Here is a 72089-nt window from a genome sequence, read left to right on the forward strand (position 1 = left end):
TGAGCAAGAGGACAAATACATTAGAGTGTCTAGTTTGAGAAACAGGCGCCTCACAGGTCCTCAACTGGCAGCTTCATTAAATAGCACCCGCAAAACACCAGTCTCAACGTCAAACGTGAAGAGGCTACTCCGGGATGCTGATCTTCTAGGCAGAGTTGCAAAGAAAAAGCAATTTCACAGACTGGCCAATAAAAATAACAGATTAAGATGGGCAGTCTGAGGTATGGCTTTTTCTTTGCAACTCTGCCTAGAAGGTCAGCATCCCGGAGTCGCCTCTTCACTGTTGACGTTGAGACTGGTGTTTTGCGGGTACTATTTAATGAAGCTGCCAGTTGAGGACCTGTGAGGCGCCTGTTTCTCAAACTAGACACTCTAATGTATTTGTCCTCTTGCTCAGTTGTGCACCGGGGTCTCCCACTCCTCTTTCTATTCTGGTTGGAGCCAGTTTGTGCTGTTCTGTGAAAGGAGTAGTACACAGTGTTGTACGAGATCTTCAGTTTATTGGCAATTACTCGCATGGAATAGCTTTCATTTCTCAGAACAAGAATAGACAGACGAGTTTCAGAAGAAAGTTATTTGTTTCTGGCCATTTTGAGCTTGTAATCGAACCCACAATTGCTGATGCTCCAGATACTCAACTGGTCTCAAGAAGGCCAGTTGTATTGCTTATTTAATCAGCACAACAGTTTTCAGCTCTGCTAACATAATTGCAAAGGTTTTTCTAATGATCAATTAGCCTTTTAAAATGATAAACTTGGATTAACAAACACAACGTGACATTGGAACACAGGACTGATGGTTGCTGATAATGGTCCTCTGTACGCCTATGTAGATATTCCATAAAAAATATGCCGTTTCCAGCTATAATCGGCATTTACAACATTAACAATGTCTACACTGTATTTCTGATCAATTTGATGTTATTTTAATGGACAAAAAAATTGCTTTTCTTTCGAAAACAACGAAATTTCTAAGTGACCCCAAACTTTTGAACAGTAGTGTATATGTACTATTATACTACGTGTTCCAGTACTGCAATATGTAGCACTGTATAGTGACTGGTATGCTCCCTTGGTGGATGCAGTTCCTCCCTTACTCCTTATCCTAGAATTAATCCACTGTGGACAGACTCTAGTTACACACACATCTATATTCCTGGGAGATAAGAACACAAGCATTTGTCATTTCAGGTCTGGCGTGTAATAAGGTTAACCACACGGAGAATGCAATACACACAAAAAGGTAGAGTGGTAAAGCAGCAGTGTGTGTGTGTGTGTGTGTGTAATGCGCGTGCGTGTGTATATTTATGTTTTTTGATGTCCGTGGGACAAATATCATTGCTAGTGCATTAGAAAGTCCAGGGTGTTGAGAAGGAAAGGATCAGTGAAAAGTGAAACTGTCCTCATATGTCATCACTGATAGTGATCATATCTGTATGGAGTGGAAGAGACAGACCTTCAGAGGGTTGAACGTGGAACTCTTCCTCCTTGATCAGAATAAAGAAGGCCAGACAGGGATGACTACAGAGGGCACGAACAAAAGGAAAAACATTGTGATTGATAATTCCTACAGGGCGTGCCATAGTATTATATGTTCCTCATGACACAAAAATCCACAAACATCAATCACTTCACCAATATGTAATAGGTTGGTGTTGAATGTAGATTATATTAGATTAAACACTGGAATAAGAGAGGTAATTCATCTGATTGGTTAACCTTTGAGCAAGACGAATAACATCAAGATAAGTGGGGGTCGCTTCACTCATTTTCCTTTTGGAGTTACCATGAATTTCAGGGCCCCTCTCTTCTTATTTTGCAATGCATATCAATTCCTGAATTGGACCAATGTTAAGCAATGGAATGTAAAGAAATCAAACCATTGGGGAAGCTAATTATTTCTTATTTCACAATTCAAACACAATAGGGCCTGTTGTTGCTCAGCTGTGATGCTTTCCACTTCCCCCACTTCTCTATTCTTTTCCTTTTTATTCCAAACACAACATGGAGGGAGAGACCTTGAGAGAGAACTCTGCTCTCCCTAAACGATGGAAACAGAAATGTAACAGAGCAGAAAAGAGCCTTGCTGCTCCCATGCTGCCTCCACGGACACCGCTTTTTAAACAATACATTCCTTTTGCCTCCGGCTATTGTCACACATATCTCCCCTCATAGCCAGAGGAATTAGCCAACTTTCTGTAACAGTAATTGATCATCCTTTTCATCCCTTTACCTGAGAATAGAAAAAGCTGTTTTCTGCTGGATTGTTACTTTGTAGAGACCGTTGAGTAGCTTTTTAAGAACCTCAATTATTTCCAGGACATGCTGAAGAAAAGGAGGAGAAAGGGAGAGTAGAGTAGAAACTCACTGAGAATGATGCATGTTAGATGTCAGGGTGAGTATTATTTCAAGTAGTACAATTGACAATTAAAGAAAGCTTGTCTGATAACATCAATAGCTTCCATATCAGTGGGATTACTGCTCCTTCTGATAGGCTGTACGGAATGTCTTTGAAGCAGCTCTCAAAGCTCATTGTTGATTTCTGAGATCTACACATTTTATGACACACAATATTAGGAACACCTTCCTTATATTGAGTAGCACCCCCTTTTTACCCTCAGAACAGCCTCAATTCGTCGGGGCATAGACTCTACAAGGTGTCAAAAGCGTTCCACAGGGATGCTGGTCCATGTTGACTCCAATGCTTCCCACAGTTGTGTCAAGTTGGCTGGATGTCCTTTGGGTGGTGAACCATTCTTGATACACACGGGAAATGGATGAGCGTGAAAAACCCAGCAGCGTTGCAGTTCTTTACACATGTTGCCCTCTATACGAAAAACTAAAGACAGCCTGTCCACACCTTTACTTTCTTACAATGTCCCCCGACCCCCCCCGTCTCAGCCTCCAGTATCTATGCTGCAATAGTCTATGTGCCGGGGGGCTAGGGTCAGTCTGTTATATTTAGTGTAATTATCCTGTCTTTTCTGGTGTCCTGTGTGAATTTAAGTATGCTCCCTCTAATTATCTCTCTCTCCCTCTCGCCCTCCCCTTCTGGAGGACCTGAGCCCTAGGACCATGCCTCAGGACTACCTGGCCTGATGACTCCTGGCTGTCCCCAGTCCACCTGGTCAAGCTGCTGCTCCAGTTTCAACTGTTCTGCCTGCGGCTATGGAACCCTGACCTGTTCACCGGAAGTGCTACCTTGTCCCAGACCTGCTGTTTTCGTCTCTCTCTCTCTCTCTACCGCACCTGCTGTCTCGACCTGTGAATGCTCGGCTATGAAAAGCCAACTGACATTTACTCCTGAGGTACTGACCTGTTACAGCCTCTACAACCCTGCTGGTCATCTATGAACGTTTGAACATCTTGAAGAACGATCTGGCCTTAATGGCCATGTACTCTTATTATGTCCACCCGGCACAGCCAGAAGAGGACTGGCCACCCCTCAGAGCCTGGTTCCTCTCTAGGTTTCTTCCTAGGTTCCTGCCTTAACTAGGGAGTTGTTCCTAGCCACCCTGCTTCTACATCTGCATTGCTTGCTGTTTGGAGTTTTAGGCTGGGTTTCTGTATAGCACTTTGTGACATCTGCTGATGTAAAAAGGGCTTTATAAATACATTTGATTGATTTATTGATTGATCGATTGACACACTCAAACCGGTGCGCCTCGCATCTACTACGATACCCCATTCAAAGGCACTTAAATATTTTGTCTTGCCCATTCACCCTCTGAATGGGACACATACACAATCCATGACTAAATTGTCTCAAGGCTTAAAAATCCTTCTTTAACCTGTCCCCTCCCCTTCATCTACACTGATTGAAGTGGATTTAACAGGTGACATCAATAAGGATCATAGCTTTCACCTGGATTCACCTGGTCAGTCTATGTCATGGAAAGAGCAGGTGTTCCTAATGTTTTGTACACTCAGTGTATACCTTAACCCTGCAGTTAGTGATATACCTACCTTGAATCTCCATTTGAAACCATGTGTTGTAGTTTTGTCACCTGTGAAACAGGTGTGGAAAATGTGGGTGTGTGTTCTTTGTTTTGTACACTCTTCCTCCACTCACTCACATTATCCCTGCTCTCTGTTTCCCATGCTCTCCTCTGGCGTTCCGAGTGTCAGTTTATCAGTATATCTCTAACGTTCCTTAATTCAAAGGGCAAAGCGCATTGTAACCCGGTGGGCCTGTGTGTCACTGAGACAGACACATGTTGGAGAGAGGGACGCAAGCCATTTGTCCTGGGGACCTGTCCATCTCTCAGGCCTGGAAGAAACGGATGGGAGAGAAAAAGAGGCGAAAAAAAGTGTGAAGGAGCCAGGCTTATCAGTGCAACCTTACTAGTGAATTAGCCGACCCTTGAGTGATAAGGCCCAGGAGCCATCCAGAGGAAGGAAAGACAGTGACAGCTGGCTGGCTGGGGCCTTGTCGGCTGTCAGTCATAGCTCTGCCTGCTCCTGGCAGTCTTTATTTATGCCTGAGCACCGCCACGACCCACCGTCCACAGAGCCCTCAACAGAGGGGAGCTGTCTCAAAGTGTTTTAGTTATTGACTAGGAGAATATGTGAGTGAGGGAAGAAAATAAAAGAGGTGGGGATAGGGGGAGGGAGGAAGACAATGAGAACGAGTGAGGTGTTAGTGGAGGAATGATACAAATGCATTCTTAAAGGCTTCCGTATGCATGTAACATTCCACTTACCCATACCCTGAATGTTAATTATCTAACCATGGTCAGCTCTTCTGATCACTACATCATGACTGTACTTCTCTTCATGGCAGAGCATATTAAGTTACAAGGGGAACAGGGTATGTCTTCTCTTTCTCCAACACATGTCCTGTTTTCATCCTAGGTATATTGAGCAGGGAGATGGTGTTCGTTGCTTTGCGATTCACATTGGGATGGATTTCCTATTTTGGATGGGAGCGGCATGGATTCACCTTCGATTCCCCTAGCTGTCCATGAAATCCCTCAGTGTGAATCGGACCTGTCAGGTTTGTGATGCCTCCCTGTCACCTCGCTGTGACATGATATAATGTGAGATGATATTGAACAACGCCAGTTTGGCACTTGGATGTTAGCAGGGTTTCAGGCCTGACAGCAGCCAGTTTATGGCTTTAATCCCAAGGTCTTTAAACCACGCTTGACACAAATTGAGGTTGAATTTTCTGTGCGGGAAAAATCCTGGATATTTTACGCTCTCCCTCCCTCTTTACCTAAAACTGCTTTTAACAATTCATGCTCGTGCGTCAGCCACTCATTTTGAGTGACAGCCCAGAGGAGGCAGAGAGGGAGAGGGAAAGGCAGAGAGGTCTATTAGGAAGGAAGGAAACAAGATGGCCAACATGAAAAAGGCAGACTTGTCTTTCCTTAATATGAGCTGCTGTTTCTTATGAAGTTAAGATTAAGAACATTGTCAAGTAGCAAATATGAACCAAGTGGCGATACAAAGAAAAGCACAGGATAAGACTGTAATTACAAAAACACTAGAGTGGAAATCAAATTACAAAGCATTATAACAGCTGTCGATTGTGATATAAATAGTCTCCATTCCCATTTCGAGAGGATGGACTGTGCGGTGTAGCTTTAATTAATTACATTGAACCTTCATTATTTTGAAGACAGCTTTTGTTAAAATTGTACGGGATTAAGATACATTGTGTTTACCAGCTAGAAGAGGACAAAAGGAGTGTTTATGAACTGTTAATCTGACATGGCGGTGCATTGGCAAAGATCCTTCTTCTCTTCAAAGTGGATAAACAGGGCTAACTGTCTAGAGGAAGGGTGGGAAACAGGGGCGCTGGAGAGGAGCTGATTTTCCATAGGAGAGCTTGCATGAGGATATGTAATCCTTGTTATGCTGATGATCTACAGATTACTAGATTATTTAATGAGTTTTACTGTAATTAACAAAACAAATCCCTGTTTTTTCCTAAACGTAACGGCTCTACAACAAAGTCTCTGTCGCTGACACAACAATTTACTGTATAAAAAGAGTGGCAGACAGATGCTATCCAGAACAACATCATCTAATGCGACGCCTAATTATGTTGAGACATTATCGTCAATGGGGACAGGAAAGAGTTAATTGATATCTATGCATGCATTTGCCATACGGTCTATGTCTGCATGGAGGTCTAGGGTCCAGTCTACTGTAAATCTACAGGAATCCCCCTCAGTCTAAATGGAGGATTTCTAGTGTTTCTAATGTTACCCCCTCTAGCATTCCTTTTAACTGGAACTAACCCCCTAAGGAGCTGTGGATCTCTCTCTGCCTTCCCCTTAGGCCTACCCCCTTCAGGCATCTCAGGCCTGCCCCCCAGGCACTATGGATGGACGGGGATACAGGCAAACAGAACAGACTGAGAGGTCAGACGTGGAGGATCTTGGCTACAAAGAGCTCCGGGTAGATGTAGGTCAGGTCTACTCTAAATAGGACAAACTTCAAACTGGAGGTTATTGATGGTCTGGACTTCTACCACACAAACTGAGAGAATACAAGTGAGTCAAGTGACTTTTATATATCAGTGATGAAATAGAGATACAACCGCCTTCAAATTTCTAGTACACCTGTTGCCACTGTAGAGGGTTGTAATTCGACAAACCACCACCTATTGGTGCCCCTTCTGAGGACAACCTTCTAATTTAATTAGTTCCAGTAATACCGTTGAACATACATGAACATTTACAGAAATATGTGTATAAACAAGTACAATAGCCTTCTGCTTCTGGAGCTTGAACATGTCCACTCAGAGATAGTGTACTGTAGGAACATAAAGACAACCAACTCCGACAAAGAATCCCTCAGACTGTTTTTCACCCTGTTTTGGTGGTGAAAAAAAGTGATACTTTTCCTTCTTGAAAAGATCTCGCAGATGGCCAATAGAAATGATTGATGTCCAAAGAGGTTTCAGATGAGAGTGGATGTTGGGGGCTCCCATAACTTTAAAGTTATTTTTTTGTGTGGTCTCACATGTGAATTAGATCAGCTCAACATGGAGCCTGGCCCGAGTCACTTCCATGGCACTCAATAGAATCTAATACTCACTGATCTGTTTCCTTTATACCTGAGCCCACAACTCACATCTCAGCTAAGACCCTCCACCATACAAATATGCTCTTTTTTATGCTTTTTTCCTCAAACTATTCACCATCGAATTTTAACTTTCGTGTGTGTGAACTGGGGATGTTTTATTAAGTAGATATTGATTGTGATTTGATTAAACTCGTGCTAATTTGCTGCAAACCAGCAGACATTTAATCAAATAAAAATCAATAGCTTCTTAAGAGCCCTTGGTACATCCATAGAATAGAAAAATACAGTGGATGTGTTATAAATTACAGGTTAGGGCAAGCCGGTATGGTAATGCATGCTGGGACGGTAGAGAGATGGGGACGGATCAGAAGGATCTGTCACTCCCACACAGAGTAGGATGGATTTGTGTTCAATGGGGAATAATTGGCCTTGGTGTTTCAATTGCCCCATGAGGAATTTACAACTTCAAGAAAAATAAAGTAAAAGCAAAAAAACAGCCATTCCACACAATGAATCACATTGGGTTTCCTGCTGTCTCTTTCCAGGACCCGAATATCATTATTTACTGCTTCGGTCTGAAATATTATACTTATAAAATAGGATGCGTACTGTATGCAATAATGATACATACAGAAAGTGTACATTTTCATGGATTTCTATTACATTTACCCTTTTCAATAGCTATAGTAATCAGTGTAAGTTGTGAAGACATTCAGATGTCCAAAAAGTATATTTCCTTTATGTTCCGTATTTGGCTTCGAATGTAATCCTATCAAATATAGTAACAGTAATCAGTGAAAACATAATACCATAAAATGTATGATGTAATACACTTGTGTTGTCCATGGTCTGCTTTCATTGTTGCCATATGTTCCACACCAACACAGATGGACAAGGACATCAACATTGTAATGCCCAACTGTCAGTAGTGGTAATCCAACACACGCTCCAAGATCTCAGTCCAAATTTATGCTGATTCCATCCCATTCCCGGAAATTGGACCTGAGTTGTACAGGTTCTGTTGCCTTCTGACAAGCTCCACCCTCTCCCCGCCTCTCTGAGTCTCATTCTCTACCTGGCTATTGAACAGATAATGATGTAAATAATAAAATAATAAAATAAAACACTTCAACAGTAAATGTAATGAAGGTTTGCCCTGTGTCAATGGCGGTCCCTGTATGTCGGCTTTGAACAGAAAAAACGATTAGAGGAGGGCTTGCGCAGGCAATTATGCAGCAATCTGTTTTTAATCAGTGTTCAGAGGCGGCAGCCCCATACACATTTAAATAGGGATGTACAGTAGGGGAGATTTTGCATGCAGAACATTGAAGGATTTAGCAGGAGTTGAGTAAACAGGAGTGGGTATATCCCACAGGCCCTTTGGTGTGAAGTGTATTCCTGTTCTCTCCTTCTCTCAAAGGTGAGACTGTGTTGTATGTACGACCACTACATTTTGCATGTAGCCTACATTAGCTGTCTTAACTAACACAGCATAATATGTTTAAATACCTCATCAAATTATTCACCAAATAATTAACATTATTTCCATAAAAATGGAAATGATAAGCCAATGGCTTGCTCCTTCTGCATAGCTTATGTTACAAAAGCGTTTCAAAACGATGCAAAGTAATTTGTTATAGATTTTAAGTAAAGATAATTGCAAAAAATCTCAGACGCTCCAACTGGCCAAACTAATGGTGTCCTTTAATAAGGTGCCCTTGTGTAACCTCAGAGTCACCAGGTCCCCATACACGTTAGATGTAAATTATAAGACCCCCATACATTCTTCCCACAATCCATTTGTCTTCATCCCTCTCAGTCACAACTTTGACCCACTCATGGGCCCATCAGGGAGACCTGCACTGTGGCCTGCTGCTGGTTCCCTTGTTCTACCTTTTTATGTTTTCTCCTGTCAAGATATCTCACTAAATGCAGCACTGCGTAAAGGTTGATTCTGATTCTATCAGGGTAGCTATCTATACTTTGGAATATTTCATACAAGTAAATCTATTTTTGCAGTTTGATGGCATATATGTTTTCATGCAAGCGTTGCAAAAGTAATCTATTGAACCAATAATGGAAGAAAAATAATGAAACAATTCAAAATAAAGAACACTAAACAAAAAGTAGCATATTGCAATATAGGCCCACCATTCCATCTGGCAAAATGGCTATTGTGCCTCATTGTCTAAAAATAGGATGAAGACAAATTGTTATCATTTGCGAAAGCCCATGACAATAATGATGAATGAACACTTTTCCCTTTCTGGTATGCCCTCTCTGAAGTCATTGCTTAAGGCGCACTATTTCCCTCTGTCTGTCTCCCTCTCTCACTCTATCCCTCCCTCTCTGTTCCCCTCGCTGTGTGATCAACAATGTTAAACTGCTGGACTGGCCTCATCTGCATGGGCCAGGCCCTCACAAATGGCCCAGTCTGTTAGCAGGAAGGCGCTCTGTAATCTCCCCGACCGAACCGCCTGATCCCATGATTGATTAGCAATTTGAAATGACAACGAGGACCCCCTCCAACAGATCTGAGCCAAACTTTCCCTTGACTAATGTCCCCACTGACAGGAAAAGATAAGGGACATCCTTCACCCTGCTCGCAGCCTGTTTTTGATAAATAACACTACTGATGGAGTGTGTTAAGGTCATTATTGTGTGAATAATACAATATCATTGTTTTTTTCCTCTGATATTTTCTGTTCTTTATGTGTAGACTGTTTTCAGTTACATTCTCAGTAAAGCTGGAACTCTACAATATGTATCCAGTGTTGTATTAAGGGTAGTATCATTGATACTTTAGGAAATAAGAAGAAAGACAGCATTTACTGATTAATGGAAAATACCTTTACGTATATTTAGATATGTATTTAATATTATGCTTTTCGAGTTTTAATTTGTCAGGTTTTAATGTTCTGTATTAATAGAATCGAATATGCAATCAGATTGGTTCCTACACAAACTCCTGGGGCTTCAATTAGTTTTAAGCTAGCTGGCTGGCTAGCTAGTTAGCTAGATTGTTACAAAGCTCTTGTACAATATAAATAAGAATGGCATTGAACATTTTGGATGGTTTATTTAAAGCAAATACCAATAGACTTCCAGTCATTATGCTACCGCTAGATAACAAAACGAACTGCAAATGCATCCAACAAGTTTGTTGAGTCACAACGTTGACATAGTCACTGCGTGCTAGGAATTTATAAGACACTTTAGGGGTGTCAATAATTTTGACCCCTACCTTTTTGAAAGAAAAAAGTATTACTTGTTAAACAAAACCTCTGAGCAATTGTATTAGTATAAAATAATATAATTTACAAAATGTGTATGCGTACAATATAGCTCAGTATTTGAATTATTTATTTTATACAGTCTTTATTGCTTATCTTTATCAAGGCTGTAAATCATTTTGGACCCCACTGTAGGTATCTTTAAGCTTTGAGGCTGAAATTTGTAATTTGTTTATACTGTAGCTAGTTAGATAGGGAAGTTAATCTAGAATAAGTGAAACGAAACCTCTAAAGAAAATTTTGACATTTGACATACAGTTGAAGTCGGAAGTTTACATACACTTAGGTTGGAGTCATTAAAACTTGTTTTTCAACCACTCCACAAATTTCTTGTTAACAAACTATAGTTTGGCAAGTTGGTTAAGACATCTAATTTGTTCATAACACAAGTAATTTTTCCAACAATTGTTTACAGACAGATTATTTCATTTATAATTCACTGTATCACAATTCCAGTGGGTCAGAAGTTTACATACACTAAGTTGACTGTGCCTTTAAACAGCTTGGAAAATTCCAGAAAATGATGTCATCGCTTTAGAGGTGTACCTGTGGGTGCATTTCAAGGCCTACCTTCAAACTCAGTGCCTCTTTGCTTGACATCATGGGAAAATCAAAATAAATCAGCCAAGATCTTAGAATAAAAATTGTAGACCTCTACAAGTCTGGTTCATCCTTGGGAGCAATTTCCAAACGCCTGATGGTACCACGTTCATCTGTACAAACAATACTACGCAAGTATAAACACCATGGGACCACGCAGCCGTCATACCACTCAGAAAGGAGACGTGTTTTATATCCTAGAGATGAACGTACTTTGGTGTGAAAAGTGCAAATCAATCCCAGAACAACAGCAAAGGACCTTGTGAAGATGCTGGAGGAAACAGGTACAAAAGTATCTATATCCACAGTAAAACGAGTCCTACATCGACATATCCTGAAAGGCCGCTCAGCAAGGAAGAAGCCACAGCTCCAAAACCACCATAAAAAAGCCAGACTACAGTTTGCAACTGCACATGGGGACAAAGATTGTAGTTTTTGGAGAAATGTCCTCTGGTCTGATTAAACAAAAATAGAACTGTTTGGACCATCGTTATTTTTGGATGAAAAAGGGTGACTGGTGCACTTCACAAAATAGATATCATCATGAGGAAGGAGAATTATGTGGATATATTGAAGCAACAGCTCAAGACATCAGTCAGGAAGTTAAAGCTTGGTCACAAAAGGGTCTTCCAAATGGACAATGACCCCAAGCATACTTCCAAAGTTGTGGAAAAATGGCTTAAGGACAACAAAGTCAAGGTATTGGAGTGGCCATCACAAAGCCCTGACCTCAATCCTATAAAAATGTGTGGGCAGAACAGAAAAAGCGTGTGCCTGCAAGGAGGCCTACAAACCTGACTCAGTTACACCAGCTCTGTCAGGAGGAATGGGCCAAAATTCACCCAACTTATTGTGGAAGGCTATCCGATATGTTTGACCCAAGTTAAACAATTTAAAGGCAATGCTACCAAATACTAATTGAGTGTATGTAAACCTCTGACCCACTGGGAATGTGATGAAAGAAATAAAAATTGAAATAAATTATGCTCTCTACTATTATTCTGACATTTCACATTCTTAAAATAAAGTGGTGATCCTAACTGACCTAAGACAGGGAATTGTTCAACTGTAACTGCAGGCAACAGAGATACGGTGTGTCTTGCCCTTTTAATTATGGCGTATTTTGCCATATGTTAGCCCTCAGTCAAACTGTGCAAAAGTGAATCCTAAACTTAAGTTTAGCCATTCATTTCCAGTGGTAAAGGTTAAGGTTGGGGATAGGGATAGGGTTCAAACTGAAAAACTAAAATTACAAAAACAAGTGCCTAGCACTGGGAATGAACCCGCGATGCTTGGAGCCATAGCTTGCGGTTTAAGGCCATCCTCAACCCCAACGCCCTAGCCCCTAGTGGACAGTTGGAAATTGCCATGCAAATAAAATGCCATGCCATAATTTCAACAATCTAAATATGTCTGGACAGCACATACAGTGAGGGAAAAATTATTTGATCCCCTGCTGATTTTGTACGTTTGCCCACTGACAAAGACATGATCAGTCTATAATTTTAATGGTAGGTTTATTTGAACAGTGAGAGACAGAATAACAACAACAACAAAATCCAGAAAAACGCATGTCAAAAATGTTATAAATTGATTTGCATTGTAATGGGGGAAACAAGTATTTGACCCTCTGCAAAACATGACTTAGTACTTGGTGGCAAAACCCTTGTTGGCAATCACAGAGGTCAGACGTTTCTTGTAGTTGGCCACCAGGTTTGCTCACATCTCAGGAGGGATTTTGTTCCACTCCTCTTTGCAGATCTTCTCCAAGTCATTAAGGTTTCGAGCCTGACGTTTGGCAACTCGAACCTTCAGCTTCCTCCACAGATTTTCTATGGGATTAAGGTCTGGAGACTGGCTAGGCCACTCCAGGACCTTAATGTGCTTCTTCTTGAGCCACTCCTTTGTTGCCTTGGCTGTGTGTTTTGGGTCATTGTCATGCTGGAATACCCATCCACGTCCCATTTTCAATGCCCTGGCTGAGAGAAGGAGATTCTCACCCAAGATTTGATGGCACATGGCCCCGTCCATCGTCCCTTTGATGCGGTGAAGTTGTCCTGTCCCCTTAGCAGAAAAACACCCCCAAAGCATAATGTTTCCACCTCGATGTTTGACGGTGGGGATGGTGTTCTTGGGGTCATAGGCAGCATTCCTCCTCCTCCAAACACGGCGAGTTGAGTTGATGCCAAAGAGCTCGATTTTGGTCTCATCTGACCACAACACTTTCACCCAGTTCTCCTCTGAATCATTCAGATGTTCATTGGCAAACTTCAGACGGGCCTGTATATGTGCTTTCTTGAGCAGGGGGACCTTGCGGGCGCTGCAGGATTTCAGTCCTTCACGGCGTAGTGTGTTACCAATTGTTTTCTTGGTGACTATGGTCCCAGCTGCCTTGAGATCATTGACAAGATCCTCCCGTGTAGTTCTGGGCTGATTCCTCACCGTTCTCATGATCATTGCAACTCCACGAGGTGAGATCTTGCATGGAGCCCCAGGCCGAGGGAGATTGACAGTTATTTTGTGTTTCTTCCATTTGCGAATAATCGCACCAAGCTGCTTGGCGATAGTCTTGTAGCCCATTCCAGCCTTGTGTAGGTCTACAATCTTGTCCCTGACATCCTTGGAGAGCTCTTTGGTCTTGGCCATGGTGGAGAGTTTGGAATCTGATTGATTGATTGCTTCTGTGGACAGGTGTATTTTATACAGGTAACAAGCTGATATTAGGAGCACTCCCTTTAAGGAGCACTCCCGTTACCTGTATAAAAGACACCTGGGAGCCCGAAGTCTTTCTGATTGAGATGGGGTCAAATACTTATTTCCCTCTTTAAAATGCCAATCAATTAATAACATTTTTGACATGCGTTTTTCTGGATTTTTTTGTTGTTATTCTGTCTCTCACTGTTCAAATAAACCTACCATTAAAATGATAGACTGATCAATTCTTTGTCAGTGGGCAAAAGTACAAAATCAGCAGGGGATCAAATACTTTTTTCCCTCACTGTAATCCACTGGTTTGGGCTGAATATGTAACACATCAACATATTCTGTTGGGATTATATTGCTCAGGGAAATTCAAAAATACAAGGAAGGTACATAAATTGGGCTTTTGGTTCTTTTAAATGCATACCTTTTTTCTATGAGATACAGAAATCCCAGTTTGTTTAGGTACACATTTCATGCTGCAAACACATAAAGGCAAGAGATTTCTTACTGCGCCTCAGAGAGAGAGCGGGAGGCAGGGAGAGAGGAAGCACTGGGCATGTGTGTGAGGAGTAGGGTTCAGAGCTAGTTCAGCTGCACCGCTTGACAAATTATTTGTGGAATTGTTGCATTCACAGTCACTTAAATAGGAATCTGTCAGAGGCTGCCTGCTCTGCTGTGTAGAACAGAGCAGCTTGCACATTGTCCCTGCGCTCTACCCTCGCCTATGATGGATTGAGCCTAATGCAAATTTACAACCATTTTATATGTCGATGCCTCCCCTGCCCGACCAGGAACATAGCTCAACATCACGCTTCAAGATGTCCGCCTCAGAACACCCTGCATCATCGGCCCCCTCTCAATCTCCACTTTCACAAATCTCAGCAGAATAAAGATTCATGCTCAGGCTTTGGCTGCTTTAACATTGTGCCATAAGAAAAATGCTTTTACTATGATCTTATCTATGTTTGTTTACCCAAAGGACTCTTTGTGGATTTTATACTTTCTATTTAGCTCTTTTCTCATTTGTTTAAATGGATTAGAGGAATTATCAAAGGAGGAACACAACCTAAAACGTTCCTTGACCTTACTCACCCTCTTGAATAATATTAAAATACATGTTTCCAGCTGGTATGATACAACTATAACCTATCTTTTAAAGTGCTTATTTCACCAGAAGTGGTATCCCAGCATCAGATTATGGTGTAGTGTTATATGGTATGTACAGTGCAATCCTTAGCTTTGTTTGGGTGAGGGGCTTGAATAGTATTGCAGTTTAGATTTGAGAGATGTCTTCATAATACTATATCACCCTTTTGGAGAGAAAAAATAAGCCAATTTTTGACCCTTTCAGCTTGGAAAGGCAATGTTGTGCCCTTGTAATTGAGCAGGTATCTCATCTATCAACTGTGCCACCCTGGATAATAACTATAGAGTACACAGGAGCTCCTTTGAGTTTCAAGGGGAGGAGGGGGGGAGAGGGGGAGAGGGGGAAAGGGAACATGTGGATTTCAACAAGCTGGTTATCTATAGCACATCATGGTTAAGCACATGGTTTAATCAAATAAAAACGTACAGGGAAAGTAGGGGTAGTGTAAAGGATTCAGCGATGTCAAATGTGTGTAGGCCTACAGGTCTATTCCCACATGCCTCAGCATGCAGGGCATACAGTACATTGCCACATACTTGACTATTATGAATGTGGTAAGCTTTATGGCACCTAGTTCTGCAGAAGTACAGGTGTGTTAAAGGATTGTGACAGAAAATACTCCACTTGCTTATATCCAGTGATTGTTGAATGTGTGAAATGTGTGTTTACATTGTCTACTTTGGCAGCTGTCTTGAAACTGGGTGTTACCACGTCAGCCCCTTCATTAGCACCATTAGGCTAATTAGCGCAGGCTACGCTTGCCATGTTGACATGCATGTGGGGAATGAAAACACACAACTACTCACATGTGTCGCTGTTACTGATGCCATGACAGGCCTCCTTATTCAAACATGGGGTCCAGGGTTGATGAGAAGCCTTGTGACAACCAAAGACACTTCTTGTCGCCAAGTTGCCTGTTAGTTGGACCCTCCAGATATTTCTACTCAGGAGAATGTTTGTAATACAGTATAGTATGATCCCATGAATAAGTATAAATTGTTGATAATTATTGTCAAAATGTGTAGAAATCCCTTAGGAAATGGACAGATTGTTCACTTTTGACGCTCCCGCTAAAAATATTTTAAGAAAAATCTAATTTAGACGCTCTACTGCATTCACTCAAAAATATTTGTCAGGACTTAACTTCCTCCTTTAGTTCCTCAAAAATATTAATTTATAAAATCTCCTCTCCATTTAACGACCCCATTTGGAGAATTTGCGTTTGATCCTCACCGGCTCGGCGAGGCGTGAAGATGGCAGCGAGGAGATGGATCCGTCAGCGTGTCACATAAATATCTTATTAGCCAGTGATCTTATCATCATAAAGCCGCCCATTTATACAGTTAGGCATGTCATGTTGGTCAATTGCACAAAAAACCAAACCACATGCAATATTGAATCCTCAAATTTCATGCCAACTCCATTAGCTGGGTTTCTGAAGTTTTTTCCCCCTTGACGTGCGTGTGTCATAAATCCCCCCTTAATTTTCTTTCTCTCTTTCCTCTTTTCCTTTCTCAGGGGAGAAGTACTGAATTTGAATTTACATGTGAAGGTGCTGATGGCAGTCAGTCACATGAAATACAAGTGGCCTCCTGCAGCTTAATCCAGAGAGAGAGAGCGAGAGAGAGAGAGAGAGAGAGAGAGAGAGAGAGAGAGAGAGAGAGAGAGAGAGAGAGAGAGAGAGAGAGAGAGAGAGAGAGAGAAAGAGATAGAGAGATATTTGTAATTGGAAAGATACTGTGTGTCCATAGTGTGGTGGAAATGACAGGCATTACAGAACATTAAGAGACAGAGAGAGCGAGAGAGGGCGAGAGAGAGTGATAGAGAGAGAGAGAGAGAGAGAGAGAGAGAGAGAGAGAGAGAGAGAGAGAGAGAGAGAGAGAGAGAGAGAGAGAGAGAGAGAGAGAGAGAGAGAGAGAGAGAGAGAGAGAGAGAGAGAGAGAGAGAGAGAGAGAGAGAGAGAGAGAGAGAGAGAGACATAGGCACAGCTTCACCTCACCAAACCTTATCAATGTAAGCTGTGAAAAGGTGTGGTGTTTAACATCTAAATATGTCACTCAGAAGTAAAATCAAAATTGTATTGACTAAAAAGGAGTCATTCTTTGAAGTCTGTTTCACTTTTACTAGCCCATAGAAATGCATTGAATAACAGATGCATACATGGAAAAACAGATAGTCCAACAATAAATCAAAGGAAGTATGTTGTGAAATGTCTGTCCTATAACTGAGAGATATAAGAAAGCTCAGAAAAAAGTTATACTTTTTTAAAAACATGAAATGAACCGTAGACATTTGACGTGGAAATGCCCTATTCACTTCCATTAATTTTTCAGTCCGGTACCAGGTTACCTTAAGACGCGTCCCGTGACACTTGTGGGGGTTGTAGAGCGAAACAGAGAAAACCATCATGTTTGTGAGAGTTTCATAGAACTTTCCATAGAAGTTTGTAGCCCAAACTGTTCAGACGTTTTTGTGAGAAGACTGATTTTCAGGATGTCTCCTGGTCTGACAAACACTGCTGTTGCTCTGCCACCTTTCACTGCAGATGCGGAAGGCTGACATCGCCGGATGCCTCTAGCTTAAACAGACACATTTTGGATGGGGATTGTTTTATTATCCTTTTTAGATTTCCACTGGGCACAGACGTCAGTTCAACGTCTAGTTTTGATTTACAGATTGAGTTGTCAACTAACATGAATTCAACGTGAAATCAACAAAAAATGTCCCCATGTCATTGGATTTAGGTTAAAAGTTAGGTGGAAAAAAATCTGAAACACAGGTTAAAAGTTGGGTGAAAAAATATGAAATACGTAGTTTACTTTTTTCAAATCCAATCAGTTTTCCACACTGAATTACCAAATTACTATGCTCAAATTAAAGAGGACTTGAGTGACACAGCTCTCAGTATTTATAGAGCTCAGGGATCAACGAACACTGCTATCCCACTGGTCATCACATTGAATTGTTTTGGTTGAAATGACGTGGAAACAACGTTGATTCAACCAGTTTTTGTCCAGTGGAATAGCAGTGTTGTTGATAGCAGTGTTCATTGATTCAAACAGTTTTTTCCCAGTGGGTTAGCAGTATACGTTGATCCCTGACCTCTATAAATACTGAGAGCTGTGTCACTCAAGTCCTCTTTAGTTTAAGGATAGTAATTTCGTAAGAAGGGCCAGAGTCTGTGCAAGTGATAAGGAGACAATCCTCAGAAATAGAGGGATAAAGGCTGTGAAAGAGAAGGAGAGAGATAGAGGGAGAGGGTACACTATCAGGATTATTATTCAGTTATCACTGCTCTCTGGAGCAGAACTGACATGGACAGGAGCAGATTTCCTGCTTCTCACACATCCATCTGCCACTTCACCGTGCAGAGAGGGAGGCAAAGAGACAAACATACCAAAGCAAACATACACATACATTCAGAATGTGCATGCACAGGCAAACGGCACATATGCACAATTCCACATATAGATGAACACAGATACATGAGCACATACCTTTATACTTTATGTTGGAAAAGGGTAAACAAACTCACATGAACGACAACACATCAGTGGAGGCTGCGGAGGACGGTTCATAATAAAGGCTGGAACGGAGTAAATGGATTGGCAACCCAAGTGTTTAATGTATTTGATACCATTCCACCGATTTCGCTCCAGCTATTATCACGAGCCCATCCTCCCTAATTAAGGTGCCACCAACCTCCTGTTCAACACATGCTGTGTAGAACACAAACTAGATGTACTTACTGTATGTGTGTTGCTGCATACAGATATATGTAGTATACACATTTTGTAATTGTCAATGATGTAACTGTATTGACAACATACTGTATTAGCCCTGTAAGATCACAAGTGTGATTCATTATCATTGTGGCAGTCCTGTTGTTGTACATAGATATAGGCCATTTCTCATCAGCACAATATTCTATACACTCTTAGAAAAAAAGGTGCTATGTAGAACCAAAAAGGGTTCTTCGGCTGTCCCCATAACCCCTTGCAGAACCCTTTTTGGTTCCAGGTATAACTCCTTTGGTACCAGGTAGAACCATTTAGGGTTCCATGTAGAATCCTTTCCACAGAGGGTTTTACATGGAACCCAAAAGGGTCCTATCTGGAACCAAAAAGGGTTCTACCTGGAACCAAAAAGGGTTCTCCTTTGGGGACATCTGAAGAACCCTTTTGGAACCCTTTTTTTCTAAAAGTGTATGTCTGTTATGTGTATCCTTGAAAATGTCTCATTATGTAGCTTTTATGTTGTTCTTTATGTTATTGATTGTCGACGGGTTTACCCGAGAAAGTACCATCAATGCAGAGTGGGCAAGAATACAGGGAAACAAGCATCTTACTGCAGACTGTGTTGACAACAACAATAAAGGCGATCACAGAAAACGCCTTTATATATGGACATCAATTATTTTTTAATTGTAGAAGAGTACTGTACACTAATTAAAACTAGTATATCTTGCATTGCCAAAGGCAAAATTAATAATTCATATTTTATTAATATTCGCAAGTAGCACAGGGAATATATTAAAATGATTTTGCGGTTGCAAGTTTGATCTCGCTGGCTTGTGTGTTTCTCCTGAGCTTGTGTTTCTGCTAAATTAATCTTCTCCACCCTCTGGGCCCCCTGGCCCAGCCCACTCCAACCCCAGAAAGTGGTGTTTAAGAGGTCCTGGTGGACTAAGTGGCTGGGGCTGGTTCTCTTGTGGACCAGGAGGAGGGGCAGTAGGAGCAGTAGGAGCATCAAAGCAGCACAAGCACCTCTCTGCTGTGAAACAGCCAGGCAAACCTTGACCTGTTAGCTGGCTTTCTTTGTTTAATGCTAGAGGGTCATCCCTCTTTGACCTGAAGTTATTGGGGCTTCTTATGCCCTGTGGTATATATATATACAGTGCTCGATGTAGTCCTTGCCAGGCTGAAAAGAACTGCAATATCAACATTCATAAACTCTATGTAAAGACACCATGCTCCATAACATACTCACTTCCTGGACATGATTGCAAAAAATGTACAGTGTTTTGGTCAGCCTATGCATGGTCCACTCACTCATGACATCAATACGTAGTAATGATATGGGATGGTGCTACCACCATACAGAGTCATTGCTCAGATAATGGGTTTTCAGTAATCTGATTTCAAAAGTTGAAAACTATCCATTTAAACAAAATATATATCCGTTCTATTCAATAAATTGTGTAATTGTTGGGTGGAATGGGAATTTTTATATATACACCTTTCATCGTATCCTCATTTGCCAATGCACTAGATGAAATAGATAATGAAAAATGCATTATTATTTTTTTAATTAAAATAATTTGCTCTGCTTTATCATGCACAGTATTATTGTTTCATATGTTTTATTGTCGCACATGATGATTCATCATTCTGCCATACAACAATCCCTCCCCCACTCATATCATTTCCCCTCCAAATGAAAAAACAAAAACAAAAAGATAGACACCTCTCCTACAATTTCAAAAAGGCTTTCCTTTAAATGGAGAGTGTGTGTTTAGTATTTTTAATAAACGTCCTCAGTACTATTGAGTTGGTTTCTTTGTTCATAAGGTAAGATTAATTATGCTGTCAGGCGCTCTCAAGGGCTGCTTAACAAAGATTCAATGATATAATGGGCTGCCTCTGCATCACAATCAGCATTAGACTATTTCAAATCCTCCTTTACACACTGGCAACCCTCAGCAGCCTTTACATCAAAAAGAAAGTCATTTTGCCCAACAGACGGCAAGCATCATTCTCTTTCTCACACACACACAGACAGACACACACACACACACACACACACACACACACACACACACACACACACACACACACACACACACACACACACACACACACACACACACACACACACACACACACACAGACACAAGTTTCCCGCCTCTCTGCTCTGTACTCCGAGTCTCGCGTTGCCATTCATTACAGAGCGGGATAATGTGGAGAGAGCTGGAAGAGCGAGAGCTTCCCTTCAAGGACAGCCGAAACAAGGAAATATAATTGAACGACACACAGGATTTGAACTCTCGCATTGTCACAGGCTCTTCATCGAGGCCCTCGTAGATTAAACAGAGGTTAATTTTGCATTGCAGATTGAAGACCGCATAGCAGCCTTTTGGTGAGGAGTAGATTTGAGAGATATATTCCTTCATACTCCTTCATGCAGGGTGAATGGAAAAGGAATTGATTGATACAGTGGTACATAATGTTCAATGATTTTCTGAGGCTTATTCTGTAAGACTGCCCTCTAGCCAGTAAAAGGTTGTATATAGCCAAGAGAAGGCCTAAATACACAAATATATATATATATATATATATATATATATATATATATATATATTGTATTGACAATATTTCGTTTTTTATTTGTAAAAAAAAAAGCATGTTGTTGTGTAAACTATTTTGTGCTCGAATCCTGAAAATGTTTAACAAAGACAATAATGAATTAGATAAGTAAGTCAAATTATTATTTTGGACTAATGAATGTGTTTGCGGTTAAATATGATCTACCGTATTTACAGGATACATTAAATATTATATGACATGTGAGCCACAGTATACAGTGCATATCATAAGTATTCACACCATTTGAATTTTTTCACATTTTGTTGCGTTACAAAGTGGGATAAAAATGTATATAATTTAGATTTGTTTTGTCACTCATCTACACAAAATACCTCATTATGCCAAAGTGAATAGAACATTATAGACATTTTTACAAATTATATGTTTTTAAAATAACTAAAATGTCTTCACCCCCTTCGTTATGGCAAGTCTAAATACGTTCAGGAGTCAAAATTTGCTTAACAAATCATATAATAAGTATCAGGTACTCACTCTGTGTGCAATAGGGGTTAACATGATTTTGGAATGATTACCCCATCTCTGTACCTCACACATACAATTATCTGTAAGGTCCCTCAGTCAAGTAGTGCATTTCAAGCACAGATTCAACCACAAAGACCAGGGGGGTTTTCCAATGCCTCGCAAATGTTTTGATTTTTCATCATCATCATATTCCTCAATCACTCTAGGGATTTCCCCATGAGGCCAATGGTGATTTTAAAACAGTAACACAGTGCAATGGCTGTGATGGGAGAAAAAAGTGAGGATGGATTAACAACATTGTAGTTACTCCACAATACTAACCCAAATGACAGAGTGAAAGAAGGAAGCTTGTACAGAATAAAAATAGCAAAATGTCCATCATGTTTGCAACAAGGCACTAAACAAGTGATACTGAATACTACTCTCCATATTTTCAAGCATGGTGGTGGCTGCATCATGTTATGGGTAGGCTTGTCATCGGCAAGGACTTGGGAGTTTTTCAGGATATAAATAAACAGAATGGAGCTAACCATAGGCAAAATCCTACAGGAAAATCTGGTTCAGTCTGCTTTCCACCAGACACTGGGAGACAAATTAACCTGTTAGGAGGACAATAACCTAAAACACAAGGCTAACTGTACACTGCAGTTGCTTACCAAGAATACAATGAATGTTCCTGAGTGGCCTAGTTACAGTTTTGACTTAAATCTGCTTGAAAATCTATGGCAAGACTTGAAAATGGCTGTCAATGATCAACAACCAACTTGACAGAGCTTGAATAATTTTTTTAAGAATAATTGGCAAATATGGCACAGGTGTGCAAAACTTTAAAAGACTTACCCCAAAAGCCTCACAGCTATAATCACTGGCAAATATGTTTCAAACATGTATTGACGTACTTCTCTAATCAAGATATATTAGTGTTTTATTTTTCACTAATTTAATTTATTTTCCAGAATTTTTCATGCACTTTTACATTAGAGAGTGTTTTGTTTAGATTTTTGGAGAAAGAAAATGACAATGAAATCCATTTTAATACCACTTTGTAAAACAATAAAATGTGAAGAAATTCAAAGAGAGTGAATACTTATGATATGCACTGTATGTGGTGAGCTGTGACTAGGCCCAGTATTCTTTGTCCTCAGGTGACCATCTCTGTGGACAGAACCTGCTGAGCTGAGCCAAGCCAAACTGGACCAGAAGATGTCAGCACCACTCACACGAGTCAGTGGCAATGCTCACGTTGTTGCCTCAAGCAAGTAGACAGTCAAAGAGACAAAGGCACCAATCTGTAAAGAGCTGATAATTAGAGAGAGATAAAGAGAGAGCGAGAGAGAGAGAGAGCGAGAGAGAGCGAGAGAGACAGAGAGAGCGAGAGAGAGCGATAGAAAGAGAGAGAGAGAGCGAGAGAGAGCGAGAGAAGGCGAGAGAGAGAGAGAGAGAGAGAGAGAGAGAGAGAGAGAGAGAGAGAGAGAGAGAGAGAGAGAGAGAGAGAGAGAGAGAAAGAGCTAGAGAGATATTTGTAATAGGAAAGGTACTGTGTGTCCATAGTGTGGTGGAAATGACAGGCATTACAGAACATTGTGAGATGGAGATTGGGCCAGATTAATCCAGACACCAGGCTGTACTCATATCCCTCTAATTAGCAACAGCCCAATCTGTCTTAAGTGAGATGCGAGGTGGGGGCTGGTGTGTGTGTGTGTGTGCGTGCAAGTGCATGCGTACATGTGTACGTGTGTGTGTGTGTGCCTATATTGAGTTTTGGGAGGAGGTTAGGCATAAGCTGCCCAAAGCCAGAATGTCTTATTTAAAATGATGCAATGTAAACTAGATCTGAGGACAGAGGGGCTGAGCCCAGGACAGTAGATGAGTATCAGAGCTGATGTGGATAATAAACACTTTGGCATGGGGACTGACAACACAGTGCTGCTTATGTTTTTCTCTTAGTCTTGTGATGGGGCAGGGGAGGGGGTACACAGGGGAGGGGGAAGACAGGGGAGGGGGTAGACAGGGGAGGGGGACAGCATGACACACGGGGGGCATTCAATAACATCACTTTGGACAATAGACAGATAAGCACCAACAAAATATAGACCTTGTATAGAAACGATGGCAGGTCTTCTTTTATGAATGGAAAATAATTAAACAAAAACAGCAAATAAAATCACTCCCCTAATTTATTCCAGAGATCCTCCTGCAGCCTCTCACATCTGGCCCTGAGTATCCTCTAAACTCAGATAACAACAATTCCCTCCTCATCATGCCATGTGACTTCACTGGGGTCCGTGATGTTGACACTCTCAGCCTTCCAACCACCCCTTGCAAGAGATGCACTGAGGATTGTATGTTTTGATTAAATGAAAGGACAAGAGCATATTGTGGAAAATGAAAGCACACATGTTGTGTGTCAGTCAGGGCTGATGTGGATGGGAACAGAACAGATCCACTGAAGACTGTGGTAAACAGTCAGATGAGGTAGTGGCGGTGGCCTGACCTAAGACACAAACTGGGAATGATCACACCATAATCATGATGAATGAAACTGGGAAGGCAAGTCACCAGCTCCTCCACGGTTGATGAATGGTGTAATATACTCTTATTTAGCAAAAAGACTGTAATCATAGATTTTTGAAATTCAGTAATAGTCCACATAATATGAACTTAAAGATGAATTTTGTTCTCTTCAATGTATTGCTTTTTGTGAAACACTGAATATATTGCTTGCCTCATTCAGTACAATACAATATAATTGTAGGCCTATATCTTCTAATTTAATTAACTGTTAATTCAAAATTGATTTTAAAAAATGTAAACATATGAACACAAAACAGTTCAGGCAACACAAAAAAAAGACAAATAAAGAAATATATATTTTAGTGCTTGTTTTAGCAACACCTACTATCTCTTTATATCCTCAGATATTAATATGACTACACTGTATGCAATGTTTTGTCTTTCAGGGGAAGGTATTTCTGAAGAATTGCATAATTCAGCCCAAAATGTCTATTAAAATATTCATCTAATACAGTAAGTACATAATACATTAATGAGCATCTTTATATAGTCATGCCATAAGAGACAGACATAAAATAACCCATATTGTCATTCTGTGCAAATACCCACCATACACAATCCATATTACAGCTCCATTCTTTATGAGTCTAGCCACTGGCGACATTCACACCTATGAGATATATTTGTAGCATAGGCCATAACATCAGTAAATTCACATACAATGGGACTTTTATGAAATTGCTCTGATTCATAAAATCTTTGCAAGTGAAGATGAAGTAACACCTTGCAGCTCATCCACAGGCACTGGGATAAGTGAGGCTATGGAGGATGGGAGCTTTTTATGCCAGGAATGTATAATTGTAAAAAAAAAAAAAAAAATGCTAGTGCAGTAACCTTTTAATCTTAGAAATTCTATAGAAAGTCTGTAGAAAATATAGGTATATAAAATAAAGTTATTTCACAAAACCATTGTTTTGGTCTTTCAGACTTTCATTTACTGTAGTTCACTCTTTAGTCCCTATATGTGACAATTAATTAATGTCTGATAACATTAAATATAATTAATGAGGCAAAGTATAGTATTGCATATACATATTGCATTGATGTACATTCTTGACCTTCAATATCATGAAGTTTTCATGTTGTTTTGTTAAAACAACATGGAATATTTGTTTTATACATGGGAAATATCTTGACATACCTTTTAATAACCTTTAAACCTTAAATTATATCCTAACCCTTGAGAGAGAGAGAAAGTTGAGAACATTGTATCACTTTCCTTGTTTTAAAAGCTGTATCAACTCCTGTTAATTACAAAGACAAATATTAGGGTCTCTCACTTTTGTCCCTCTCCCATAATGAGCTTTTTTTTTTATATGATACTGTATTTGTGTCATATGCTTCTTCTTCCTCCATATAAATTACAGTATGACTTTAAAACTTTAAATGGTCTGCCACAATCCATGGTTTGGAGAAAATTAATTGCATGTGTGACAGATGAAGTCAGACTGCACTGACGTTAAGGTCATTAAGTTCTGCATATAGCGTAATGAGGTAGACATCGCAGCGAACGATTGGAGGAGTGTTGTTTACCGAGCCACAGAGGTTGCCTGGTGCTATGTGGCCAGTACTGAAAGAGACAAACCTTCCTTTCTGGAGGAAGGGAGAACAAAACAGCCACTGTTCTCTCCACGACACAGCCAAGCTGTTCCCAACAATGGCAGTGGATGTGACAGTTTTAAAAAGTCTGAACATGTAAATCAAAAATAGTTTGCCCTTAATGGATCTGTTTTAGCAGATATATCCAAGGCAGCCCCATCCAATGCCACAGCCACCGGCAGGCTTGTCGGTGGGATGATGTTTACAATAATGGGGAGAGGCAGTCCAATTTCGCAAAACACGGAGGCGCAAGAGCCACCTCTCCTCAGCCTTCCGCCACATTTGAAAAGAGATGAGGTAGAAAACAACACTAACTTCATGTACGAGGCAACGGGAGAGGCGCGCCTCAGATGCGCATCAGACACAATTTCACCTTGGCAGGGCGCTTGTCAAAATCAAGAAATATCACATAGTGTTTCTCCCCTCTTTTTTGTATAACTGTATTTGTACCCTCGGGGTGTCAGTCACACACACAAACATCAGCATGCACACATGCACGTCTACACATGCCTACACACGTATGCAAGGTCCAAATAGACTCTTTCTATTCACTGACAGTGTTCAGATGGAGTCAGTGTACTATACACACACTGAAAGACACAGCCAGGACCTAAGGGAACATTTTATAGAGGTGGATATATTTTCTGAATGACAGCTTTTTCTTTTCTTTTTTATTTGTTTGTCCTTGCATCCACACATGGTTTAAACGCTCAACTACTTGATTAATGTGAGTTGACATTGGCTACTCTGGACACTAGTCTATCTTTACTTTTCTTTTGTGACTTTATTGACATGTTACATTTAATTGGCTTAGCTCCTGTTTGTTATCACTCAGTAAGGACAGTATAAATACAATGTTCTGTTCTGAAGGCCTCAAATTAGAATGTAAAGACCAAACATAATATTGTTCATAACTCAATAAATCCATTTCTACTTCTGCCCTGTTTTTAGACTGTTGTTGTAGGTGTGAATTCAGAAATCAAAACAACTGAACTATAGTTACTTTTATGGGAGAAAATAGCTTTAATTACAGTGTTTGTAAATTCTTGGTTTGAATATAACGTACAGTATTTAAAATATAATATTTAGGTTCACACCTTTATGTAGAAGTGAGGATGCAGCAGTGAATGGTAGGAAGTAGAGAGGTGGACTATGAGTCATTGAATAAGAGACACGCATCGACATAATGAGACCCCAGCACCTTTCACACGGACAAACCAGGTGATGGACTCTCCGTGTCGGAGCCGCGATGGGGCCAAATCTTCCAGTGCCAGAGGGAGCCTGGGTGCTGCATGACCCCTGGGTGCTGAATCATCCCCAACCCTCAGGATACCTCCAAAAGTACCCATGTGCAGACATCCCTGACCTTCTGGCCTTCTACTGGGATCCTAACCCACTGAACCTAATGCTGCCTAGTGTCCAGTGGCGGCTGGTGAAAAATATTCTCGGTGGGGCTGTGCCATACTTTTTTTTTCCTGTAACCATCGCGATATATTTTAACACAAACTGCAGGACAGCAGTGCTCAGTGAAACATTCAGTAATTATTTAATGCCAATATTAAAAAGTTGAGGCATTCTTACACAAAAACATATTACACAAACCCAAGCCTTTCATTTGCATTTAAAGTGAACTTTTCACCATTGGTAGTAAACAGGCAACGCAACAGGCATGCTGTCAGAACAGAGTGGAAAGTGGACAATAACATGAAATTATTATAAAGTTTATAGGAAATCTTACACTGTATAAAAGGATGTATAATATAGAAATGGATATCAAGTGGATGAACTCAAACCTTTGACTGGAAGAATAGCATACAGTATTTTATGATCATACTAAATGTGACTAATTGTTAATGTGCTCCAGAACTGCAACAATTAATTGATACAAAACAACATATATACAGTAATATTAGCAAAGACACTATTAAGACTTTCTAGAGTACCATATATAACTGGATTTTTTATGCTAAGGTCAACTATATACAAAGAAACATGCGGCCAGAGCTGCTCTGTGTGTGTGTGTCTGTCATCTTATTTGTACAGGAATTTTGCCCGTCTGTCCTTCTGAGTGGCAAACCTCTCAATGACCCTTTGATTAAAGTCAGGAATGTCCCTGACAAGTTTCTTCTCCATGGAGAGCATGGCCAGAGCGTTCAGGCGATCCTGTGTCATGCTGTTTCTCAGGAAGGTCTTGATCCTTTTCAGTGTAGAGAAGCACCTTTCTGACTCAGCAGTTGTCATGGGTGTGGTGATGAGGATCTTGAGGAGGCTGGCAGTCTCTGTGAAAGTGCTCTGAAGGTTGTTCTCCATGAAGAACTGGTACAGGGGCACTGCACCACTACAAGCCTTGAACTCACTGTTCTCATAGATGAGGGACAGTTCGGGTTTTGAGCTTGGCCTTGTTCAACATGGGGTACGCCTCCACGGTTGTTTCAAGCGCTGTATCGGGGAACTTCACACTGTGTTGTGGGAACAACTCTCCGTGCAATAGTGTTGCGCTGATGAGGTGCTGGGTGAAGGAGAACCTCTCTTTGGCATGACTCGGATGGTATCACATACCTGTAAAAGATACATCATCAGCTTTAATTTGCAATTAAGCTATTTTGATGCAAGTGATCCTGACTGACACATGCCTATGTCCAACTCAAGTATATGATTACCAAGGTGCTGATTGTTCAGGGTTTTGGCTACATACTACCAGGCCTGGAAAAAAGTTCTAGGGGGAAACACTGACAATTACATCACAACTTACCTCTATAGCCAACCTCTGTTGTTCTCCTGGTCCCAGCATCCTCCGTCGCTTGATGGGCTGTTGCTGCTCGTCAGATGCGCTGTCCCCACACAAAGAGGGAATTGAGGTCCTGGGTCCAAAAATAAAGTTTAATTTGATAACTTGCAATCAGACTTCTTAACTCACTGTAATTCCCCCTCAACACACAACCAGTGACTTTTATATATATATATATATATATATATATATATATATATATATATATATATATATATATATATATATATAGACAGACAGACAGACAGATAGTGTGTATATACACACAAACTATGTCTAGTAACTGCTTTTAACCTGTGATGTACATAATTAACTGATGTTATTACGTTTTAAAGCCTTTTTCTATTACATTTGTGAGAGGGATGCAACATCATTTTGTTCTGCTGTGCACTTAGCAATAAAGTTAATCTTCAATAACAACTAGGCCTCTTCTAGAAATTGACCTGGTGGACACCTGAATAATTATTACAAACTGTGTAGTACTTTCCTGCATTATTATCAACGTCTGATTGTGTCTTCTCTTTCCTTTTAAAATACTAAAACAAATATAATTGTGACGGCTCTATGATAATCACTCACTTTGATGACCAGACACATTTAGGCTTTTAAACTGTTGTAAGTGAACTATTCATCTTTCTAACAACATCTTTATCAGCCAATAGTAAATATAGTTATTTACCTGATTGTTAGCATGCTGTCTGTGAACCTCTGGACAAGTGCTTTAATGAAGACAGGGTCGATGTTCCTCTTCTGCAGCTGGCTGAAAAGCATGTCCACATTTGGCATGATCTTGTGGAACAGTGCCAGGGAAAAAACAGAAAGCCTCGTCTTCGAGCATCCTCACAAAGCCCCCCGCCTCTCTGACAGTCGGGGCATCAAAGTTCCCAGAGTCTCTGATGGTCTGGAAACACGTTAGGAGGTCATCCCTGTACTCGTACACAGTGTTTACAGCGCGACTGTGGAAGTTCCACCGTGTTGTAGAGGCTCTGGGAGTCTATGCGCAACCACTTCGTCAAGCACGGTGGTTCGCTTGGGAGACCTGGAGAAGAAAGCAGAAAATCCTGCAAGGTCGGAAAAGAAAGTGCCGATCCTGGGGATGCGTGAAGTAGCCTGCTGCATGATGAGGTTCAGCTGATGTGCATAGCAGTGGACGTAGTGCGCATTTTCGTACACATCCACTATTTTACGCTGCACTCCGCCGGTGGCTCCCCTCATCACACTTGCTCCGTCGTAAGCCTGGGCAATAAGTTTGGCCTTTTGTCCATGTGAGAGTATGGTGCTGAGCCTCTCCAGCAGCGCTGTAGCGATGGTGTCGGGCGGTTGCGTTCTCGATCAAAATGAACTCGGAAAAACGCTCTTGGACGTTACTTTTAGCATCGATGTAGCGTATCACAAGCACCAACTGGCAGTGGGTGGAAACGTCAGTCGTCTCGTCAGCTTGAATGGCGATAAAATCAGCACTCTTTACTTCCTCCAGGATGTAATCCTTAAGCACTGACAGCATACAGTCCAACAGCTCGTTCTGTATCGTCTTTGACGTGCCCTTAAAAACGGTAGCTGTCTTCAGGTGCTCCTCCAGCACACTGTCGAGGGAGGCAACAAAATCCACTAAGCCCCGGAAAATGCCGGGGTTGTCCGAGGAGTCAGTCTCCTCGTGCCCACGCAAGGCCAACTCAAAAGCCCCACAGAACTTCACACAATCGATAATTTTGGATAGAATGTGCCTGTTTTTATCTACCTCCTCATTGTGTTTCCTCACCGCAATCCTGTGGCCGTCATCCAGCTGCGTAGCAATGTTCACCCTTCCTAATACAGCTAGCTTTACAGAGTTGTCCATGTGTGCCCTGGTGTTCTCATGTTTCTTTACCTTCTCTGACAGGTGCTTCATATCCCTCACTCCGGTACCTGTCCATGCTGAATCTGACCCCATCGTTTTAAAAAGCAAGCACGGAAAGCAAAATAAAGCATTAGCATCAGTGCACCCAGCTAGCCAAGCCTTCCTGGTGTACCAGCTACGGGAGAAGCCGCGCATATACTGCTTCCCTTTCTCGCTAGCCTGCTGTCTGATTGAGAGGTCAGGTTGATCTGGGCCCAGCTCTTTCACCCGAACTTTCTCTGACAAAGTTCTCCTCTCAAACGGATCTTGGAGGAGAGATTTCACCGAGTTAGGGTTGGGTCTTGGAGGAGTAACGTTTGCGCTCGCCATTGTCGTCTAGTAAAAATGGCGCCACTGGAGCCCGGTCCTTATTTTATCAGGGGCGAGCTTGGGGCGATAAAATAATCGCCCTCCTTGGATTCGAATTAAAATCGCTGATTAGCTACATTTTATGTCATACATTCATATCTTAAATTAGCAATTGGCTTAACTGCTACGTAGACCCGCCTCCTCGGGGCACTTTCTGTATCGCCCAGAGCTGACGAGGCGTTTGACAGGCAGAGGAAAGGTTGCGAATATGATTTTCTATCATATCTTACACATATTACTGTGTGCATTCCATATTTCAAACACACAAATATTGACATACTGATGTTTTTATTATTATTATTATTATTTTTATTTATTTTTTATTTTATTTTTTAAAATAATTTTATTTAAGGGGCGGCGCCCTAGCGCCCTCTATCGGCCAGCCGCCACTGCTAGTGTCCTTCACTCCCCCCATTATAAATAAGGCCAAAACCAAGACAAAAGTGGATGAATAGAGGAGAGAAAGAGTAGAAAATCACATCAGCGGAATAAAATCTGTTTTTATATGTTTGTAAGAATCAAAGTTGTGTGAAGGGTCAGTGCCTTCAGAAAGTATTAACACCCCTTGACTTTTGTTGTGTTACAGCCTGAATTCAAAATGGATTACATATATTTTTTCTCTCTCCAATCTGCACACAATACCCCATAATGAAAACATGTTTTTAGAAATGTTAGATTTCTTTTGAAAATGAAATACAGAAATATCTCATTTACATGTCAATACATGTTAGAATCACTTTTGGCAGCAATTACAACTGTGAGTCTCTAAGAGCTTTGCATACTTGGATTGTACAATATTTGGCCATTGTTCTTAAAAAAGCTAAGCTCTGTCAAATTGGTTGTTGATCATTGCTAAACAACAATTTTCAAGTCTTGCCATAGATTTTAAAGCAGATTTAAGTCAAAGCTGTAACTTGGCCACTCAGTAACATTCAATGTGTTTTAGGTTATTGTCCTGCTGAAAGGTGAATTCATCTCCCAGTGGAAAGCAGACAGGTTTTCCTCTAGGATTTTGCCTGTGTTTAGCTCCATGCTGTTTCTTTTTTATCCTGAAAAACTCCCCAGTCATTAATGATTACAAGCATACCTATAACGTGATGCAGCCACCACTATGCTTGAAAATATGGAGAGTGGTACTCAGTAATGTGTTGTATTGGATTTGCCCAAAACATTACACTTTGTATTCAGGACAAAAAAATAATTGCTTTGTCATGTTTTTTGTAGTACTACTTTAGAGCCTTGTTGCAAACAGGATGCATGTTTTGGAATATTTGTATTCTGTACAGGCTTCCTTCTTTTCACTCCATCAATTAGGATAGTCATAATAATAATAATAATAATATGCCATTTAGCAGACGCTTTTATCCAAAGCGACTTACAGTCATGCGTGCATACATTTTTTTTTTTGTGTATGAGTGGTCCCAGGGATCGAACCCACTACCTTGGCGTTACAAGCGCCGTGCTCTACCAGCTGAGCTACAGAGGATCATGTTATTGATCATCCTCAGTTTTCTCCTATCACAGCAATTCAACTCTGTAACTGTTTTAAAGTCACCATTGGCCTCATGGTGAAATCTTTGAGCGGTTTCCTTCCTCTCCGGCAACTGAGTTAGGAAAGACTGCTGTATCTTTGTAGTGACTGGGTGTATTGATAGACCATCCATGCTCAAAGGAAACTTCATCGTCTGCTTTTTTTTTTTTACCCATCTACCAATAGGTGCCATTCTTTGCAAGGCATTGGAAAACCTCCCTGGTCTTTGTGGTTGAATCTGTGTTTGAAATTCACTGCTTGACAGGGACCTTACAGATAATTGTATGTGTGGGTAGTAGTCATTCAAAAATCATGTGAAACACTATTATTGCACACAGAGTGAGTCCATGCAACTTATTATGTGTCTTGTTAAGCACAATTTTACTCCTGAACTTATTTAGGCTTTCCATAACAAAGGTGTTGAATACTTCTTGACTCAAGACATTTCTGATTTTCATTTGCAATTAATTTGTTTAAATAAATTATCAAAAAACATAATTCCACTTTGACATTATCGGGTATTGTGTGGAGGCCAGTGACAAAAAAATCTCAATTTAATCCATTTTACATATAAATTCAGGCTGTAACACAACAAAATGTGGAAAAAGTCAAGTGGAATGAATACTTTCTGAAGGCACTGTATGTAGCACATTGAGTTGAGAGAAGAGAGAAGTGAAGTTCATTTTATAAAAGCTCAGGAAATTCCGCTGACGGGGGAGTGTGGAAAGGTTAATTGGGCCTTAATCTGGCTGTAGTTTTTGAGGGATTTATAGTTGTCTTAGACACACCTTTCTATCTCGCTCTACAACTTCTGCACGGCGAGAAACAGAAAAAAAAAACATATTTGTAGGATCTCTTGACACATGCTTATCAACTTGGCGTAGTTGGTAATAGCTAATTTGCTGAACTAATCAATGCACTTGAAATCCAACCTGCAAGATGGTTGCTAACTAGACTAGTAGTATGCTTAAGTCACTTTTCAGGGAACATGGTCTGTCACCTTGAGCTGACCCCAAGCCTCATCTGATTGTTATCATATGTTTTAATGACCATGTTATCAGTGACTTAGTGGTCAGGCTCATCCTCCAATCAATACTGCTCTAATCTATCAACAGGATTGACTCAGACTGAGCTGAATTAAGAGATACAAAGATAAATGTATGTACTTGTGATGTAAGCCTAGTCTTTGATGGTTTGTGAACATGAACTAAACTAGAACTAAAGCTAGTATGTGCACATTGTTTCAGTACAAATACACACACACACACACACACACACACACACACACACACACACACACACACACACACACACACACACACACACACACACACACACACACACACACACACACACACACACACACACACACACACACACACACACACACACACACACACTTAATTTAAGGGAGAGGAAGACAGTCACACACCAGAGAGTGGCCCATGATTACAGACCACTCATTTGTTATGCTCTCTGGCAAATCAGTGGCGATTCACATGACAAATAAAAAGGAAAAAATGAACAGCTGTCATGGTGTGATGTGTTAATTTCCTGACAGTCTCAGCACTGAAACCAATTACTGATTTAAGGGCAAGGAGAGAGAGGCCCTCTGCAGTGGCTAATTAGGCTCCTTCAAGACTTAAAGGAGAAAAGCAAAACAAGAGAAGGGAGATTCAGGCAGGTAGTCAGAGGAGATTCATAAAACAGACAATCCCCCAGTCTACACTAGTCTCTCTCTTCTCTCTGCATCTCTCTCTCTCTCTTTTCCTCTCTATTTCTCTCTCTCTCTCTCTCTCTCTCTCTCTCTCTCTCTCTCTCTCTCTCTCTCTCTCTCTCTCTCTCTCTCTCTCTCTCTCTCTCTCTCTCTCTCTCTCTCTCTCTCTCTCTCTCTCTCTCTCTCTCCCTGTCTCTCCTTTCTCTTTCCCTGTCTTACTCTTTCTCAAAATCGTATGGTCTCTGTGTTTTCCCACCCTCTATTTTGCTTCCCCCCTGCTTTTTTTTCAGTCTTTTCAGGGTCTTTCTGTGGTTTTCTCTTTCTCTTCAACCCTCCCCTCGCTCCCAGTCCCCAGAGCCCCAGCCTAGAGCGCAGGGGGCAGCCATGGCCCCAGTGGGCCAGTGTATTTTACAGTATAATGCAGATAATTTCAAAATATTTATTCGCTTTCATCCGTGACCTGCCGGGTGTGCAGGGCTGAGCGTGCTGTAATTGGAAGGTTCATGGTGGCTCTGGTTTATTTCAATGCTGGAGCTCTTTAGGAGATCGGCCCTGTCTCTGCTCAGCCTAATCTGCTAATAATACCTTTGTCTAATGGTGTCAATGGCTATACATCATGAGAGCATAGGTTGCACAGTGTGGCTGGAGCTCAGAAGAGACAATTGTACCGATCATGGACACTGTATAAACATTAAACAAGGTATTGGTACATTTAAAGAGGTTAAGGTCTTTAATGTGCCTTGCTGTTGCCAGATTAAATTTAGACACTCATCAACATTCCTTTAGATCATATTATGGCCAGATATCAAAATTAATGATTTTCTCTTCATTTCAAACAAAGGACAACATCTTAGATTTTTTTCTCAATTGTATTGTATGGAGAACTGTAAAACAAACTGGGATGAAACATTTGTATTTCATTGTTTATAAATAGATAATTATTTTTAATTTCTTTAGATCAAATGCAGAGACTGTCCCCTGGGATGTCCTTGGCTAGTTATTGTGCACAGCTTGTTTTTATACAATTGGGCTGAAGTAAACAATATATTTTTTACACATTTACATTAAGGAAATGGAAAAGCAGTTGTTTGAAATGCAAAAATGTGTACTGCCTTTTAGTTCTAAACAATAGTATGAAATCCAACTTCACTTGACCTGTTATATAGGGGCTTTATCATTTTGTTTGATACTACCTATTGGTTTGGGGTGACATGTGGGAGGTCAGTACTGTATGTAATACTGTAAATAATAGTATGGTATAATATGCAAGTAAATGTACACTTGCTATATGACCAAGGGAAAAATGCACATGACTATAATTCATTGCACATTTCGACGGATTCTGCAAGTTTTTAATGAGTCTGTTTGGACTGCATTATGCCCCAGGGTGAATTTCCTGCTCTTGCAATAACTGTGGTACTGTTTAAGGATGGGTTTCTGTAGTGATGCAGTGAGAGAGCTAGGGTTGCCAGGTCATGGGTTGCCAGGTGACAACGTCTGCTCTTTCAACTCGAGCCTGCTCAGATCTTCAGCTGACCCTGTTGTCCCAATAATTTTGAATACTTACCTTAAAGGGCAACTGCATTTCAAAATTTGGCCTTGTTTTAGATTTGGTTCATTAAGTAACGCTAGTGGTCATGACTGAATTCAAACGTGAGTTGGTTTCGGGGTGTGGTTTGAAGGTGGGTGTCTCTTGTGTGTGTTCGCAGGTGGGAAGAGTTAGCCAAATTATTTTGTCAATTAGCTTCAGCCGGCTGGTGTGTGACCGTGGCAAAGTTGGTTAGACTTTGGATAGCCTATCTCCAGGGCTAGTTAGGGACCATCAATAAATTACACAATGCAAATTAGACAATATTTTCATGTTATTTTAGTTTTCTCATTAAATGCTTTCAATATTTGTATATGCATTTCTACAATTTATAGTTGGTTGGAAGTTTTTGAGTGCAGCACACAAGTAAATGATGATTACTTGTGTGCTGCCAGCTGTGGGCATGTGGGCAGGATTGAAAAAAAAACAATCTTCATTTAAGTTGTGATGCAGTCATGACCACAAGTCTCACAAAACTTTGTTTTGGACGAGACTGACATTATGACCAAAAAACATTTCCACGTTGTAGTCAATTTTCAAAGTATAATCAATGCTTCTGACTCATATTGATGCCACATAGGCTGTTTTCTAAACGAGGAGTTGTTTTTTAGGCACAGTTGCTCATTAAACAACTTTTCTAGCCAATTACGAAAATGTCCACAAAATACTTTGATTGTATAAATCTGTTGACAAACTAAGTTGGGCCATTTGAAATGAAATTGTTTTGTTATTCTAGTTCTCTGTAAAATAACTGTCTGGTTGTAGTTCAAAGCAAACCCTTGTTGAAATCATAATATGCAGGGTGTTTGTCAAAATTGTAGACAAATGAAGCTCGCTGAAATGTTTATTTTTATCTCCCTCAATCATTTCATTTATAAATGTAATATTTCATTTTTGTTTGTTATGCTTTTATATCAACTATGATCCACCCATTATATTTACTATATTTTTATACATAGGCACACACACTTCAGAATTGACCCTCACAGGCCAAATATTTCTCAATTTCCTGTATCCTATATCATTGGATGCATGTAAATTATGATATCATTTTAGGGTAATTGGATAAGGTTTTCTCAGGGTCTATGTTGTTGACATTCTATCCACAACCTTTTTCTCCACCATTTTACATATATTAGACCGCTATTACCTCATATATTCTCTAGTGAATGTTGGAAATTATTTCCCTCATTGTGGTGTAGGAGGAGGAGAGGTGGACATTCAGGACTCCCATATTGACTCTTGTCTCTTAGGGTTTCTAGATGGCTGGCTTTCTTATGATGGCATTGGCATTGGGCTTCTGGTTTGGCTAGGTGGCCTGGTGCATGGTTGATTCATATACTGTATGGGGCAGCCAACTCACTGTCTGACCCTGGTTCTGCCTAAAAGGTTGTAGCAGGTAAGTATCTCCTTTTACACATATTAACCATTCTCCACTCTTTCTCCTCTTTTCACTGCTCTTCTGTAATGCATGCAGTTGCGCAGCTGCACACAGGATCGCAGACAGGCCGATCATCGCTTGATTTATAGCACTGACCGCTGCCTGCATCTCTCAGGCTAATGACACATACACTAAAGTCATTGATTTGTATGAATGGCCTCCGTTGTTCATCTATCACAATTTAATGTAAGAGTTTGCAATGCAGAGGTAGAGAGGAAGGGGAATAGCACCCTTTCATAGGGGGAGGAGTGAGCGTGGAGGGGGAGGAAGAGGCAGGAGGAGGAGGGGGGGACCCAGGGGCCACATATCCCACCAGTCATGAGTCATTTGCTGCTTCTTTAATATGTACTCTTCTCTGTTTATGTAAATGGACCTGGAAACAGGATGCTGTGTTCAATAAAGCAGATAATAGCAACAACAAGGAGCGTTCACCGGAATTACCTCTGGTCTGCTGAAGAAAGATTTCGGAAAAAGGAGGAGGGAAAGGGATTCAACATGGAGGGTTTTGCAGGTTCTCTGTATTAAAGAATTATATTATTTTATTGAATTAGAATCAGAATGAAATGAAACACCAGACGCCATATTTATGTACGCGAGATGCAAGGTCATGGAAGCTTTGGCTATCCACATGGAACATCATATGGTATTGGGTCAGTGTTGTGGAGAGAAATGTGGGATTTAATAATATAATATGGCTCAATCATAAACATGAATGTACAGATGTAAGGTCCTAGACCTTACACCACATGGTTATAACAATAAAAGTAGCCATGTTTCTTCCTGTATGGTAAAAGTCAGAATGTTATGTCAACAAATGAGACAAAAAATGTTCTCTTTTTTCACAATAGATAATTACAGAATCCAACTGCATCTGCAATCCACCATCCCTAATTGTTTTGCCTTAGACACTTACTGCAAGACACAGTCCTTCACACACACATGCACATAGATCATCCCTCTCTGGAAACACACAAACACACACCACCCTGTTGCATACCTACTCTGTTCCTGTGTGCCCTTTCCACTTCCACCTCTCACAGGAAACAGTGAGTTTTGACCCGGCTGGTGTTAAATCAGTCTGTGCACAGGAAGAACCTTCCAGGAGGGAAACAAGATAGATGGCCTGTGGGAAGACATCTCATCACTTGAAAACATGAGTGTGCAGTTCTAAAAGTACAACTCAAATGCAAAGTGGACCACATCACAGTGCAAGACCACAAAGCAATAAACAGCAGCAAAACCAAATCATGTCACTTATAGGGCTCTATTTTTGGCTGGGGGTAAGTGTCAAACGCACATTAGTTTGTAATTTCGTCATGTAAACGCATTTTCCAGCCCTTACGCCAGGTTTGGATTTTTACCTGTCTAACATCAGTTGGCTTGCGCTGGTGGGAGGGTGGAAATGTGAGATGTGTCCTTAAAAATGTGCGCCAATATGCCAATTTCAGTGAGCACGATAGGGATATTTAAGACTGACCAAAAGCTGGTTTTAGCGGTAACACAATTGGTTATGGCATTGATTTTCCCAGCGGGGGCACACACAGTAGCCGTATGTTCATCCCAAATGTTTTATTAAAATATCATGAGCAACAAAACAGTCAATAGTTTTTATTTATATTGGACATTATTTTTGTCCAGCTCTGGTTGTGAAAATAGCACAAATATTTCGGACACACTCCCAAACCTATAGCGCTACCACCAGAACTTAGACGTACCATTGCATTAGGTTTGTTAAACTAGAGCCCATGTTGTTCGGAATTGTTGTGGAATTTTTAGGTGATTTTACACATGTTCATCCAAAAATAGCAATTTGCAGTTTGCAAACTCACATATGATAGTCACTTTTTACTAATTACATAGTCACATTTTCCCATTGAGGGAAAAACAACAAGTTATTTTGACTGTGAGCTGGCTGACTCCTCATGGTCACTCAAGCTGCAAGGTTCTACTCTGCCATCAGCCACCTAATCAGCTAATGATGGCAGGAAATGAGCAGGTTCACTCCCAATAAATCCACCCCATGGAAATGTCTGGGTTTTAGTGCCTGCTCACTCATCTCACTCCACACATCAGTGAATTAAAGTCACCCCTTTGGTAACTGTGTTCTGTCCAGCACTGCCCTGGTACATATATAACTCTCCTACTGCAGATCTTATGTTGTGTTTGACCTCCTGTCACTTTAGTTATTGACCTCACACCAACATGAACAAACACGCACCCATGCATGCACACACGCACACACGCACACATGCACAAACTTTGTCTGTATAGGAAACTAGTTCCAAATGAAATGCAGATGTCATGACTCATGTGTTACAAGACCATATTCAATTACGGAAGATCTAAACAAATCTGTCAGTTATGTTAATCAAAACCACGACTCGTTTCAGAAAACAATAACAACATGAGGAACAGGAAAGCAGTCACCTGTGTTTGGAATGTTGGCGTTGAACTGATGAGTCTTTTAGCAGATGTTTTCATAACTGAAAAGGAAATTACAAGGATTTCTTAAATAATGCTGGAATAGCTGTTAATTCAATTTGACAAAGTAACATTAAAAATTATTATTTTTTTGAATGATGTAAGCCTGCTATCATTGATTGAAAATGAATTACAGAGGACATTCTATAAGTGTGCCTGTAAAATGTTCAAAGTTTTGTTTTGCGTGTTAACATGGGTGAAGATGTTCTCAATTAAAATCACCAACATCCCCTAATAGAATGAATTCTCACTCATTGCTCGAGGAAGGTAGATAGAATTTAAACAGTGCGATCACCAAAGCCTTCAAACCCGTCTCCGGGATAATAACGAGATGTCATGCCTTTAAACGGTCAGCTTTAAAATGAGGGGAACATTTGTCATTTAAGCGGCTCTCAGTCGAAGGCGTCTGTCAGTACCGGCTCCACTCACACAGACGGATCCAATTACGGGGACTGGACATCTCTAACAAGGTGCGAGGAAAAGGCTTCCTGGACAAACAACGTCCCCCTATAATGAGAGACCCTCATTTGAGTGATTTGAGTGTCTCTGAGCCCAGGGATTGATTCTGCAGCAAACTATCAGAAATACAGGATCCAAACAGGGAATTAAAAAACGGAGATGTTTGCAAGGCACGTATCAAGCTCAGGGGCTGAGGCAGAAAACTTTGTTTGTCTCTTTTCTCTCTAACAGACACACAGCCAGGAGCCCAAACTTTAGAGCGGGAGATTATTAATCATGCCTGAGCCAGGGCTGTCAATACAAATGATACAGGACAAGGAAAAAAACAAGATGGCATAAAAAGTTTCACAAGTGGCTAATTTTGCCTCATTCACTCGCATAGCTAACCACGACATGGATTGTCAATGTGCACTGTGATCAATGCTCCAGGGCCCCGTGGAACCCATTGATTTCTCAACTCCCAGATTTCAGCGTGGCTCTTCATCAACAAAAGCACTTTGTCCTTCCCAAATAATCAGATCGAAGGGCCTCATCCCCTGAGAGAGCCGAGGCTTGTACAGTGGCGACTCTGCAGTGTCTCTGGCTGGTGCTAAGCCTAGTGTTGCTGCTGATGAACGCTGAGACTGTGTCAGATCTGACCCCCTGGGGCAGTGCATTCTGCTGCCCTCACTGCTTTCTGAGAGGGAGATGCATGCTCAACAAATGACTCCTCACTCAATGCACATGTATGAATACATAATTCTAACAAAACCTATACAAATCAATACATCATAACTGAAGAAAAAAATAGTGTTACAATGGTTTATTCACAAATTGTACTATGGTTTATTCGCATCCTAGCAGATGTTATGTAAGAAAAATATTATTTGGTCACAATTATTTTTATTATTTTTATTTATTTATCTAGCTATGACCTTTAACTCATGACCTACACTACATTACATCATCACCTAGACTAGGTTAATTTAATTAAGATGGAGTAATTGACGAGAAAAGCGTCTGAACTTTACTCCTGTTCTGATTGGCAGTCATCTACAGTACGTCATCTGCACTCCATCAAACCTGTAGTTGCACTCCAGGAAACCCAAATGTAATTCCTCTTCCTGACTGCCCATGAATGTATTTCCTGTCAATATAAGAGGTATAAATAGATGGGAGACGGTGACCATTCATAAATCTAGTTAAATATTTAAAGAGGGTATTTGGGCAGGGAAGAGGAAAGAGGGAGGGAGAGAACGAGGGGTGCTCAAGTTGCGGCTCAATTTGATCAATTGTCCTACCTCTGTACTCAGAAAATTACAAATTGGAATCATGGAATCAGCAGCCGTTTATCATCATAGGGGGAACATGGAGGCTCACACACCACAATCCTGGGGACAGAAGCAGGGAAAAGGGTGTATGAACTCTGCCAAATAGTGCTGCTCTGAATAAACAAAGGGAAATAGGAGACAGAATTGAAAGACACATTGTTATAATTGGTTCTCTTTTCTCAATAGGCTGAGTGACTTTAAGCCACAGCTCAGTAAAATTATATTATTTATGAAATAACATTACATCTATTTGTATTGGCACTTGTTACAAAGCCCTTAACAAAGAATCCCAGTTTACAGTAGAAATGTTAATGAGTGCTCCTACAGATGTGCAACTGATCTGTGATGTATGTTTTCTTTTGACTTTCACACATAAATGACCTATGTGCTGTTATGTGGATCTCTGAGACATGTTGACAACCTAGAGAGGCTGTGCCAACCGTGCCACTGACCGAGTGACATTGAGTTCTTTATGAAAGATTGCCTCCACAGAGCTGTCGAAGGTTCTGAGGTTAGTGGATGGTGCCGGAGGAGAGAAGGGCAGAGACACACTGGAGATGCTCATTAGAGAACCATTTTAATAAGCTGACTCCAGGCTTGACATGAGAAATTTAGATACCCTCTATCTCCTAATAGTTTTGATTAGTTGATATAATTGGTATACCTTATTGTGTCGCTGAAGTAATAGTAATGCTTAAAGTCACCAAAACGATGAGGGGAGAAAGAGCTCGTTGTAAATGAGATAACGTTATTTGATTGCACAACTTGTGAGGTTATTTAAAACCGTCTGTGACATGCGGCATGCTCTTCGTTTTAGAAGGCGGAATAATGGTGCTGTGGCTTTGTAATTAGGCGATGTTGAAATGTGTGGTGTAATGGTCAGAGTTCATTTTAATGAAGGTGTCACACAATTCAAAACAACCATGCAGTTCTGTCTGCAGACAGCTGACTGTTTGTTCAAATATAAAGCCCTAACTACCTGTCGTTAGTTTGCCCAAATCTCTAGTGTTAAAAAATAATTACCAAGATTAACCCATGGCTGTTTACACATTCTCAGTACAATAACCACTTTTATATGAACATGAAGTTATCTGGGTAGGGGTTTCTGTTTTGTTCATACTTTCTTGTCTTGTTAGTCTGGTGCATTTATGCAACTGATTACACTCACAGGCCCACCTGTAATGTTGGTCAATAGAGTGAAAGACACAAATATCCTCACCCATTTTTCTGTTAGTTATTTTTATTTTAGATTTCAGATGGAGACCCATTTGTGTGAGCTGAGCTGTCTACCACTCTCAGTCTCCCCCCGGCATTCATTTTGGCAATTATGAACCGACATGAGAGCCTTCTGACATTTGTCTATCAACGCTGCTGTGAGTCACAACCCTAATTAGTGTCTGAGGAAAAACAAAAGACCGGAGAGAAATTCTCCCTCTGGTGACGTTTAATGATCAAGCCCTAAGGGTCTCAGCCAGCCATGGAAACAGAATCTCAGCATACAAAATCCTCTTTAAGCAGACCTCCTGTGGGCCCCCTTCAGTCATCCTGAGCAGGTCCGGCCTGCCTCCTTCCTTCCCTTCCTGTGCTGTTTTGGGGTGCAGGGTGTTGGTATTATTCTAATTTGTTTGTGACCTGATCAGTGTGGCAGCAGTAGTCCGTGTGAAGATGGATTCTGTGCTCCCTCACTGGGCCCAGGCAAACAATGTGCACCCAGGAGATAGCCCGGGATAAAATATGTATTAGTTTTCACAAAAGCTCCCATTTTTATGCCGCTTTGGAAGACAAAAATAGAGAGGGGGAAGAGAGATCTGAATCTACTTACTGCAGCACAATCCCCCACACTGCAACAAACAGAGCAATATTGTGAAATCTGGACGTGCTACTTTTTTTATCATTATTTTCAATCTCAAGGTCCCTTCTTGTAACCAGCCATTTAGTCTTGAGTTTCTCTTTTCTCTTTTCTCCCACTCTTCCTCATTTCCCTCTCCCTCCTTTTTTTATTTTTTATCTGACAAGCCCTGGGTTTTCAGAAAAGAAAGCCAGCATTAATTAAGACAGTGCCAGCTGTAATTTTCTTGGGAAGTAAATTTCTGCACAACTAAAGGTTACGGGGACCTTTTCACTGTCAGAATTTACTACAGCCTGTGAATGTTAATGCAGCTAATGAAGACATGCTCTCAGTCTCTGAACTTAAAAGTACCATAGGAAAGAGGGAGGAAGGAATGGGCCAGAGAAAAACGAGAGAAAGAGCGAGGACATGAACATTCGATTTGAGGAATACATTTGGAGTCAATGCATTAATTAATTAATTGAGTCCAGTGCGTAGCATAATTTCCATCTATTTAAGTTTTGAGAAGTACAGTATGTGATGGTTCTGATAAACAATCTTCAACATTAGGAGTTTGTTCCTGTTTCAATCTTGCATTGGTGTATTATAGATGTCTTTCAGAAATAGGTCTAAAGATGACCTACAGGTAGTTCTAGGACAACTCCACCCTATATAATTTAAAGTATGTAAATAAACAGCTAGACTGGGTCAGCATGGAGACATGAATGGAGGCTAACACCTTTTTGACGAGAGAGAAATATTTCAAATAAACACGGTTACACCCAATTAGGATTTTAAATTTTAGAAACGTTCAAAGATGGACATGGTCATGAATGAAGACCACCAGGCAATAATCTGGCCACCACATCCATGCCGCTAGGAAGAGAAAAGGTCTGTTGTGTTGTTGGGATTAATTATTTAAACAGGAGCAGAGCGCTCAGGCTACAGACCGACATGGAGGCCATTAGGTAGTGTTATGTGTGTTCACATAATGGGCAGCTTTGGACACAAATAATAATCAGAACAAGCACAAACACACACACTCAGGACACACACGCATGCACGCACACACACATGCACACATTCTGCAATTACACTGCTAGCAACAACAGACTGTACACATATGCACTTCTAGGCTGTGCCAGCCAGACAGGGAGGATGATAGGGCTAGGCTACAAAGCAGAGCTGTTTAAACGGCCTTGAGTATTCACATCTGCTCTGCTTGCCTTTCTGATAGCACCAGAAAAGTGAAGGAATTAAACAAACAGAAAATAACGCTTTCCCCCTGCAGCAGCAGACGTGGGGGCAGATCGCTACGATCAATGACAAGGTCAGAAAGCAGGCGTAGAGACCAGCAGCATTCCTGAAGAAAGTAATATTTAACCTGAGGCGAGAGAATCATTTCACTTTCTCCTGATCAGTTTAAAAAATCTCCTCTGTCAGTGGCGGCAGATTTATACAAATTAATGGCCTTTAGTGAAAATCTCCAGCGCTTGGGTTATTAATTGTTAAAGTGCATACATTAAACAAAATGAGTAAAAAGTCATTTTAATAAATTATCTTCTCCAAAAACCTGCTCGAAAGGACTATTGGGCTCAGCACATGAGCTGTAGTGAATATGATCCTTCAAAATAATACGGAATAAATAAGAGAAAGAGAGAGAAAAAACATCAGGAGGAGTAATGAACAGACTGTCTGACACTATCTCATTATTTTCAACCCCTACTCAATTATCTGGCCCTCTACACCTTCTAACATATCTTTAATTCCTGGCGTACTCTCTCTTTTTTGAAGATAGCTTTGGCTCCTGAGTGAGCCATAGGCTGGGTTTCATAGGTGGGGAGGCTACGTGCCGAGCTGCGGAGGGTGTTGGGTTGCCAGATCTTGATGTGGGATCCATGCCCCTCCACTATATTTGGGGTTAACTTCAGTTCAGTCGACAGGGCTAATAGGGCTTTTAATTACACAGCGCTCTGGTCAACTGAGCACGCTCCAGCAGATGGACAGCTCCTAGCCGACCCATTTCCCTTCCCCTGTCATGGCGGAAACATCACCCCTACGCCCTACCCTCTGCTTCACTGCCGTATGTGTGGTGTGAAGCTCACTCATCATTTTGTTGAGCCAAAAAGCGGTGAAGATGGGCTAATGAATTATCAAAGAATATTTGCTTGCTTGTGTTCATGCCTGTCTGTCTCTTTTGCCTTGCACTTACTTTCTCCCCTCTTTCACTCTCTCTCAGTCTCTCTTCCTCTCTTGCTGCCTCTCTTACACACTCACACATGCACACACACACACGCACACACACGCACGGGCACACACACTAGACTGACTGATAGCTACTTGAGGTGTCATCGTTTTTACTTGAGGGAAGAGAGCAAGAGAGAGGAAGGGATGTTATTTCCCAAATTTGGCCCCTAGGACAAAAAGAGGCCTGCTTGAAATTCATCGAGCTGCAAGTCTTGTTGGAGAGCCTGTGAAAATCTATTCACTATGATAATGAACAAATTGTCATACATTGGGCTCTGTCTCCATCTGACAGTGATAGTTATCAGAGAGAGAGATGGAGGTGTGGGGACAGGGAGGGGGGAGTGCCTGCCATCAAACCTGTCTGCACAGTCGTCCCCCACATCTGTAGAGATTGGCCCCGTTACGGGGCTCTGCTTGTTGTTATGAAGGAAAGCCCCCTGGCATGTATCTCCTATCATGTCAGAGCTTCACATTTAAAAACTGTCTTCCCTGATTGATACATAGAATCAAAGGAGGAAAGGAGGGGAGGGAGGGTGTGTGTCTGTGTGGATGTGTGTGTGTATTGTCACAGCCGGCTGCAGTCACAACACCTGTACTATGTGTCCTCTTTTGGAATATCTCCAAACAACCAGTAGCATATTTTTGTTCCATATTGAAACAGTACATGTGTCATGATGGGGTTGTGTGGTGGATTCTAGAGCAACCTTCATTGTGGCTTGTACATTCTCCCTAAAATAGCACGGGAGATTGACAGTATGGTAGGACTGGAACAGAGTGGCTCCTAGTGACACAGTACCATGCCATCACTCCTTTTAATGTGTCACATTGTCATCATGGTACTGCCACCCAAGGCCATGAGAGGGACAACAGAGAAGAGTGAGAGGACAGAGGAGCAGGGTGTGGCAAAATGTGTGACGGTGGCACCGGGTGTTTCAAGACAACCCATCCCTTTTGAGCATACCTGCCTGAGGATAGAAAAAATATACAATTCAAACATGGAGAACACCAAACCGTATATTTAAAATCCACCATTAACGAGTGTGGGGAAAAGTCAAATCTGATTAATTCTGTTCCGTCCTCATACTTTGGGGTTAAACGTCTGTCGTCTATTCCAATATTTGCATATAATTACCATAGAAATACTGGTAGGCCTAGAGGAAAGCAGTCGCAAAAGGGGGAACCTGTAATTTCATTAGGTCAGGGATCGGAGTGTTTAACTTGGCACCCCTGGCAATGTATTCACTGTTGTCATACTTTAAGGGGACATGGCAGTATGATAACTAGACTATATTTGGTTTTAGTGGAGGGGTACGTTTACTCTTTATAGATAGGAAGAGACATAGATTAGACATAGAAGCTGTCTTCCACATTGGAGCTGACAGTGTTTCCACCTAGATGTCTTTCTAACTTTATTATGTGCACTTTTATGACTAACATGCCACCAGCATAGTTTAATGGCATTATAGGTGTCCTAGTAACACCAGATGTTGGTCATCAGCGCTAGCCTAATTAACTAAATATCATATATCTTACCAGCCCTGGTCTCCTGTGTTATATCAATGACGGTCAGAGACATCGGTACTGTAACTCAGTGATTTCTGTACGCGATGGTAGATATTAAATTGGCGCAGCGGAGGTATACCCACACAAATGCCCTTGAAAGAAGCAGTCATAAGAAAGTATGCTCTGGAGAGCGTGTAGTAAATTACCAAGAGGAAATAGTAAAAAACAACAGCAATGAAGGGGAGGCTGTAGGTGGCTCTTAGAACGCTCCGGCTGATATGTTACATAAATCATTCTAATGTGAGACTAAAAAGTGTGCATATTTTAATAAGGCAAAGAAAGAGGGCACACCATGAAACACACACATACATAAATTCATGCACACACACGCACACACACACACACACACACACACACACACACACACACACACACACACACACACACACACACACACACACACACAGTTAATATGAGTGAAATCTTCATACATATCTACATTTGTAACACAGCTTGATGTCCTGGACCCATTACAGAGCCATACTTCTTCTTAAGTCGCAGGAAGGGCAGATTCCCCACCTGGGAATGCTTGTGTTCTTATTGGCATTCATCAAAAGTCAGACAGCGCGTCTGGGAAAGTGAGCTGCTTTTTATTCTGCATGCGGTGATGGATATGCAGGATCAAGTGTCTGTTATGGTCAGACGCAGAAGAGTCACCCAGCTCATAAAGACTCTTTCTGCCAGAGGCTGTTGCTGTTAATCACTCTTACATACAAAACCAGCAGAGACCGCAAAGGTTATTGGAAAGGTTTCATGCTTTGGAGAACAACGCACAAGCACTCATTGCTGAAGTGTTGGATGTGAATATATTCGGTGTAAATATATTATGTGAATTTCCCATGACAGATGACGCTGTCACAACACTCTTGGACAGTGTCATTTGGACACATTGGTCCAAAAGGTTCCCTCAGCCCACCTCTTCATCTCAGTGAGCAGAGGCTGTTATCTTCAAATGACGAATCCATACAGACATGATGATACGTGTTGAATAGGGAAGAGCGGCAAGGCAGGAAGAGGTACATCCATCCGTTACCTATCTGAGTACAGGGGGGACGGGGGATGGGGATTGGGGGGTGGACGGGGGGCACTGTGAGCAGGTAAAACACTCCTCAAGCTCTCTGCCTTCGTGTGGCGTCTGCATCACAAACAGAAAACATACACGGTCCACACACAGACACAAGTTGAAGGACCGCCGTGGTGTCTGAGAGGATTTGTCACTGATATACATGCTGTGCCCTTAAGAAAATGACGGCACTGTCAGAAGTCATAGGAGGCCAGTGACACGTTGGATATAAATCTGGAGAGGAGATAAAGAAAGTACATGATAAATTAAGCAGTGCATATAAATTCTTAAGAGCCTCCATTTTAATGCCGGTCATTATTCAACAAATTTTTCTAAGAAATGCCACATGGGCAGGAACAAGTAATTAGGGGGAGAAAAGTGAAACTGTCACCCTTAATGGTTTACTCCGACGCCTCACCTTCTCTGCTGAAGTGGGGAGAGGGTCCAGAAGAGGCTACACAGCCAGGCGCTGGCTACAAACTGCCATTAGGCCCACTCTCCAAACTACTGTTGGGGGTGCCTCATATTCAATCCTTAATTTGAAGCGTTAGGGGATGTTTTTACTTCTTCCAAAGCCTATTCTCAAACGGTAGGTGTATTGGGATGAATATATGTGCTTCTGCATACTCCCCCAGAAACATACCACCCTTCTCTCTCCAATCGCCAAGGCCTCAATAAATCTGAAGTCACAGGGGATATTGTTAGTGTTGGGCAAAGTACTATTAAAATGAAGGGAAATTTATGGATGATGCTTTGTAACAATTAATCAGGGAGTGTTGATTAATAAAGTTGGTCGGCTACTTTCCTGAAACCTGGGAGGCTATGAGCATTGTCAGACGGATCATTTTATTCATTATTTTTGATTAATGCACAGGGATACTCTGAATCCGAGAGAAGAGGAGAAAGAGAGAGAGAGAGGGTGGGGAGAAAAAAATAGTATCCTCTATGCAAAATCATAAACAGTGAATGAGCATGTGTACGGTTAACCTTGGCCGTGGCAAAGAGATTTCAGGGGGAGAAATGTGCATATTCAGCAAATAAATTGCTGCAGGGATTAAAAAACAAATTGGGGGAGTTTGATGAACATCACCTCTCCAGACCTGTCCGTCTTCCACGAACGCCAGTGATTAATTAGTTTGTTTAGACACTCAATTAGTCCAGTGATGCAGAGAGACGTTGAGAGAGAAGGAGAGAGAGGGAGAGAGAGTGGGCAGACTGCTCCCTGATAAGGACAAAGGACGGAAAATAAATGTGAGTGTTTTTACTTTTTCCTCTCAATCTGCTGCCTCTCTCTCACCACCACCCTTCCTATCTTTCTCTCTCTCCCTCTTTAGTTCCATAGTGACACTTCAGTCATTTTGTCTCCTTCAGTACACCTTGATCACATGATCATTTCCTCTATGGATGTTCTCTTCTCTCCTCATCTCCCTTTAGTTGATGTTCCTTTTACACGGCATCTGTGATGGATAAAAATGACCTGTTTGAAAGGAACATTGAAAGATATTGAATTTGGTTCTGATTGCTTGTTTACATATCTTCATGAGTTGTGTGTTGTATCAGAGTGGATGTGAACAATGTAACTGACACATGCTTTCGATTATATGATACAAGGTGTGTGCCTATTGTCTGTCTGGTGGAGATATACCCTGAGGCATGTCACTCTGTGTAGTGATGTAAGGTCACAGAGAGGTTGATCAACAGCTGCTACTCTACACTTAGTTGGTCCTATCTGTTTAGTGTAACAGATATGTATATATATATATACAGTGGGGAGAACAAGTATTTGATACACTGCCGATTTTGCAGGTTTTCCTACTTACAAAGCATGTAGAGGTCTGTAATTTTTATCATAGGTACACTTCAACTGTGAGAGACGGAATCTAAAACAAAAATCCAGAAAATCACATCGTATGATTTTTAAGTAATTAATTTGCATTTTATTGCATGACATACAGTGGGGGGAAAAAGTATTTAGTCAGCCACCAATTGTGCAAGTTCTCCCACTAAAAAAGATGAGAGAGGCCTGTAATTTTCATCATAGGTACACGTCAACTATGACAGACAAAATGAGAAAAAAATATCCAGAAAATCACATTGTAGGATTTTTTATGAATTTATTTGCAAATTATGGTGGAAAATAAGTATTTGGTCGATAACAAAAGTTTCTCAATACTTTGTTATATACCCTTTGTTGGCAATGACACAGGTCAAACGTTCTCTGTAAGTCTTCACAAGGTTTTCACACACTGTTGCTGGTATTTTGGCCCATTCCTCCATGCAGATCTCCTCTAGAGCAGTGATGTTTTGGGGCTGTCGCTGGGCAACACAGACTTTCAACTCCCTCCAAAGATTTTCTATGGGGTTGAGATCTGGAGACTGGCTAGGCCACTCCAGGACCTTGAAATGCTTCTTACGAAGCCACTCCTTCGTTGCCCGGGCGGTGTGTTTGGGATCATTGTCATGCTGAAAGACCCAGCCACGTTTCATCTTCAATGCCCTTGCTGATGGAAGGAGGTTTTCACTCAAAATCTCACGATACATGGCCCCATTCATTCTTTCCTTTACACGGATCAGTCGTCCTGGTCCCTTTGCAGAAAAACAGCCACAAATCATGATGTTTCCACCCCCATGTTGCACAGTAGGTATGGTGTTCTTTGGATGCAACTCAGCATTCTTTGTCCTCCAAACACGACGAGTTGAGTTTTTACCAAAAAGTTCTATTTTGGTTTCATCTGACCATATGACATTCTCCCAATCCTCTTCTGGATCATCCAAATGCACTCTAGCAAACTTCAGACGGTACTGGCTTAAGCAGGGGGACACTTCTGGCACTGCACAATTTGAGTCCCTGGCGGCGTAGTGTGTTACTCATGGTAGGCTTTGTTACTTTGGTCCCAGCTCTCTGCAGGTCATTCACTAGGTCCCCCCGTGTGGTTCTGGGATTTTTGCTCACCGTTCTTGTGATCATTTTGACCCCACGGAGTGAGATCTTGCGTGGAGCCCCAGATCGAGGGAGATTATCAGTGGTCTTGTATGTCTTCCATTTCCTAATAATTGCTCCCACAGTTGATTTCTTCAAACCAAGCTGCTTACCTATTGCAGATTCAGTCTTCCCAGCCTGGTGCAGGTCTACAATTTTGTTTCTGGTGTCCTTTGACAGCTCTTTGGTCTTGGCCATAGTGGAGTTTGGAGTGTGACTGTTTGAGGTTGTGGACAGGTGTATTTTATACTGATAACAAGTTCAAACAGGTGCCATTAATACAGGTAACGAGTGGAGGACAGAGGAGCCTCTTAAAGAAGAAGTTACAGGTGTCAGAACGGCGACAGTGAAATGCGGTAGGCGAAGTCACACGCAGGACACAGAGCTACTGGAAACCGTACTTTAATAAAAGTCGCCAGTGAAATAAACAGTCTCCAAACAACGGAGAAAACTAACAACCCGCACACTGCCGATGACACAAACAATAACACACAACACACAATGCACGACAGAGGGTTAAATAGGGAATACAATACAACATAATGGGGAACAGGTGTACACAATCAGACACAACAAGTGAAACACCAAAACATAGATCGGTGGCAGCTAGTACTCCGGGGACGACGAACGCCGAAGCCTGCCCGATCAGGGAGGAGGAGCAGCCTCGGCTGAATCCGTGACAGTACCCCCCTCCCTTGACGCGCGGCCCCAGCCGTGCGCCGACCCCGGCCTCGGGGACGGCCAGGAGGACGCGGAGCAGGGCGAGTCGGATGACTCCGGTGGAAGTCCCTCAACAAGGAGGGACCTAGAATGTCCCTCCTGGGGACCCAGCACTGATCCTCCGGACCGTGCCCCTCCCACTCCACGAGATACTGCAGGCCCCCCGTCCGACGCCTCGAATCCAAGATGGACCGGACTGAGTACGCCGGAGCCCCCTCGATGTCCAGCGGGGGCGGAGGAGCCTCTCGTACCTCATTCTCCTGGAGTGGACCAGCCACCACCGGCCTGAGGAGAGACACATGGAACGAGGGGTTAATGTGATAATACCTGGGCAGTTGTAACCTATAACATACCTCGTTCAATCTCCTCAGGACTTTAAAGGGCCCCACAAACCACCGACCCAGCTTCCGGCAGGGCAGGCGAAGGGGCAGGTTTCGGGTCGAGAGCCAGACCCGGTCTCCTGGTGCATACACCGGAGCTTCACTGCTGTGGCGATCGGCGCTCGCCTTTTGCCGCCTGATGGCACGCTGCAAATGGACGTGCGCAGCATTCCAAGTTTCCTCCGAGCGCCGAAACCAATCGTCCACCGCAGGGGCCTCGATCTGGCTTTGATGCCAAGGTGCCAGTACCGGCTGGTAACCTAACACACACTGGAAAGGTGTCAGGTTAGTAGACGAATGACGGAGGGAGTTTTGGGCTATCTCTGCCCAGGGAATATATCCCGACCACTCCCCCTGCCGGTCCTGGCAATATGACCTCAGAAACCTACCCACATCCTGTTTAACTCTCTCCACCTGCCCATTACTTTCGGGGTGAAAACCTGAGGTAAGGCTAATCGAGACCCCCAGACGTTCCATAAATGCCCTCCAGACCCTAGAGGTGAACTGGGGACCCCGATCAGACACTATATCCTCAGGCACCCCATAGTGCCGGAAGACGTGTGTAAACAGGGCCTCAGCAGTTTGTAGGGCAGTAGGGAGACCTGGCAGGGGAATGAGGTGGCAGGCTTTGGAAAACCGATCCACAACGACCAATATCGTAGTGTTTCCCTGAGAGGGGGGAAGGTCCGTCACAAAATCCACCGATAGGTGAGACCACGGCCGTTGTGGAACGGGTAGGGGTTGTAACTTCCCCCTGGGCAGGTGTCTAGGCGCCTTACACTGGGCGCACACCGAGCAGGAGGAAACATAAACCCTCACGTCCTTGGCTAAGGTTGGCCACCAGTATTTCCCACTAAGGCAGTGCACTGTCCGACCAATACCTGGATGAAAAGAGGAGGGTGACATGTGAGCCCAGTATATCAACCAGTCGCGAACCTCGAGCGGCACGTACCTCCGACCCTCTGGACACTGTGGAGGAGTAGGGTCGGAACGTAATGCCCGCTCGATTTCCGCATCCACCTCCCACACCACCGGTGCCACTAAACAAGACTCCGGGAGTATGGGAGTGGGCTCAATGGACCTCTCCTCGGTGTCATATAGTCGGGACAGGGCGTCTGCCTTAGCGTTCTGGGACCCTGGTATATATGTGAGCTTAAATACAAAGCGGGAAAGGAACATTGACCACCTTGCCCGGCAAGGATTCAACCTCCTCGCTGCCCGGATGTACTCCAGGTTACGATGGTCAGTCAGAATGAGAAAAGGGTGTTTAGCCCCCTCAAGCCAATGTCTCCACACCTTCAGGGCTTGAACCACAGCCAGCAGCTCCCTATCCCCCACGTCATAATTGCGCTCCGCCGGACTGAGCTTCTTAGAATAGAAAGCACAGGGGCGGAGTTTAGGTGGCGTACCCGAGCGCTGAGACAGCACAGCGCCGATCCCAGCCTCGGAAGCGTCCACCTCCACCTGGAATGCCAAAGAGGGATCCGGATGCGCCAGCACCGGAGCCGAGGTAAACAGGTCCTTCAAGCGTTTAAACGCCATATCATCCTCAGCTGACCACTGCAGGCGCACCGGACCATCCTTTAGCAGAGAGGTAATGGGAGCCGCTACCTGTCCAAAGCCCCGGATAAACCTCCGGTAGTAATTGGCAAAACCCAAGAAGCGCTGCACCTCCTTTACCGTGGTCGGGGTCTGCCAATTACGCACGGCAGAAACGCGGTCAACCTCCATATCTACCCCTGACGCGGACAACCGATGTCCCAGGAAGGAGATGGACTCCTGGAAGAACAGACATTTCTCCGCCTTCGCATACAGGTCATGTTCCAACAGTCTACCAAGCACTCGACGCACCAGGGACACATGCTCGGCTCGTGTAGCGGAATATATTAGGATGTCATCAATATATACCACAACACCCTGTCCATGCAAGTCCCGAAAAATCTCATCCACGAATGATTGGAAGACTGAAGGAGCATTCATTAACCCGTATGGCATGACGAGGTACTCATAGTGACCCGAGGTGGTACTAAATGCTGTCTTCCACTCATCTCCCTCCCTAATGCGCACCAGATTGTACGCGCTCCTGAGATCTAATTTTGTGAAGAATCGCGCCCCGTGTAATGACTCCGTCATGCTAGCAATCAGAGGCAGAGGATAGCTGTATTTGATGGTGATCTGATTTAGACCACGGTAATCAATACACGGGCGTAAACCCCCATCCTTCTTCTTCACAAAAAAGAAACTTGAGGAAGCAGGGGAAGTAGACAGCCGTATGTAACCCTGTCTCAAAGATTCGATGACGTAGGTTTCTATAGCGGCCATCTCCTCCTGAGATAGAGGATACACGTGACTACGTGGAAGCGCAGCGCCTACCTGGAGGTCTATCGCACAATCCCCCTGTCGATGAGGTGGTAATTGAGTTGCCTTCCTGTTACTGAAGGCGAGAGCCAAATCGGCGTACTCAGGTGGAATATGCAAGGCGGGAACTTGGTTCGGGCTTTCCACCGTCGTTGCCCCTACGGAAACGCCTAAACACCGCCCAGTACACTGATCAGACCATCCCTGGAGAGCTCTCTGCTGCCATGAAATGTTGGGGTCATGAGTTGTTAACCAGGGAAGCCCCAACACCACGGGAAACGCAGGAGAATCAATCAAATACAACCGTACTATCTCCTCATGACCCTCCTGCGTTTTCATCCGGAGAGGCGCCGTGACCTCCCTAAACAACCCAGACCCCAACGGGCGGCTATCTAGGGCATGAATGGGGAAGGACACATCAACAGGCACGATAGGAATCCCTAACTTATAGGTGAACTGACGATCAATGAAATTCCCAGCTGCGCCTGAATCTACTAGCGCCTTATGCTGGGAGTGAGGAGAAACCTCGGGAAACACCACTTTAATACACATATGGTCAGCAGAGAGCTCTGGGTGAGTTGGGTGCCTACTCACTGGGAAAGACTCATCAATGCGTCGCCCACTGCCCCGATTCCTAGGAGACCTTCCCCAGCACCGACCAGCAGTGTGTCCTCTGCGGCCACAGTTGGTGCAGGGGACAGCCTCCCTCCTGGTCTCCCTACTAGTCTCCCTAGCACCAGCACCCCGAGCTCCATAGGGGTCGGCTCGGGGATGGAATGGACGGCCCCGAATCCGGACGTCCGCGGGTAGCCAACAGGTTATCCAGGCGAATCGACATGTCCACCAGTTGGTCAAAGCTGAGGTTGGTGTCCCTGCAGGCTAATTCCCGACGCACGTCCTCCCTCTAGCTGCATCTGAAGTGGTCGATGAGGGCCCTCTCATTCCATCCCGTGTTGGCGGCTAGCGTCCGGAAGTCCAATGCGAACTCCTGCGCGCTCCTCCTCCCCTGTCTAAGGTGGAATAGACGCTCACCCGCCGCTTTACCCTCTGGGGGATGATCGAATACTGCCCGGAAGCGGTGGGTGAACTCCACATAGCTGACCGTAGCGGGGTCTATCCCACCCCATTCGGCGTTGGCCCACTCCAGCGCCTTGTCGGACAGACAGGAGATGAGGGCGGACACGCTCTCGTATCCCGAGGGCGCCGGGTGAATGGTGGCGAGGTAGAGTTCAACCTGGAGTAGGAACCACTGACACCCGGCCGCGGTGCCATCATAAGCCCTCGGGAGCGAGAGCCGAATCCCACTGGACTCCGGAAATGGACCGATGGGTATGGCTGATGGTGGTGGCATCGTAGGAGGAGGTGTGAGCAAACCTCCCCTCTCCCATCGCCTCAAAGTGTCCATCACTTCTTGCATGGTGGTACCCAGGTGCTGGATCCTGGCCTCTTGGAGGATTACGCGCTCCTCCAGTGATCCCCTAGGCACAACCGATCCTGCTGACTCCATGGTGGTGTATTATTCTGTCAGAACGGTGACAGTGAAATGCGGTAGGCGAAGTCACACGGAGGACACAGAGCTACTGGAAACCGTACTTTAATAAAAGTCGCCAGTGAAATAAACAGTCTCCAAACAACGGAGAAAACTAACAACCCGCACACTGCTGATGACACAAACAATAACACACAACACACAATGCACGACAGAGGGTTAAATAGGGAATAAAATACAACATAATGGGGAACAGGTGTACACAATCAGACACAACAAGTGAAACACCGAAACATAGATCGGTGGCAGCTAGTACTCCGGGGACGACGAACGCCGAAGCCTGCCCGAGCAGGGAGGAGGAGCAGCCTCGGCTGAATCCGTGACAACAGGTCTGTGAGAGCCAGAAATCTTGCTTGTTTGTAGGTGACCAAATACTTATTTTCCACCATAATTTGCAAATAAATTCATTAAAAATCCTACAATGTGATTTTCTGGAAAAAAATTCTCAATTTGTCTGTCATAGTTGACGTGTACCTATGATGAAAATTACAGGCCTCTCTCATCTTTTTAAGTGGGAGAACTTGCACAATTGGTGGCTGACTAAATACTTTTTTTTCCCCCACTGTATATATATATATATATATATATATATATATATATATATATATATATAAAGCATATAAGCATGATCCATGTCGCCCTCACACTAAAGTGGTGTATTTCTAGTGTGTGTGTGTGTGTGTGTGTGTGTGTGTGTGTGTGTGTGTGTGTGTGTGTGTGTGTGTGTGTGTGTGTGTGTGTGTGTGTGTGACTGACAGGCCGTGTCAGGGCCTGTGTGAGCAGCCTTGTGAGAGACACGCTGGGTCGGCGGTGAGCTTAAGACTGGACATTAATTATGGACGTGCGTCTGTTTCTCTGACGACGGCAAGCTGGAAGTTGCATTCCCCTCTCTCATCACACTCACACGCAGACACACACTGACTGACACAGAGGCTACTCACATACACACTATGAAACAAACACAGACTCTCAAGAGCCATGCACTTCCAAGCAGACCCCTTTTTCACTTTGTCACATCACATTTGCAAAAACAACAGTGAAAACATAACTGTTCTCTCCCTCTGCTTCTTCCTTTGTGTCTTTGTTCCCCCTCCTTCTGCCACCCGGTACAAATAGCTGGTTTCTGAGGGGGAAGCCTGTGAGGTTTTGACTGCTTCTCACCAGCCCGATAACCCGCCAAGGAGACTCAAAAGAGGCTGCTAATGGACTCGGGCCCGAGTGCTTGTCACACAAACATTTCTGCTGTCACAGCATTTTATCACACACACTCACACACACAGCGCAGCAGAACACAAGGCCTCACCAAGAGACAGCTTGCGCCTGTGTCCTAGCAATGTCTCTCAATGCATCACTCTACACATTTTTATTTATTCCATATGCTAGAGAGGAATGGATGTTTTCACCATTCTATTGCATATGTGGGGGAAATGATTCGTGTGGGGAATAGGATTTGTTGAGTGGTACCGGTTTGACAATCATCCAAGAGTACATTTTTGTTATACTTGTGTCCGATGATGCCGTAGGAAATATTTGCTTGATAACCACTTTATATTGAACATTTTACAGTAAATTGTATGCTTTCAGTGCTTTATAAGTAATTCTGTAAAATACAGCAAAGATAATGTTTTCCCCCTCTAGTGGTTTGATTTTAATTACAACAATTTAAGTAGTTCAAAAGTACTACGCCCACTACTATGTTCCCCATTCCAGGGGAATTTGACATTTTTGAGTTTGTCAGCTTTTTTAAGCTCTGAAAAGATGAGAAAGATAGGCCTCTTGGATCTCTTTGTTGAGGGATCAGACACATCACTGTCCCCAAAGGTCCAAATCTCTGTGGCTCGACATAATTCAGCACAAATCGCTCTGCTCTCGTAATGGAGACTGTCTGAATTCCCCTCGGACCACAGCCCTTGTATCGCCGCTGTCTCTCATTTAGCCAGGCCTGCTCTTCAAATGAGCCTAACCAGGGGGGACTTGTAAGACCACCCCCCCTCTCCACACACCCCTTCTGCTCCGACCCAAGTGGACTGAATTATTGATGGTGATCTTAAGATGTATTCGTTAAGCTACACAACTTGGATGGGGAGCGTTGGAGAGGGTGGGGTGGTGGTGGTGAAAGGGCGGGTATTTATGTTTGTGCATACAGGAGAGCCAGTCACCCCCCTTGTCTCGCCAGAGTCTCTTCATGGCCCCCATGCTCAATAGTTCTTTGGAGGGCCAAACTGACAAACACACAAACCATTTTTGATGTTGAACAGCTCACAAGACATGCTCTTAGACCTCTCAGAATGACAGTTGAGGGAATAGACTGTGGAAGAGTGGGGGAAGGCCATGCAAGTTTAAAGAGACAATACAATGTGAGAATAGTTTGTTTTAGAAAGAAATGGAAGGAAAGGCAGACAGACAAAAATAGTTAAGGGAGAAGGAGAGACATTCACTTCAATCTATACTTCACTCTACATACTGACTTGTATTTACAAGTCAAAGAACTTAGATACTCTGACAATAACAATAACATGTGGTATGTACTGTCAGCATCAGTCATTTCAACAGTTCTTGAAGAGTATGACTTCTGAATGGCTAAAATGTCTAAACAAGATGGCCCTACACTCTTAGAAAAAAGAGTTCCAAAAGGGTTCTTCAGTTGTCCCCATAGGATAATCGTTTTTGCTTCCAGGTAAAACCCTTTTTGGTTCCAGGTAGAACCCTTTTGGGTTCCATGTAGAACCCTCTGTGGAAAGAGTTCTACACGGAACCCAACACAGTTCTACTTGGAACCAAAAAGGGTTCTTCAAAGGGTTATCCTATGGGGACAGCCAAAGAACCCTTTTAGATTCTAGATAGCACGTTTTTTTTTTTTCTAAGAGTGTACCTCATCATAACCCTAAAATAATTTTGTTCAAGTAAGAGTTTCTGGTTTTTTCAAAGAACGCTAGCGCCAATAAATGAATCAGGAAAACCCTACTGCTTGTACAGTGGGTATCATAAGTATTCACATATTATTGTGTTACAAAGCGGGATTAAAATAGATTTAACTGTGATTTTTCTTTTTGTGAACTATCTACACAAAATACTATGTAATGTCAAAGTGGAAAAAAATTCTAACATTTCTTAGTCAATACATGTTAGAAACATCTTTGGCAGCTATTACAGTTGTGAGTAATCTTGGGTTAGTCTCTAAGAGCTTTGCACACCTGGATTGTGCAATATTTGTCTATTATTCTTTTCAAAATTCTTTAAGCTCTGTCAAGATGTTGCGGGGTCATGGCTAGACAGCAATGTTCAAGTTTGCCATAGATTTTCAAGGAGATTTAAGTAAAAACTGTAACTTGGCCAGTCAGGAACGTTCACTGTCTTCTTGGTAAGCAACTCCAGTTACAATTTGGCCTTGTGTTTTAGGTTATTGTCCTGCTGAAAGGTGAATTTCTCTCCCAGTGTCTGGTGTAAAGCAGAATGAAGCCGGTTTTCCTCTAGGATTCTGCTTGTGCTTCGCTCCGTCCTGTTTCTTTTTATCCTGAAAAACTCCCCTGTCTTTGCTGATGTCAAGCATACCCATACCATGATGCAGCCACCACAATGCTTGAAAATAGGAAGGCAGTTACTCAGTGATGTGTTGTGTTGGGTTTGCTCCAAATATGTATTCCTTTTGCCGTGTTTTCTTGCAGTATAACTTTAGTGCCTTGTTTAATACAGGATGCATGTTTTGGAATATGTTCTGTATATCTCTATTCTTCTTCTTCTTTTCACTGTCATTTATGTCATTATTGTGGAGTAACTAGAATGTTGTTGATCCATCCTCAGTTTTCTCCCATCACAGCCATTGAACTCTGTAGCTGTTTTAAAATAACCCATTTGGTGACATCCCTGAGCAGTTTCCTTCCTGTCCTGCAGCTCAGTTCAGAAGGACGACTATCGTTGTTGTGTCTGGGTGATTTAATACATCATCTACAGCAGAATTATTAACTTGACCATGCTTAAAGAGATATTCAATGTCTGATTTGTTATTGTTACCCATCTACCAATCACTGCCTTTCTTTATGAGCTCCCTGGACTTTGTAGTTGAATCTGTGCTTGAAATTCAATACTTGACTAAGGGATGTTTCCCCCATTCATACAGATGTTGTATGTTTTGAGGACAGAGTACGGGTTGGTCATATTTATTCATTTTCAATCCCTATTATTTCACACAGTGAGTCCATGTAACTTCATATGTGATTTGTTAAGCCAAATGTTACTCCTGGACTAATTTAGGCTTGCCTAAACAAAAGGGGTGAATACTTATGCAATGACTAAATTTTTATTAATTTGTCAACATTTGTAGAATGTTCTTTTCACTTTGACATTATGGAGTATTTTGTTTAGATCAATGACTAAAAAATATCACAATTAAATCCACTTCAATCCCACTTTGGGTGAGTGAATACCTATGATACTCACTGTATGCAACAAGATCTCATAGTTTCCCTTTGAAATTAGACGTATTATGCATGAACTTCTATTTTTGTCCCGTTAATTCTGCATTATTACAAGTTTAATTCTGCGGGGTTACAGGGTTAAAACAGAAACAACTCAAAGGTTAACCGTTTAGGCATTAATTCCAAGTGGTTAATAAGGTTAGGGCCATCGTTTGGGGAAGGCGTAAAACAAAATAATTTAAAATGACTCGCTATTACCATCAAGTATCATCAAGTATTCTCACGGCTTGCTAGAGCATTGTGAACTGTGGTGGCGCAGTGTAGGGTTACGGGTCACTTGTGCATTATATATTTACACATATAAAATGTTACCACACAGTAAATGTGACCCACCACCTGGATTCGGTCCTATGTAGCAAAATTGGAAATTGTATTTTTTACATTGGATAAAAGTAGAGGCTCAGAGATAGAAAATGGTATATTGTACACTGCAGTTGAGGAATAATGGGAAAGTAATTCTGCTTTGAAAGTTAAACGTGTAACCCCACTTTTGAGAAAATGGCCCTTGAATGTTTTGGTACACCTACTGGAGAGCTCTTCTTTGTCTACACCCTCTTAATCCTTAGTCCCACCCATCTCTTTAAAGATTCACATGTAAGGCCATGTGCTAAACAGAGTGAGTAGTGTAGTAAACAACCAACGATTCCAAGACTAAAAGTGGTAAAAGTAGTAGCCTACAATATGGAAAAACTCCAGGTAAAAATACACTTTATCTAGTCCTTGGCCTATATCCTAATCTGACTTTGGTGCAGGTCATGTTGTTCTTCATATTACCATCTCTGGTAAACACACAATATATTAAATAAAATCTAAGTTTATTTGTCACATGCACAGGATACAGAAGGTGTAAACGGTACAGTGAAATGGTTTCTAGCAATATCAAAAACAGAAAGTGTCCAGATAAAAATATTTTAGATGTCGTTTACCCAGTCTAAATTGATGGGTCATGTGAAAGAAATGCTATAACCACCCCCCAGCCACATCTAGCTAAGTGGATGGGTCACTATTGTCAAGACATGTACACATGTTCATGAAATACAATAGATGGTCGTAATCACGCCCAGACACACCTGGCTAACTTGATGGGTCATGTCATCATCTGGCGAAGTGGAGTTTTTTGTTTAGACATGTAGCTAGCTAGCTAGCTAGCTAGCTAGCTAAACAATGAACCGGCATAATCCCAACTCATACTACTACCAATGCAAACATTGTCATATCTGTAGCATGAATCTGCAGGTAGCTAAAGCTAACCAACTAGGTTCAATTCTAGCTAGCTAACGTTAGGCTATAACTATTAATGCAAATAGGTTTCTGATTCAAATAATATTATTACACAGATCATACATGTAAGATTAGCTAGCGAGCCAGCAAGCTAACGTTGGCTATCTAGCTAACAGTACGCTTTAACTTGCAATAGAAACAACTTTCTGACAAAATTATAAACGTATAATATCTGAAAATATAGCTGGACTCTTACCCGTATTCATGAATGAACGCTTCACGACAGATTGGAACCATTTAACTCTGTTTCGTTTGTAGCTATATCTTGATTGCCAGCATTGTGTCAAGTCACTCCGGTTCACACTGACCATGGCGTGTCCAGAAAGTAGCCCATCACAACTTTTTCCAACTGATCTGTCGATAGCGCCTGCTAAATTCAGGGCATAAATGTTGTTGAGAAAAGTTACAAAACATTTGTAGTTCTCAATGGCAAACGATATATCTTTCAAAAACACATACTGAGCAGCACACATTATAGATAGAAGCATGCTACATGGCACACCAATCCACACTCATCTCCCGGCATGTCCAGCCCATCCATTATCTCAGCCAATCATGGCAAGCGGGAAGGTTCCTGTCTTTTTCCGTGGCTAAACCAACTAGGCTCGTAATTTAACACTTTTATTCGTATTTACAGATGGAATACAAGTCTGTTATTAAGGCACATGAAAGTTCACATGTTCCAGAAGGCATTTCTGCCCAAAAAATGTATAAATTACGTTCAAATGCCTCTCCTGTCAAGTAGTGATGTGCAACATACGCCTAGCTTCCTGAAATGGGTCACAAATGGTGACCCCGATGTGATATTTCTTACGGATGGTTTGAACAAAATTTGAGTTTATTACATTAGATTCCCTGATATACTGTATAACGAATACGTGGCTGATGTGATGGCGAATATGCAGGCGACTGATATTTTCTTAGGTATGGCAATCATCTCGTATTAATAGTTTGATCAAGAAAGGTAAAATTGTCACACATTTGATTTGACTAGGGATTACACTTGTCATTACTGGCAATATATTGGCATGCATAAGAAACAATCTAAGAAGATGTTCATTCTAGAGCTTGCAGTGTTTTTACTCGGGAAGAACGAATTGTGACACATCAAACTAGCGATGAACATGCTTGATACCACTGTGAAGTCAAATCAAATCAAATCAAATCAAATCAAATGTATGGTTAGCAGATGTTATTTAGAGTGTAGTGAAATGCTTGTGCTTCTAGTTCCGACAGTGCAGCAATATCTAGCAAGTAATATCTAACAGTTCCACAACAAAAACCTAATACACACAAATCTAAGTAAGGAATGGAATAATAATATATAAATACATGGATGAGCAATGTCATTATCAGAGTGGCATAGGCTAAGATGCAATAGATAGTATAGAATACAGTATACAGTGCCTTGCAAAAGTATTCATCCCTCTTGGCGTTTTTGTTACGAATACCACCGAGGCTGCTCCTCCTCCTTGCTCGGGCAGGCTTCGGCGGTCGTCGTCCCTGGAGTACTAGCTGCTACCGCTTGATGTTCTCGATGTTTGTTTGGTCTTGTCTAGTTGGTGCACCTGTTTCGTCTTCTGTATTGATTATGTCACCTATAAGTTACCCTTTTGTTTTGTTTGCAGTTGTGTGTTATTGTCTGCCTGTCGTTTGTCTAGGTTCGGTATATTTTGTGCATGAGTGTATTTTACGCGTTGCGCGTAGTCTTTCGCCTCCTGTGTTTACTAGACCATTTATTTTTGTATTTGTTCATTGAATCTCAGTAAAGTCATTTTGACTTATCCGCTGTGTCCTGCGCCTGACTTCACCACCACATCCACAAGTGTACCGTGACAGTTTTTCCTATTTTGTTGCATTACAACCTGTAATTTAAATTGATTTTTATTTGGATTTCAGGTAATGGACATACACAAAATAGTCCAAATTGGTGAAAAATAACTTGTTTCCAAAAATTCTAAAAAATAAATAACGGAAAAGTGGTGCATGCATATGTATTCACCCCCTTTGCTATGAAGCCCCTGAATAAGATCTGTTGCAACCAATTACCTTCAGAAGTCTCATAATTAGTTAAATAAAGTCCACCTGGGTGCAATCTAAGTGTCACATGATCTCAGTATATATATATACCTGTTCTGAAAGGCCCCAGAGTCTGCAACACCACTAAGCAAGGGGCACCACCAAACAAGCGGCACCATGAAGACCAAGGAGCTCTCCAAACAGGTCAGGGACAAAGTTGTGGAGAAGTACAGATAAGGGTTGGGTTATAAAAAAAGATCAGAAACTTTTAACATCCCACAGAGCACCATTAAATCCATTATTAAAACATGGAAAGAATGTGACACCACAACAAAGCTGCCAAGAGAGGCCCGCCAACCAAAACTCACGGACCAGGCAAGGAAGGCATTAATCAGAGAGGCAACAAAGAGACCAAAGATTACCCTGAAGGTGCTGCAAAGCTCCACAGCAGAGATTGGAGTATCTGTCCATAGGACCACTTTAAGCCGTACACTCCACAGAGCTGGGCTTTACGGGAGAGTGGCCAGAAGAAGGTGGGAGACTCCCCAAACATATGGAAGAAGGTACTCTGGTCAGATGAGACTAAAATTTAGCTTTTTGGCCATCAAGGAAAACGCTATGTCTGGTGCAAACCCAACACCTCTCATCACCCCGAGAACACCATCCCCACAGTGAAGCATGGTGGTGGCAGCATCATGCTGTGGGGATGTCTTTCATCGGCAGGGACTAGGAAATTGGTCAGAATTGAAGCAAGGATGGATGGTGCTAAATACAGGGAAAAACCTGTTTCAGTTTTCTAGAGATTTGAGACTGGGACGGAGGTTCAACTTCCAGCAGGACAATGACCCTAAGCATACTGCTAAAGCAACACTCAAGTGATTTAAGGGGAAACATTGAAATGTCTTGGAATGGCCTAGTCAAAGCCCAGACCTCAATCCAATTGAGAATCTGTGGTATGACTTAAAGATTGCTGTACACCAGCGGAACCCATCCAACTTGAAGGAGCTGGAGCAGTTTTGCCTTGAAGAATGGGCAAAGATCCCAGTGGCTAGATGTGCCAAGCTCATAGAGACATACCCCAAGAGACATGCAGCTGTAATTGCTGCAAAAGGTGGCTCTACAAAGCATTGACTTTGGGGGGGTGAATAGTTATGCACGCTCAAGTTTTCTGTTTTTTTGTTTCACAAGAAAAAATATTTTGCATCTTCAAAGTGGTAGGCATGTTGTGTAAATCAAATGATACAAACCCCCCAAAAATCCAATTTAATTCCAGGTTGTAAGGCAACAAAATAGGAAAAATGCCAAGGGGGGTGAATACTTTCGCAAGCCACTCTATACATATGAGATGGGTAATGCAAGATATGTAAACATTATTAAAGTGGCATTATTAAAGTGATAAGTGTTCCATTTATTAAAGTGGCCAGTGATTTTCAAGTCTGTATGTAGGCAGCAGCCTCTCTGTGCTAGTGATGGCTGTTTAACAGTCTGATGGCCTTGAGATAGAAGCTGTTTTTCAGTCTCTCGGTCCCAGCTTTGATGCACCTGTACTGACCTCGCCTTCTGGAAGATAATGGGGTGAACAGGCAGTGGCTCAGGTGGTAGTTGTCCTTGATGATCTTTTTAGCCTTCCTGTGACATCGGGTGCTGTAGGTGTCCTGGGGGGCAAGTAGTTTGCCCCCGGTGATGCGTTGTGTAGACCGCACCACCCTCTGGAGAGCCCTGCAGTTGTGGGCAGTGCAGTTGCCGTACCAGGCGGTGATACAGCCCGACAGGATGCTCTCAATTGTGCATCTGTAACGGTTTTTGAGGGTTTTAGGTGACAGGTCAAATTTCTTCAGCCTCCTGAGGTTGAAGAGATGCTGTTGCGCCTTCTTCACCACACTGTCTGTGTGGGTGGACCATTTCAGTTTGTCAGTGATATGTACGCAGAGGAACTTAAAACTGTCCACCTTCTCCACTGCTGTACCGTCAATGTGGATAGGGGGGTACTCCCTCTGCTGTTTCCTGAAGTCCACGATCATCTCCTTTGTTTTTTTTTTTACGTTGAATGAGAGGTTATTTTCCTGACACCACACTCCGAGAGCCCTCACCTCCTCCCTGTAGGCTGTCTCATAGTTGTTGGTAATCAAGCCTACTACTGTTGTGTCATCTACAAACTTGATGATTGAGTTAGAGGCGTGCATGGCTACGCAGTCATAAGTGAACAGGGAGTACAGGAGGGGGCAGAGCACACACCCTTGTGGGGCCCCATTGTTGAGGATCAGCGAAGTGGAGATGTTGTTACCTACCTGATGTCCCAGAGACATCAGATCGCAAAATAGAGCAGTTGGAAGCAGAACTTAAAGAATTTGAAAAATAGCATGATTTGACTAGGTCATTTTTACATGACGCGAAGCGAGATTTGTTAGAACAAACTAAGGGCAACTATGGCATCCGTGACAGAGAGGGAGAAGCGTCCATCCATGTATACGGGTAAGAGAATCTAGCTAGCTATATTTTCAGATATTACACATTTCTAATTTTGTCAAAAAGTCATTTTCATTTCAACTTAAAGTGTACTTTTAGCTACAGTTGAAGTCAGAAGTTTACATACACTTAGGTTGGAGTCATTAAAACTCGTTTTTCAACCACTCCACAAATTTCTTGTTAACAAACTATAGTTTTGGCAAGTCGGTTAGGACATCTACTTTGTGCATGACACAAGTAATTTTTCCAACAATTGTTTACAAACATCATGGGAAAATCAAAAGGAATCAGCCAAGACCTCAGAAAAAAATGTGTAGACCTCCACAAGTCTGGTTCATCCTTGGTTGCAATTTCAAAACGCCTGAAGGTACCACGTTCATCTGTACAAAAAATAGTGATGATCGGGGTATCCTCTTCCTGCCTCTCCTCTGCCTGGGTTGGAGCAGGGGAATTGCCTGGTTTGTCACCTCCTCGCCTATTAGTGGATAGAGGGCAGGTCGGGGAGAAATGACCCCTTTCTCCACAGAGGCCCAGATTCCTCCTTCTCCTACACTCTGCCTCAGGCAAACGTGCAGTGCCCACCTCCATTGGCTCTAGCCACGGAGCAGGTGTAGCCATGGGCTCCGGATTCCGTGCAGGTCTTCGTCGGGACCGCAGGAGGTTGTCCCAACCGGATCGCCATGCTGATGAGCTGGTCGAGTGACAGGTTGTCATCACGGCAGGCTAACTCAATCTGTACTTCCTCCTGCAGTCCGCTATGGAACACGGTGACCAGAGCCAACTCATTCCATCCGGTGGAGGCCGTGATGGTCCGGAACTCCAGGGCGAACTATGAGGCGGTCCTAGATCCCTGGCGTAGTCGGAGTAGATGCTCACCCCCCTCTCGGCCCTCCACAGGATGATAAAACACAGAGCGGAAGAGGAGAGTGATGCGCTCGTAGGACTCGACCTCGCGTCCGTCCGTTTCCCAAACCGCGGCACCCCAGTCCAGGGCCCGTCCGGTCAGTGCCGAGATGACTGTTGCAACCCTGTCTCTTCCGGAGACAGCCTTGGCGTAGCGAGCAAGGTACAGGTTGCGCTGGCGCGCCGTCAATGCGCTACAGGAGGGACAGGGGTATTCCGCAGACAGGCTCAGATAGGACAGAGGCAGGAAGTGGTTGTGTTGGGGCGTTCCCCTCCAACCGCAGGATGGTTGCCAGCACGCTGTCCATGGCGCTGCCAAGTCTGGAGAGACAGTCCTCGTGATGCTGGACTGTCTCTACGATGGTCGTCAGCTCGGTCTTTCCCGCTGTCTCCATTTTACTGAGGTCGATTATTCTGTCACGTTGTATAATGATTTGAAGACAGGTGCAGGAATACGTATTAGGGGTTTTATTTACTCCACCCAACACAAATACGTATATACAGTGGGGAGAACAAGTATTTGATACACTGCCGATTTGCAGGTTTTCCTACTTACAAAGTATGTAGAGGTCTGTAATTTTTATCATAGGTACATTTCAACTGTGTGAGACGGAATCTAAAACAAAAATCCATAAAATCACATTGTATGATTTTTAAGTAATTAATTTGCATTTTATTGCATGACATAAGTATTTGATACATCAGAAAATCAGAACTTAATATTTGGTACAGAAACCTTTGTTTGCAATTACAGAGATCATACGTTTCCCTTAGGTCTTGACCAGGTTTGCACACACTGCAGCAGGGATTTTGGCCCACTCCTCCATACAGACCTTCTCCAGATCCTTCAGGTTTCGTGGCAGTCGCTGGGCAATACGGACTTTCAGCTCCCTCCAAAGATTTTCTATTGGGTTCAGGTCTGGAGACTGGCTAGGCCACTCCAGGACCATGAGATGCTTCTTACGGAGCCACTCCTTAGTTGCCCTGGCTGTGTGTTTCGGGTCATTGTCATGCTGGAAGACCCAGCCACGACCCACCTTCAATGCTCTTACTGAGGGAAGGAGGTTGTTGGCCAAGATCTCGCGATACATGGCCCCATCCATCCTCCCCCCAATACGGTGCAGTTGTCCTGTCCCCTTTGCAGAAAAGCATCCCCAAAGAATGATGTTTCCACCTCCATGCTTCACGGTTGGGATGGTGTTCTTGGGGTTGTACTCATCCTTCTTCTTCCTCCAAACACGGCGAGTGGAGTGTAGACCAAAAAGCTATATTTTTGTCTCATCAGACCACATGACCTTCTCCCATTCCTCCTCTGGATCATCCAGATGGTCATTGGCAAACTTCAGACGGGCCTGGACATGCGCTGGCTTGAGCAGGGGAAACTTGCGTGCGCTGCAGGATTTTAATCCATGACGGCGTAGTGTGTTACTAATGGTTTTCTTTGAGACTGTGGTCCCAGCTCTCTTCAGGTCATTGACCAGGTCCTGCCGTGTGGTTCTGGGCTGATCCCTCACCTTCCTCATGATCATTGAGATCTTGCATGGAGCCCCAGACCGAGGGTGATTGACCGTCATCTTGAACTTCTTCAATTTTCTAATAATTGCGCCAACAGTTGTTGCCTTCTCACCAAGCTGCTTGCCTATTGTCCTGTAGCCCATCCCAGCCTTGTGCAGGTCTACAATTTTATCCCTGATGTCCTTACACAGCTCTCTGGTCTTGGCCATTGTGGAGAGGTTGGAGTCTGTTTGATTGAGTGTGTGGACAGGTGTCTTTTATACAGGTAACGAGTTCAAACAGGTGCAGTTAATACAGTTAATGAGTGGAGAACAGGAGAGCTTCTTAAAGAAAAACTAATAGGTCTGTGAGAGCCGGAATTCTTACTGGTTGGTAGGTGATCAAATACTTATGTCATGCAATAAAATGCAAATTAATTACTTAAAAATCATTCAATGTGATTTTCTGGATTTTTGTTTTAGATTCCGTCTCTCACAGTTGAAGTGTACCTATGATAAAAATTACAGACCTCTACATGCTTTGTAAGTAGGAAAACCTGCAAAATCGGCAGTGTATCAAATACTTGTTCTCCCCACTGTATATATACAAAAGGGATGTAACCCAAACAAAGAGTGAGGTGTAACCTCTACACAATACACGGGACAAGACCCGTAAACAACAAGAGCACAATACACGGTACTCCCGAGACCAACGGACATGGGACAATAATCGACAAGGACAATGGGGAACAGAGGGCACATATACTAATCAGGGGGAATGGGAACCAGGTGTGCGTAATGAGACAAGACAGTCCAGGGTTGGTGGTAATGATCCATGTCAGCGACGCCTAGAAAGCCGGTGACGTAGACCTCCGGAACTGGTGAACGGAATGAGCAGCAGTACCGGGGGGATCCATGACATCTGTGTAGTAATATTATTCGTGTCTCAGAGCCATTTTAATTGCTAGTTATAGCCTAATGTTAGCTAGCTAACATTGAACCTGGTTGGTTAGCTACCTGCAGTTTCATGCAGGGTAGTAACGTTATGAGTTGGGATTATGGTTAATTGTTTAGCTAGATAGCTACATGTCTAAACAAAAGACTCCACTATGCAAGTAACTATTTCAATAGAATGTTGATGATGTCACTGCGATAACTGTCGATAGACGTAGCTGGTAAATTCGCAGAATAACTGATGAATTTACGAACACTCAACACCCGTTGAATATGGCAAAAAAAAGTAATTCAATTGTTGCCAGCAGCACAGTTGCAGTCACCAAGACTCTGGATAATATAAAAACAGCCTAACCAGCTCTGCTAGGGTGAGTAAAATGGTCAGAGTGAGCTGTTCTCTCATTTGTGTCTGGAAGTAGCTAGCAAGCCAGTTAGCTTGGGTGCTTGACTGCTGTTAGGTCAGAACACTTGGATCAACCCTACTTTTCGGCCAGAGCGTCCAGTGTGCGCTCTGAATGCTCCGAGAGCGAAACGCTCTGAATTTGCGAACGGCCAATCTGACAACGCTCTTAGTTTACGAACGCCCAGAGCACACTCTGGCACTCCAGATTACATTTATGAACACACCCGTAGTATAAGCCAGCCTTCAGCCTTGAAATCTTTGGTTGTTTAGTACATAGCCTCATATGTGAATCCTTAAAGAGATAGGTGGGGCTAAATCTTAAGAGGGTGTGAACGATGCTGAATGGATGTAGACAAAGAAGAGCTCTCCAGGAGGTACCAAAACATTCAAGGGCCATTTTCTCAAAAGTGAGGTTACAAGTTTATCAACTTTCAAAGCAGAATTACTTCCATTGTTCCTCAACTGTAGTGTATGACATACCATTTTCTATCTCTGAGTCTCTACTTTTAGCCAATGTAAAAAACACAATTTCAAATTTTGCTACATAAGACTGAATCGAGCGGGTCGGTCACATATGGCTAAATCCATCTGAATGTATACAGTGGGGAAAAAAAGTATTTAGTCAGCCACCAATTGTGCAAGTTCTCCCACTTAAAAAGATGAGAGAGGCCTGTAATTTTCATCATAGGTACACGTCAACTATGACAGACAAATTGAGAAAAACAATTCCAGAAAATCACATTGTAGGATTTTTTATGAATTTATTTGCAAATTATGGTGGAAAATAAGTATTTGGTCACCTACAAACAAGCAAGATTTCTGGCTCTCACAGACCTGTAACTTCTTCTTTAAGAGGCTCCTCTGTCCTCCACTCGTTACCTGTATTAATGGCACCTGTTTGAACTTGTTATCAGTATAAAAGACACCAGTCCACAACCTCAAACAGTCACACTCCAAACTCCACTATGGCCAAGACCAAAGAGCTGTCAAGGGACACCAGAAACAAAATTGTAGACCTGCACCAGGCTGGGAAGACTGAATCTGCAATAGGTAAGCAGCTTGGTTTGAATAAATCAACTGTGGGAGCAATTATTAGGAAATGGAAGACATACAAGACCACTGATAATCTCTCTCGTGCTGGGGCTCCACGCAAGATCTCACCCCGTGGGGTCAAAATGATCACAAGAACGGTGAGCAAAAATCCCAGAACCACACGGGGGGACCTAGTGAATGACCTGCAGAGAGCTGGGACCAAAGTAACAAAGCCTACCATCAGTAACACACTACGCCGCCAGGGACTCAAATCTTGCAGTGCCAGACGTGTCCCCCTGCTTAAGCCAGTACATGTCCAGGCCCGTCTGAAGTTTGCTAGAGTGCATTTGGATGATCCATAAGAGGATTGGGAGAATGTCATATGGTCAGATGAAACCAAAATATAACTTTTTGGTAAAAACTAAACTCGTCGTGTTTGGAGGACAAAGAATGCTGAGTTGCATCCAAAGAACACCATACCTACTGTGAAGCATGGGGGTGGAAACATCATGCTTTGGGGCTGTTTTTCTGCAAAGGGACCAGGACGACTGATCCGTGTAAAGGAAAGAATGAATGGGGCCATGTATCTTGAGATTTTGAGTGAAAACCTCCTTCCATCAGCAAGGGCATTGAAGATTAAATGTGGCTGGGTCTTTCAGCATGACAATGATCCCAAACACACCGCCCGGGCAACGAAGGAGTGGCTTCGTAAGAAGCATTTCAAGTTCCTGGAGTGGCCTAGCCAGTCTCCAGATCTCAACCCCATAGAAAATCTTTGGAGGGAGTTGAAAGTCCGTGTTGCCCAGCGACAGCCCCAAAACATCACTGCTCTAGAGGAGATCTGCATGGAGGAATGGGCCAAAATACCAGCAACAGTGTGTGAAAACCTTGTGAAGACTTACAGAAAACGTTTGACCTGTGTCATTGCCAACAAAGGGTATATAACAAAGTATTGAGAAACTTTTGTTATTGACCAAATACTTATTTTCCACCATAATTTGCAAATAAATTCAT

The sequence above is a fragment of the Coregonus clupeaformis genome, unplaced genomic scaffold (assembly GCF_020615455.1).
Source record: "Coregonus clupeaformis isolate EN_2021a unplaced genomic scaffold, ASM2061545v1 scaf0438, whole genome shotgun sequence".
Classification (NCBI taxonomy): Eukaryota; Metazoa; Chordata; class Actinopteri; order Salmoniformes; family Salmonidae; genus Coregonus; species Coregonus clupeaformis.